The sequence below is a fragment of the Lupinus angustifolius genome, chromosome LG08 (genome assembly GCF_001865875.1).
Source record: "Lupinus angustifolius cultivar Tanjil chromosome LG08, LupAngTanjil_v1.0, whole genome shotgun sequence".
In the NCBI taxonomy this organism is placed as follows: domain Eukaryota; kingdom Viridiplantae; phylum Streptophyta; class Magnoliopsida; order Fabales; family Fabaceae; genus Lupinus; species Lupinus angustifolius.
The window spans coordinates 24,564,330-24,630,829 of NC_032016.1; the positions used below are offsets into that span (position 1 = coordinate 24,564,330).

Here is a 66,500-nt window from a genome sequence, read left to right on the forward strand (position 1 = left end):
ATAGAAGGGGTGGAGTAAGGACCCCAAATATCAGCATGTAGTAAATCAAAAGGTTGTGTAGTATGAGTTTGACTGATGTTAAAAGGCAATTTCTTTTGTTTAGCAAAATGATAAGTATCACAAGGGGATGGTACAAGGGGGAATAGAGGTAGTATGTTTGGCAATTAAATTCAAAACATTGCTAGAAATGTGACTAAGTCTTAGATGCCATAATACGTGAGACTGTTGTGATTGTGCAGAAGTCTGAGTAGAAAGAAGTGTGGATTGTGGAAGATTTATTTGGAATAAGCCATGTTGAAGCTTAGCTGAACCAATTATCTTCCTGTCTGCCTGCACAATGACACATTTGTCTTGAGTGAAGATTAAATGGCATTCAAGAGTAAAAATTAATTTGTTTACTGAAATGAGATTAACTTAGAATTGAGGCACATAAAATGCCACGAATGAGGTAATTATTTGATATATTATAAGGTAAAGTAATACTGAAATATGAATTCAGGTCTTGAATTTGACTGAAGATTAGTGTCACATATATAGTTTGTATTATAAGAAATTGTTAGTTACTGTTAACAAGTAGCAAATGAAAATGATGTGATGAAAGAAAATATGGGAAGGTGGTTAATTGCATAGCCAAAGTGTGAGGTATTCATGCCAATGTGAACATTTTAGCACCAGTGTTGTGAAGGTAAAAAAAAGGCTCTAAATTAATATCAACTATATGTACGTGAGTCATTTTTTGGTACATACATACATGAGTCCCTTGTGTTCATGGATTGAATGAATTGAATTACAAATAAATTAATGAATATATTATATAGAAAATACAAGAGACTTAATTCTACTTAACTAATCAATCTATTTTACACATATTTTAATCATTGAAATTGAATTTACATAATTGATTGTTATGTAAAAGGCAAGTAAGTTTAAACTAATTACTAATCCAATACAATATTAACTCAAAATAACAAAATATATTTCAACAGATATTAAAATATTAATTATATAATATTTTAAAAATAAAATAAAATGATAGAATATAAAAAATAGAGACATGAAAAATAATTTGAATTATCTACTGTTAAACTTTTAATCATGGAGCAAATAAAAAGGTGGACATCAGTCTCATACCCAAAGTATCTTGGGTGAGTTTTGTTATATTGTATACTATACTATTGGGCCAGGCCTAATTAACAGTAGAATATTGGGCCAGGCCTAATTAACAGTAGAATATTGGGCCGGGCCTAATTAACGGGCTGATATGGTGATGGCCCGTTAATAATTTATGTAATTAATTATGGCTGAAATGAAACTCATAATTTTGTGCCGCCAGTTCCTTGTGATTTGAACCCGTTCGTGTCTTGCGACCTAGGGTTTATGCTTCTTAAACCATACTTCTCCTCAAGCTTCAAAATCTAGGTCTTCATTCCTTCTGTTGCTGCTTCTTCTTCTTCTTTGTTTTATATAAAACTGTAATTTATGTGCTCATTATTTTGTTTGCTTTTACGTTAGTTTAGTGCATATTTCTATGTCTTAACTTGCATTTTAATTATATTTTGTTTTATATAGAACTGTAATATATGTGCTCATTATTTTGTTTTCTTTTGCGTTAGTTTAGTGCATATTTCTATGTTTTAACTTACATTTTGGTTATATTTTGTTTTTAGTGAGATGATTATCATTTTCTAATGTAGTTTATGTTATAATAGGAGGTTAGGAAATGCTTGTTCTGTTTGAGACACCGGCGGGGTTTGCCCTTTTTAAGGTGCTAAATGAAGGGAAGCTTTCCAAAGTTGAGGTATAGTTACTTCTTATATTTCGTTAATTTTGTTCCGATATTTCGTGGTATCGTATATTTCAAATTGGAATTTGGAAGAGTTTATGTTATTGTAAGCTATGTAATGTGTTATTTATGTCTTTCCATTTTCCATAAACATTAAGTTTAAATGCTTAATCTCTTGCTTAATTCTTTTTGTAGGATTTAGGGAAGGACTTTTCCACTGCAGATTCTGCCAAACAGGTTTTCATTCTACGCTCTATTCCTCCCTCTTAATTGTGTTTGAACTGGTGTATGTACTCTGTTTTTATGTATGTATGATTTGTTAAATTTTCTCGTAACTTATCTATATATGTTGCCAAACTAGATTGTCAAGTTGAAAGCTTTCTCGAAGTTTGAGAATACCTCGGAAGCTTTGGAGGCTGCTACTTTGCTGATTGAAGGGAAAGCTAGCAAAGGTTTGCGCAAGTTCTTGCGTGTTCATTGTGAAAATGAAACACTAGCTGTGGCTGATTCAAAGCTTGGAAATATGATTAAGGAGAAACTGGTGCTCAACCTAAGTTCTCTTATAAACTTTTGATGGTAGTTTATGTTTCACTTATCTTTTATAGCTAAAATGTTTTCTTTTGGCCTTACAGAAAATTGACTGTCTTCACAACAATGCGGTGATGGAGTTGATTAGAGGTGTTAGAAATCATTTAGCTGAACTCATATCTGGTTTAGCTGTACAAGACATGGCCCCAATGAGCTTGGGTTTATCTCATAGTTTATCCAGATTCAAGCTCAAGTTTAGTGCAGATAAGGTGTGTTTTTAATACTATGGAACATCTCCTGTCGACTTTTCATGGGTTAATACCCATATTACAGTCTGCTATTTGTTATTGTATTGTCATTAATGGCAGATGCTGGTGTGTGATCTGGTCTTGTAAGACCTCCAACACTATGTTTTTGAATGTCACTTTACTCACAAATTGCCTTGCCATGGTGGCAATTTAAGTAATTCTCCCTCAGAATAGTTGTTGATTGATATAAGTAAAAATCTGATGTTATTAAAATTATATTTCTAACAAACATTAAGCAGGGATGGTAACGTTTTTAGAATAATTTGTAATTCATCAACAATTTTACTTTAAATTGTTCAACTCCATTATACTTTTAAGTGAGAAGAAGTGGGCTTTAATCATATTTTCTTAATGATTAGCTGTTGTAGTATCTTCCTGATGAAAATAGAAGGGGTTTCAAGTAACTTCCTTCTGCTGTATCCAAATAGCTCAATACATAAGTGACATAGTAACCAGTGGCTCTTCTAGTTGGGACGAGTCTTTAAAAAAAGTAGTGGAAATTTTAAAGATTCAACTTTTTGCTTGATTATCCTTGCGCTCATGTTTTTCTGACTTGTTTGTGTAACTATTTTCTGACTTATTTACCTTCTTTTTAGGTGGATACCATGATTGTCCAGGCTATTGGTTTACTTGATGATCTTGATAAAGAATTGAATACATACGCCATGAGGGTTCGGGAGTGGTATGGTTGGCATTTTCCAGAGCTTACTAAAATAATACAGGATAACATCCATTATGCAAAATCAGTTAAGCTGATGGGTGATCGCATTAATGCAGCAGCACTTGATTTCTCTGAGGTAGAATTATGATTTGCTTGTAGCTTAGTCCACAAATAATTGTACATTAATTATATATATATATGTGTGTGTGTGTGTGTGTAATGTGGAGCTCATCTTGTTCTGGATAGTTTAAAACAATCTTTATATCTACTACAAATGCTCTGTACGTATGTTAACTTTGTTAAAGAGATGAATTATTGTTTAATGAAGAGTTTCTCAGGTGCTATTTAGTAATGATTTTCTTCATACTACATGCTATTACAGATTTTGCAAGAGGAGGTTGAGGCAGCAGTGAAGGAGGCATCTGTAATATCTATGGGAACTGAAATTGGTGAGCTTGATTTAGCAAATATTAGAGAACTTTGTGATCAAGTCTTGTCTCTCTCAGAGTACAGAGCACAACTCTTTGATTATTTAAAGAGCAGAATGAACACCATTGCACCCAATTTGACTGCCCTTGTTGGGGAACTTGTTGGTGCTCGCCTCATTGCCCATGGAGGTAGCTTAATGAATCTTGCGAAGCAGCCTGGTAGTACTGTGCAGATTCTTGGTGCTGAGAAGGCTCTCTTTAGAGCACTGAAGACGAAGCATGCTACTCCCAAGTATGGTCTTATATATCATGCATCCTTGATTGGCCAGGCAGCCCCAAAGCTCAAGGGTAAGATTTCTCGGTCACTTGCTGCCAAGGCAGCATTGGCTATTAGGTGTGATGCTCTTGGAGAGCCCCAAGATAACTCTTTGGGATTGGAGAGCAGACTCAAGGTAGTTATTTTACTTCGTTTTATCTTTACACGACATGATTTTTTTCATCGAGACTTTCTTACACAAGTGTTTGTGTAGCTTGAAGCACGTTTGAGGAACCTTGAAGGAAAAGAATTAGGTCGTTTTGCTGGTTCTGCCAAAGGGAAACCCAAAATAGAATCATATGACAATGATAGAAAGAAAGGAAGTGGAGGGCTAATTACTCCAGCTAAGGTCTGTTCTCTTGTTTCATTATCTTGTTAGTCGTAATGTCCATCAAATTTTCAGTCAGTGCTAATTGGTTCTTCCCTTTGTAGACATATAATGCTTCAGCTGATTCAGTTATTGGGCAATTGTCTAAGTCTGCAATTGATGAAGATACACCAGAGCTAGCTATCACTGATAAAAAGAAAGAGAAGAAAGAGAAGAAAGAAAAGAAAAAAAAGGAAGAGAAGAATGAGGAGGATGCAACATTGCAACCTGATGGTGATGCTGGTGAAGAACCAGAACATGATGTTGTGAAGAAGGAAAAGAAGAAAAAGAAGAATTCTGCCGACGATGACGACAATTTGGATGCGGGAGAAAAGAAGAAAAAGAGGAAAAAGCATGCAGACCAGGAAGAATCACCTGAACTGCCAATCAAAAAGAAAGGGAAAACGAAGAAAAATGATAGTTAGTGTAATAGCTTTTATATTAACCCCTTGACTGCTTGGTAATTTATTTGGATATTTTTTTGCTTTTTTCAGGTTAATTCAGTCTGTAGCCTTTACACATTCTAATTAATTATTCAATGCATTAAGTGTTGTTTTCCCCGACCTGAGTGGATAATTTGATGCAATCATGTTTGTGAATGGAAGATGGTGTTGTACCCCGTTCATACAGCTCTTATTAAATTTTCCTATCTTTCATACATGATATAATCGGCTGTTTTTATGTGTTTATTTTTTATTTTGGAAGTATTTAATTTAGGTGAGTACCATTTCGATTTTAGATAAGCTCTTTACTGTCTTAGGAATTGAGCATTGTCTCTGAGTCATTAAGCATTGCATAACGTTGATTTCATTTTCTGCTACGTGATATAGCAAAGCATACGTTACATACATGAGGATTGGCAGTATGTTGCGTATTAATGTTGCCTTCATTTGGCTATCTGTTTGCTCCTCATTCAGTGACATGGATGTGCTGCTGAAGGTGAAGAAATCCACCTCTGTTTCTGCACAATGTTTATTCTCACCATACCTCGCAAACCTCACTTCCATCCAAGTCCTCAACATTCATACAACGTCTTCTTCTGTCACTTCCCAGCGAAATCACTGTCCAGCTTGAGGTTCTTGACGCTTATGATAACTTCACAGGATCACTCCGACTTTCAGAGCTTGGAGCGACGAAGCTTAACAACATGCAGCAGTTTAATTGGTAAGATTGGAAAGAGTTTTGGCCGTTTGAAGAAACTAAAGAAAATGTATTTAAATCCCTCAGGAGGTTGGTTTCAGCAGCTTCCGGCCTTCAAGAATCTCAAAATTCTATCTGACAAGTTTCACCACTTGATTTATCCAGCAACAACTTTATCGGAAGAGAGTGTTATTGAGATGTGGGTCCGTAGCAAACTGAACTGGCGTGCGATTAAGGGAGTGGAACATAACTAATGAGACTTCGGGGAATTTTGAGCACGTCTCCATTATCAACACTAACTAATGAGACTTCGGGGGAAAGGGTCACCACATGTATTTCCAATTCATGGCCCAAACTTAATTATCAATGGAGATACTCTTTCACATGAGATTAAAAACATACATCTAAGATCTCTTTTAAAAATGGAGATAATCTTGCTCAAATTGAGTAACACCAGTAGAGATGACAAAAAAAATCCTTTTTCTAGAACACATGTCTTTCACATGTCAGTTTCCAAATGATCGATAAACACACAAAAAAGTGGAGATAATACTGATGATTTCGTGTTTTAAAGGGAATCGATTTTTTTATCCAAATTAATACTCGTAACAAAGCACCAGGTGTGAGAATGTATCTGAAAGTGAGACGTATATATACTGAAACAACTAAGCACGAGGACTCTCCAACATAGCCACAGATCTAACAAATCTGATGGCACTTGCAGGATCCAATCCACCACTTAAATAACAGAAACAAATAAAACAAGATATGAAATTAGAAAAACAAAAGTGATTCCTACATGGAGAACTAACAATCCACGAACAATATAAAAACTGAAGCAGTAAAGTACCCAATTTTTCAAGTTAGATCAAGGAAAACAGATATAATAATTTGAGAGTATTTTAAATTTAAAGTATATCACAGGAGAACTAGACACCTGAAATACTTTATAATTTGAAACACAGGGAAAATTAAACAAAAATAACGCAATATGATGATGATTGACAATGATACTCTAAGAAGCTGCCTTGGTCTCCTCAGCAGCTGTCTCAAAAGTTTCACCCGGTACAAGTTCCGGGACATCGTCGTCATCATTCTCCTCCGGTATGGTGGCTGTGCCAGCACCGGCTTCAGGAGCTTGCTTCTGAAACTGCTCTGCTAGCTTCTTCAGGTTTTCCAAGTTATCTGGTCCTGCAATTTAATAATCCAAATGTTTAAGTTGGAATAAAGAACAAAAAACAAAAACAAAAACAAAAAAAGAAGGAAAAAGGGAAAAGGCCTATACCTAATTGGTGAATAATACTAGGGAGTATATCCTGCAACTCTGTAAATCAAAACAAAAATTGGTGTTTATAAAAAAATGAGAAATAATACCACATCATGAAGCATAATATAACAAAATTCCAGATATTCAAAGATGCTGATATAGTTAGAAAGGCATTGAATCCTAACATATACTACCAAAATAGTGATGCAGCCCAAATTAACATTAAGAGACTTTTACACAGCAAGCAATTAAGTTGGCAATACACATTTTAGAGCATACAGCACAAGTTCAACTAAGTAATAGGGCATTCCAGAGTAAAGAAAAATAAAATGGAAGCTTACTCTTGGTTTGAGGAGAACCACTAACCACCCAAGTATTAGCAGCAATGGAAGCTTGAACTGGAAAAACATGACACTCTCAGTAAACTTTGAACATTGAAACAATAGTCTTTAATCTTAGAAAATATAAGTACCTGAATATTATAAAGTGATATTACCTTTGGGGTTTAAAAACTGGATAACTATATCATCCTTAAAGATGTTGACCTCTTCAATTGCAGGTATAGCGTTCACACCTATTCTCTTGAGGGTGCTCTGAAGCCTTTTGTCATCTGTAGTTGTTGTCTTGTGGACAGCCTTCTTCTTTCTAAACAAAGAAATGACAAAACATCGAGAGAAATTTCAACTCAAGGGGTTTATTGTAAAACAAAGAAAATAAAACGGAAGATCCATTCTTTAATAAAAAATTAATAGAGAAAATAATTTAGTACAAGACCGACTCTGTATACAAATATTGGTGAGGGATAAAAAGAAACCTTCCATGTTTAGAGAAGAGTCAAATTTTCTTAACATCAAAGTTAGCAAATTTTTTTGGCACAACACATGGTCTTAATTTGACTCAGTATATATATAGGTTTTTAATCCCCAAAGACAGTTAACTGCAACCAATGACACATGTAACAAAGTATTTTGAAGAAAAAGCATGTTAGAAATGTACTTTGTAGATGTCGACATTGCTCAGAATTAGGAAACACGATTTTCATTAGAATGGAAAAATTCAGTTTCATGTCTACCTTCTCACAGTACCCTTTCCACCAGTTCGAACTGAACCAGCCATCTTGATCAACTTTTCCCGATTCATCTGGACAAATGCAAGGAAAAATAAATTAAACGCCAATAGACTAAGCATACAAAAAGATGTAGAAACAAAAAGTCAAAAAAACTAGGAGATGGAATGTAAAATGTCAATCAATCATCATTAGAACTAAAATTAAAATATATTACATTATTACATGATACTGCTGAAAACATTTCTATTGAATTCTGAGAAAAGCCCACAAAAAACTGAAAATCATATCAAAGCCATCTGATTTCTATATCAAAAACAAACCAACTAGATTCACAGCAATCCAAACGGGAGCAAGAATTTCTTTCGAGCTACAAAAACATTTTTAAACACTCTCTAGCTTGGAATTATCATGAAATCAACGAAACAATGTAATATAGTGTCTGTACCAAAATTGATTTTCAAAAAAGTTATTAAAAACATAGCTAAATAGAGAAGACAAATGGATCTTAAAAACCTCCTCAGTTCAGGTCTCCAATTTTAATCCGCATGGACTTTACTCAGAAGAACGAAAGTATATTTTTGTTCATCCTTGGAGGTAGTTTTAACACCCTGAACAGAAAATTCTAGGTGAAATACAGAGTAACCCTAAATTGAATCGATAACACCAAAGCTGATCGTAAACCCATTTTTTGTACTGAAAAGATATATTCCAAGAACCCAATCATAATTTCATTTCCAACACTTGTAAGAAATAAATGTATGATTCAGAAAACTATAAAAACAAAAAACCAAATTGTTCAACGAAAACAGGGTAATAACATACAGAAATTGAAATCATGACCATGTTAAAATCGGAAATGATTAGTGAAATGAAATGGGAAAAGAGAAAAGACAGTACCTTTTCTGGAATTTGTTATAAGTTCAGTGACTCGGAGCTAAAAGTGTGATGATACCTTAGGCCTAAACGATGCAAGAAGATAAGGAGTACCCTTTTATAGCACCGTCTACAAAAACCCTAGCCTTTTTTCTCTTCATTTTCTAATAAAAAAACCCTCCATTTTTGGGCCGTCTAGAATCAGTAATAGGGCCCAATAACAAAAGCCCAATTTTGCACAAATATGGTAGTAACATAAAAATGGTAGAAATGTTGGTGTATTAAGTATTTTCCTAAAACAATGTTGTCCTAATAGGTATGATTGGAGGTTAAGAAATTCATTCAATACTTAGCATGTATAAGGTTGTGTGGGACAATATTTAAAAGAATAAAAGTTAGGTTCTGTTTTTTTTTGTGTATTTGAGAATTTCACTAGTTAGTTGTTATTAGATAAGCACCCAAGAATCAACATAATTGACCCAATGGTTGGGCAAAGCTAGATATTCATGAATAATACAATGTTAAGAGCCAATGTTTGATTCCTGAGTAGAGTGGAGAGGAGGGTACTAAATTGAGTTAAATACATGATTATTCTTTGGCAACAAAATTTTCATGATATCTTAGATTTCACTAAAGTTCAAGCTCATGAGAAATTTGGACTTAAATTGATGTCTTTGTCTTTGTGCAGTGTATAAAAGAAAGGCATGTCTTTTTCAATATGCAGTTGATTCTGAAATGGGTAGCTGAAGTAATTTTATGAAAGAGTTTAAAATTTATGCACTGACAATGTAAAGTTTTTTACATTGTTAGCACATCATCCACAATTGATTTGTAATACTTTTGTTTGAAAGTCAATACTAGCAAACATATGAATGGTAGGGATTTGTTGATAGTGTAAAAACACTTATACTGTCAGTGTGTATACATATTAAATTCTTTCTGAAATAGCATCTTCTTTGATGGGTTAGAAGATGATCTTTCACTAATTGAATTGTTCCAGGAGTGGTAAAATTGCACAATCTTAAGTGGAAAAAGAACTATAGATTTTGAAAATTATTATGCATTGATTGGGATTTGGGAATAATATCCTTGTGACCACGTGATTGCAGTATGTTTGGAATCTTAGTCAATTTTGAACACAACATCATTTTTAATTTTAAATTGAATAGCATATCCTATTAGCTTGCTCATATAATCTAATTAAACGATTTAGATTTTAAGTGTGTTTTGCTACAACTAGAACTACATTTATAAACAACTATAGCATCTTGGCTTGAGTGGTGGTGCTTATATTACTAATTGCTCTGTTGTAATTTGAAATTTCCAACAATATTCTGATCATTGAAGGCCCAAACAAGCTTCAAGTATGTACGAGAAATCTTCAGTCTGACCCAAATGCTAAAGCATACAAGAAAGCAAGATAGTTCATGTACAACTTTCAAGTAATTTCTGGTGTGCATTTGTTGTATAACTATTCGCTTGATTTGGGTCTTTCAGCAAAATTATTTGCTGCATGACAGTGCAACCTCAAGTTACAAAAATATGAATCTGTCATCCCTCTAGTATTTTGTATCTAAACACTAGTCTATGTTGCTTCTCAATTCCCACATATTTAGGATTATTAGCAACATGTTAATATTTGTTTTAATATTTTCATTCATGGTAGTTTACATTTTATTTAAAGAACACATGCTACCATAAATAATTTGATGCAGAAATCTGACTACCCTGTAGAAGATGACGTGGTTCAAGAAAGTGCAATGAATCAGGTTTTGGTGCTATACTGCCATAATTATGATTAAAGATGAACTTCAATATTCATCAAGTCCTCCATCTTCCAAATTCAAATGATTTGACATCAACATTAGTGATAGATTTTATGTGCTATTATATAATAAATTTGCATGAAAGATGTAGTGATTAATCAAAAAATACTTAACAGTTATATTTTTAATTTAAATGTTCATCGAAACACAACACAACTTATGGTACATAGAGTGACATATATTGTGGGAAGATGCGATCCTATAACTCCATGCAAATAAGAACCTCCTTTTTTGGCCTTTGCACATCCTTTCCTTATGGTACATAGAGTGACATATATTGTGGCTACATCAATCTTTGAATTTGATAGGGTCATTTACTAATTGAATCATTGACCTTCTTTCGCTTAATTCTTTTTCTAATATGAGAATATCATTATTTGGTAAGTAAGAAGCCCTTATCATTACCATCAAGGAACCAAGGGTGGTGGTCTTTCGTTCTCTAAGGTGATCATATGAATTCATACCTGAATGAGGCTTTTTTACTTTATTTTATTTTCTTGCTGACATACCCGAAAGAGGTATTTGACTATGAAGATGTAATGCAGTGCAGTTTTGAAACAATTGTGTATGAACCATTTCCATTTTGCAAATGTATAAACTAGCCTTACACGGTTACACATGAGAAAACACATTACTTGATATAAATTAGCCATTAATATCACTGTTCTGGGAACCAAATGACCTACATTTTTCTTGCGCAAAAAGATATAGTAAGTTTTAAAATCATACACATGGAAAAGATCTTCCACAACATGCTCTTACTTTTCTAGGCTAAACTGCTATACACACAAGCTAGCACCATCTACTCCGGTTTGGGCAAATGAATGTCAATGGCAGGAGATTCACGAATCAGTGATTCCAGTTGTCCCAGATAATTCCCGAGAGAGCCATCGGAAGTTTGCTCCCGCAACCTCGCTGTTTGGGGGCTAATCTCTACATGTTCACTCTGCTGTACCGCTTCTTTTGCTTTAATGTCTTCATTAAACAATCCAAGGGCATCTGTTGTAGACAAAGAATGTACGGATTCATACAGCCCCTGAAACTCATTTCTTTTTACGAATGTTTCAACCAACTTCTCTTTTAACTGGTCTGGAAGATAAGCAAATGCACTTCACAGGATGGAAATAGAACATACGAATTTTAAAAATATATTAGTGTGCAAGTCGTTGAGCTAGATACTGTAAACGTACTGCATAATTATCTCATTTGAGTCTCTGAATACCTACCTGGTAACACCTCTTACAACACCCCAGCTATAACCATTAAGGACTGATTGCTTAAAACCAATATTGAACCCCTCCTGTGCAGAAGCTTCCTTCCCTGCTATAAGACCATCGCGATATCCGATCTAAAATACGACGGATAATGAAAAATAACAGCTAATCACTTCATAGAAGTAAAAGATTATAATCTAAAAAAGGAAAATATTTGTAAAAATACCGTATGGAATTGGTCATGTCTCCTCTGCCACTCCCTGTCCAAATCTGATGAGTTATCCAACTTGTCATCAAAGGCATCCCACGAAGAACCATCAAGGTCCAAATCGTCACCATCACAATCTGAAATCATAATATACAATTAGATGCCTTAAAGCAAGAGACCCAAAAACGAAAACACTGATGCATTAATAAAAAGCACATGCACTCCAATGTTTCACAAAACAAAATACTCTTTACACCCAAGAAATTTGAAACCAATTTCAATAGTTTATATAATACTGCACTTTTTGGAGGATGATCCTTACATTCAAAGCAATGTGTTAGTTTAAAAATGCACAGTGAATGCCACTAAGGAACAAGAATACCAGACAATTTAATTTTAGTAAATATAAGCATTTCCCTCCACCACCCTCAAATAACGAAATCACAAACAAACCCTTAACTTATGTAACAAGAGAGTTTCCATATCAGTTCAACAATACTGAACCTTACCAGTTAACTTAGTTTCTTGATCATCAGCAATGGTAGGCCTAAGTTCTAATTTTGACAGTTGCAAACTTTCCGCATAAAGTTCTTCAGCAAACCTACCCTCCTCCATCTATAATAAAACAATCAGAAATAAGATAACACAAGGATTCCAGTTAACCAACATGCACAACCACAGTGAAATTAATCTTTTGGCTTAAATTTGATTGGGGTAGTTTTCTACGCTATCTATCCTAAAAATAAATTATATGCCAATAAACTAAGCATGCATAAGGATGTAGGAAAAAAAGGTAAAAGAAAACTAAAAGAGCTGGAATGTAAAATGACTATCAATCATCATTAGAACTAAAATTAAAATATATTACATGATACTGCTGACAACATTTCATATTGAATTCTGGGAAAAGCCCACAAAAACTGAAAGTCATATCAAAGCTGATGCTTCTAATTTCTATATCAAAAACCAACCAACTAGATTCACAGCAATCCAAACGGGAGCAAGAATTTCTTGTCGAGCTATGAAAACATTTTTAAACACTCTCTAGCTTGGAATTATCATGAAATCAACGAAACAATGTAATATAGTGACTGTACCAAAATTGATTTTCAAAAAAGTAATTAAAAACATAGTTAAATAGAGAAGACAAATGGATCTTAAAAACGTCCTCAGTTCAGGTCTCCAATATTTATCAGCATGGACTTCACTCAGAAGAACGAAAGTATATTTTTGTTCATCCTCGGAGGTAGTTTTGACACCCTAACAGAAAATTCTAGGTGAAATACAGAGTAACCCTAAATTGAATCTATAACCCCAAAACTGATCGTATACACAGTTTTTGTATTGAAATACTATATTCCAAGAACCCAATCATAATTTCATTTCCAACACTTTTAATAAATAAATGTATGATTCAGAAAATTATAAAAACAAAAAACCAAATTGTTCAACGAAAACAGGGTAATAACATATAGAAATTGAAATGATGACTATGTTAAAATCGGAAATGATTAGTGAAATGAAATGGGAAAAGAGAAAAGACAGTACCTTTTCTGGAATTTGTTATAAGCTCAGTGACTCAGAGCTAAAAGTGTGATACCTTAGGCCTAAACGATGCAAGAAGATAAGGAGTACCCTTTTATAGCACCGAATACAAAAACCCTTCATTGTTGGGCCGTGTAGAATCAGTAATAAGGCCCAATAACAAAAGCCCAATTTTAACCCAGTAATGAAATCAACAAAAGCACTCCATTTATGTTTTTTCTTCATCTTTTTTGTAATTGTGTTGGTAACAGTTATACCTTTCCGTTACTCCAAGTAATCTTCATTCTTCTTTTTCGGAGTATTTATCGCTAACACACACTCTTCTTCTATTTTAGTTTATATAAACTAACTCCACACCATTCATCTTTTCATTCTCAACATGAATCATTCTTTTTTTCTCTCTCTTTCCCTCTCTCTCCTCTTCGTTTCCGTCTTCTCATCGGACGGTGCAGACCCCTTGATCCGTCAAGTGATCGACGGTGATGATGCGCGGTTAGGAGCAGAGGATCATTTCTCAGCGTTCAAGATCAGGTTCGGTAAAACCTATTCTTCAGAGGCAGAACATGATTACAGGTTCAAGGTATTTAATGCTAACCTGCGCCGTGCTAAACGTCACCAGAACATGGACCCTTCCGCCACTCACGGTGTTACACGGTTCTCCGATCTCACACCCTCTGAGTTTCGGAACAGTGTTTTAGGATTGAGACGGTTGAGGTTGCCTTCTGATGCAAACAAAGCTCCTATTTTGCCAACTGATAATCTTCCAAATGATTTTGATTGGAGAGATCACGGTGCCGTTACCCCCGTTAAGAATCAGGTTCCTATATATTTTCTCTTATTCATTTCATTTATTTTTGCTTTCGGGTCATATAAACTAATTTGAAAGCTACAAAATAAAATAACTTGATTAATATAGTAATTATTATGCCATTATTTGTTATTGCAATGATGTAATCGCTTGATTTTGAATATATTTATTTATTTGGTTGGGAATTAGGGTTCATGTAGTAATTATTATGCCATTATTTGATTATTTATTTATTTATTTACTTGATTAATATAGTAATTATTATGCCATGCAATGATGTAATCGATTGATTTTTAATTTATTTGTTTATTTGGTTGGGAATTAGGGTTCATGTGGATCGTGTTGGAGCTTCAGCACAAACGGAGCATTGGAAGGTGCTCACTTCCTATCCACTGGAGAACTTGTTAGTCTTAGCGAACAACAACTTGTTGATTGTGATCATGAGGTTTGTTTTTTCTTTCTTTCTTACAATTGAGTTTTTTTCTACGTGTGAAATGAATTCTTTTAATTTAAATGGAAAGATGATTAATTTCCCTGTTTCTTCTTGTTCCTTATCTTGAATAAATTGCATCTTATTCCTATGTGCAGTGTGATCCAGATGAGCCAGGTTCTTGTGACTCAGGGTGCAATGGTGGATTGATGAATAGTGCTTTTGAATACATTCTTAAATCTGGTGGGGTAATGAGAGAGAAAGACTATCCTTATTCCGGTACCGATTGTGGCACCTGCAAATTTGACAAGACAAAGATTGCAGCATCAGTGGCAAACTTCAGCGTAGTCTCACTTGATGAAAACCAGATTGCTGCAAATCTTGTGAAAAATGGGCCTCTTGCAGGTGAGTAGTATTTTGAACTATCAACCTTTTCTGGAACAGTTTATTCAATTATTAGTTTCAGTCTCATCAATGGATATTAATGATCTTGTGATTTTCTATGGATAAAAATGCAGTGGCTATCAATGCAGTATTTATGCAAACATATATTGGTGGAGTATCATGCCCTTATATCTGTTCAAAGCACCTAGATCATGGAGTCTTACTTGTGGGCTATGGTTCTGATGCTTATGCACCGATTCGGATGAAGGAGAAACCATATTGGATCATTAAGAATTCATGGGGTGAGAACTGGGGTGAAAATGGATACTACAAGATTTGCCGAGGACGAAATATTTGTGGGGTGGACTCTATGGTTTCAACAGTGGCTGCTGTTCATACCTCCACTACTTAGTAGGATGTTACCTAGCTGATCTTCTTATCGAATATCTAATTTTAACCTTGTATAAATGGTTCCCCACATTTTAAGGTGGCTAACTTATATGCAATCTTGAAGAATAATTTCAAGAATGTATTTTCAGTCAATGAAATTATTTGCAAAATATTAGAAAAGAGATTTTGTGTTGAGTGCGAGTCATAAGATGCATAAGTAATTATTATATTTTGTTATTCTGCTTGATTCATTTTTTTGAACACACAAGATAAGGACTTAATAAACACATGTCAAGCAAATTTTTGGAGCGGTCCCTCATGTTGTTCACACTGTTCATTGGTTAGCAAATAGGAATTTAGTTCTGACTTCTGAAGTTACTGGGATACTTGTTTGATTCTCTCTAGTCAGTAAACTATCTTCATAATTTGGTTTTTCTTTTTAAACGCAGAAATAAATAAGAAGTAAATGGTTAATATATGTTTAAAATAAAGAGGAAACTATACTAACACTCTTTCATGTTCAATATAATTATACTTACCCAAGATGTCTTTGTAATTACACTTAGCAATAAAAGAAGTTCATGTATTATATGTAATTTTATTAAATATCAAGGGTATCAATATAATTTGGATGAAAATGAAATAGAAAGTATCTATAATTATATCTATTCGGTCATATCAAGTGTACTACTATAAACTATTTACCCATATAAACAAAGTCTTTATCTTATTAAATGAAATCGACTATATTAATAGAACAATATCATAAATTAGTCTCTACTTAAATTTACTTTTTACCGACAGCTACTATTAGTTTTCTCTAGTATATCAAAACTATTTAAAGTGTAATTCTACCATCTTTTTTACAATATCAACTACTACAATTATCTTATTAATGCATTAATTTCAATATTATCTTGTGAAGTGTGTCACTATTACATGAACTCAACATTCAATGTCATAAAATTTGATGTCCTATAGTCGTAGGATATGTAATTTATGAAATATTAATTACCAAAAATCATGAATAAACAATTAAGAGTACAAAAGCCCCACCCCACAATCGGATAAGAAATAGATAAATTGCTTTCAAGACCGGTATATCTAGTACATTAATAGAGGGACACTGTTGATGCCTCAGATTGATAGATGGACACGACCAAATCAACTTTTTTATGACAAAAATATGCATCTTATGATACCAGCATATTAAATATCGATCAAATTTTGGAGGCAAAAAGCACATAAATATTAAGTTATATTGTAGTTATTACACTGCCTGATGATAATATTTATTCCCCCACCCAAATGCATAAATAAACAAGTTACGGAATGGTGTTGGACCAAAAAGCTCCAAGAATTCCACCATTACAATCCGCAGTTGAAAGAATCAGTAAAGGTGCAAAGGTAGTAGTAACATGACAACACCTTATTCACTCATCCTCATCTTCTACCAATAAGAAGGAGAAAGGGTGGAACTTGTAACCATCTCCTTCATAAAACTTGTTCTGGAACTCCACCCAGTGAAGACGTAAAGCATGCAAGAAGGCACTCAATGTTTCCATCACAAGCAACACTCCAACAGTAGCGAAAATAAACACAATCAGACCAATTATCAGGATAACCACATTATTGTACCTGTCACACCAGGAAAGAGCAATTGCTAGTCACTTCCCACATTATATATAAATATATATGGACAAGCTCTTGTTTAAAAATAGATGGATTGACAGAAATCAATGCAACATACCCCCATGCCATTAGCAGAACCTTCTCGTAGAATACACTTGATAACTCCGAATGAGCAAGACTGAGTAAATAAAAAAGGAAAATAATCAGTAAATGGATACTGTAATTTAATAAAAGGCATGACATGAGGCTCCACCCTCATACCTATGGCAGAACTCAAGCACTATTAGTAGAATAAACAATTGCTTCACTTGCCCAAAAAAGCATTTAATTATTATTACTATTTTTTTGTGAGCTGGGGGAAGCTGCTATTTTATAATAGAGAGCATTTGGCTGTGTATGTTTGTATGGAAAATTTCAGAGACATACCTAAGGGCCCATAGACGAAGGTAAGAAGCTGTATTTGAAACTGCTCCAAGTACGAATTCTATGGTGTGTATGAGTTGATGTACAAAGACTTCACTGAACTCAAATTCCCCATGACCATGGGAATCATGATTTGACTCTACTTGCAAGCTCTCCTCTGTCGTTTGAAGTGGTGCATAAGATTCAACCCCGTGCCTCTGAAGTAACAAGAGTATTAAAATCAGAACAAAGGTAAAAGTTCCATGTAATGACAAAAAAAAGTGAGGTACAAGTACAAAAGGAAGCATACATTTTCATGTTGCTTCTTCAAAATAAAAGGTTTTGGGAGCAGCATCCAAGGCACAGCAATAAAGGCCAGAATCAAAAGCACAAGCTGGTAGGAATAGAACAAAGATGTAAGTATTATAGAAATACACGTAAAAGGATTGGGGAAGGGGGGTCTTGGAAGTTAAAAACCTGCAGATATTTCTGACCAACAAAGAGTTGGTTTTCACCCAAATCATCTGTAGGGCTCAGGAACATGTAGATCAATATATGATACAAATCAGCTTGAGAACCAGTGCACCACTTCACAATAATAAGAAGGGATAGGTAGCCAAATAGACTGTTGAGAAATATTATCTGGGGAACAAACTGGAACCTGAAAATGAAACAGTGTACAATAAAATGGCATCAATTATAAATTAGTAAGCCAGATCAAAATGATTAAAAGAAATCCAGTAATATTGCAGATGTGAATAATTGCTCAAAAGTGTTTGGAGATCTATTTCAACCTGCTTTCTTCCCACCATGCAGGAAAAAAAAATTAAGTAGCGTTTTCCCAAAAATAATGTTATTGTTGTATACGTACCATACATTTACGCTGTTCTTAAAGAATTTAGCATTACAAAAGCTCATCATAATTCCTAGGTTCATTTGAGCAACCCCAAGGAGAATAGACATTTTCATTTTCAAAGAGTTAAGAAATGGTAATTCACTTCGTGAACCATGCCATACAGGATCCACACCAAATGGGTAAGTACGGCGTGCTTTTATCAGGCCCACTGTTGTAGCTTCCCTACATAAAAGAAGTAGAGAAAAGGACAAGAACGATGGTGACTAAATTTCTAAAAGCATAAAATAAAATATTAAATTTTATAAGTTAAGGGATTTGATTTACGTGCAAGACAGATCACGACATTCATACGCAGAAGGACCAAAGATTTTAAATGAGACAGAGAAGAACTCATTATATATCACACCGGTGTAGATTGAAAAGAGTGCCATCATAAAAATAACATAACGGCCTCCAAAAGTCATCTCTGTGATGTCATCAAGCTTCTGTTTATCACCAAAGGATTTAATGTTACATGACTGTTTTTTATAAACAAAAAAAACCTTGAAATATATTCATGCAAGAGGAACAAAAATAACACACTACTGGGCAGAAATTGATGGCAAATGAACTGTCAAATGTCAATCCACAGATTTTACAGATTTTTTTCATCATCTGGTTAAAAGCAACAATGGAATATGGACAAAGGTGTCAGTTGCCTTAGTTGGTAAGTCTGTTGCATTTTGCAAAAATTACAAAATTCATTAGGGAGGGTGAGGGTGACCATCTAAACTAATACACCAAAAAAAGAAATTATGGTCTTTCTACAGTAACAAAAACCACTAATTTTCATGAATTCAAGCACTCTAGGTGCATGGTGTTGAAAGAGCAGTGTTGCACACACTTGAAAATTCTCTCACTTATCAGGCAGCAATATGAACCTTCGAAAATTATTAAATTAATGAATATGCTATGGAAGAGTTCTCTGTGGTTGCATAAAGAACAGTCACCAAAGAAACTGTTAACACGAAAGATTTCCAAAGGTTTTCATTAATCCATAAGGATTCTAACCTTGTCAAAATACCAACATTATTTACCAACATGGTCTAAATATGTTTCTGCATATACACCCACCATGCATATATAGCATGAGACATCTAATAAGACATTTTAGACAAAAAGTAGAGAAAATCAATCTAATTTCTCCAATCAAAATATAACATTTATTTTTAATACTTTCATTGAAGGAAGAATTTTCATGGCAAAATAAAAGGTTACCTGGCTAGAAAGTTTCTTCTCCCGAATTATGAAATATAGAGCAGCTAGTAGTATACATATTCCATGTCCCCAATCACCAAACATAACAGCAAAAAGAAATGGAAAGGTAACTACAGTGTACACAGTAGGATTTGCCTCTTGATACTTCGCAACCCTGAAATATTAGTGTGATGTCTTTCAGAACAAATAGGGACTCAAGCTCTTAAATTGTTTAGATAACAAATAGGGACTCAAGCTCTTAATGGAAAGCTCTTTTAATTTAAACAAAATATTAAAAGAGGGGTACACCTTGAGTTTGAGGTATATCAGTCACTCTTTTTCATTTGAGCAATAAGTTTAGAAATTAAAGCACTTCAGTTTGGGAAGGGTCTACAGAATTCTAACTTCGGCATTTGAATTGCTTAGATGATAACAACTTCAGAATTCATATTTCAAAAAATAATTCTGAGTTTCCATACATGTTTCTAATTATCTTGGAAACAGTCTCTCCACTTAAAAGGGGCAAGGTTACATACATATATCCTCCCTAAAATCCACTAGGTGGTAGCCTCATGCACTATGATGCTTTTTATTTATTTATAAAAATTCAAATGAAGTCTTGAGAGTAGGTTCAAATTCCAGCCTATATGAAATAAAGATTGGAAATGGCGTATCAATAGTTATCTGCAAATTAAAAATAACTTAGAGCAGGATAAACCACATTGGTAATGAAAGAGAACAATGAAATACTGTGAAAATAAAAGATCAACTTCTACTTTGATCATAATCTCCTTATATCCTATCTCTAACGGTATACTATATGTACAGTGCAAACATATTATTAACATGTGGTGATCATGCATTCAATATGTATTTTGCACTTATTCTGCACGTAATATCAATAAGTACACCTCACCCTGCACACAACCAAAAATTAAGGGATGAAGAAGAGAATTGAATCAGCATGGTGCTCACCCATATGAATCAATAATTCCTTGAAATGAAGAAGTAAATTTGTTTGTGCGGAAATATGTAGGTGGCAACTCCCTAGTATGCAGAACTTGCAAAATGGCACTAACTTGAGAGTTTGCGTCAATTGCTGCCCGGTGTAAAGCATCCTGGATCTGAAAAGGCAACATAACATGTTCCATAAATTCAATTTTCCAGTAACCATAAAAGAAGTATTAACTCTAGCTAAGACAAAAAGAAAACCCATTACAAAAGAAAGGACCACAGAAACAGTAAATACCTGCTTTGTTGCAAAAACAGGACTCCACCCTTCAGCCACAAGACATTTTTTTGTCACATCAAGGCTTAGCATGTTCAGGGTATGGTAAATAGATTTTTCCTTCCTCACCTTTACGAGTTGAAGGTATTTTCAGTAATAACAGCAAAAAGAAAATATTAATCAACAAATAATTCATAGATTTGAGTAAGAAGATTTACACTTAACCAAAGACATGATAAAGAAAGTAGGTGGTCAGGTACAGGAAAATATGCATTACACACAAACAAAACATGGGCAAGTTTAATTTTTGACATACCAAAAGATTCCATTGCTCAAATTGAGCACCAATAGTCTGTAGCAAGGTAGCCCGATGCAGCAGTCCAGCATCTATTGTTGTCTTCAATTCTAAAATTCTTCGGGATACCTGCTTGTGAATTTGTTAAAATTGTATAGACATAATACCCCAAAAATTGCAGTTACCTAATAAGTTGTACACACAGATATTTTAGTGGCTTCTTACAAATAAACCATACAAGGAAACAATTTAGGTAGAAGAATCTCATTGTTATACATAAATAAAATGATTTTATAGTAGCAAGCAATCATATCTGCGAAGACATCGCCATGCCTTGCTGCATATTTCTCATTCTTAGTTTTTGTTTAACATTATACTTGTTTGTCATTTTTTAGCTCGAGGGTTCCTCATCCTCTTGCACGTGTACTATTATTGTCTTCTCTCTTGATAAATTTCTTATATCGAAAAAGAAAAAAATGTTCTTTAATAAATACTTCCATTTTAAGAATCATTGAAAGAGCACATAGTCAGAGCAATGGAATTGTGAAGGAAGAATATTTGGAGTTGCTGCTACCGATCTAGATTCACATTTGCTGCTTTAAAAAGTACAGCAGTAGCTTGAAACAATTAAAATGAGCAGCCATAAGTTTCCATTCAGAGAACTAAGAGCCAAAATACGAACCTCTTTTGTCATTTCAGTTTGTTTTCCAACATCCTCTGCAAAAGGGTAACGATTAGCACCAAAGGCGTCACATATTTTCAGAATCTTGGATTTCGCTTTTTCGGCAGCATAGAAGACCACAAACACATTTTTCTCAGTCTGCAGATTAACATTCACCAATGACAATAGAATACAAGGCAGAAGAAAATATTGCAACAGGCAACAATTTATTTTGACAAGAATGCAAAACGCCGTTTGTTATATCTTCAATAGAGACCAGATGCATAGGTAAAGTACTGAACGTATTAGAAATATAATAAAAGATGTAGCAAGCCTTCCAATATAATTGGAGATAGAAAGTTTATCACTCAATGATAATGTACTTTTTGAATTTGTTAATACCAACAGGCCCGGACAATATGCACAGTATTGACAGAACAGTCAAAATAAGATGAAATATCCAAGACATAATACAACTAAAGAACTTCATCCCCTATTCATATTTCAAAAGAAACATCACTATTAACTGAGGACACTTTCAATGCACCATGTCTTAGAAGGACAAGGCTAGCTGTGATCTGTATGAGCACAGTATATCATTGACAAGAAACAAAAGCCAATAAACTAAGTACAGGTAAGAGTGTTCAGGTTGCTAATGTAAATCGAGAGGTTTTAATTTTATTAAAAAGGACAGGAGAGCGTCCAATTTTTATGTTGAACCTAAGTAGTTTGACCAAGACGACAACATCTTCCCTATGCTTGATAGCAACCCATTATTAATACAAACCCAAGAAAAATAATTATCGGATGCATCCAGACTAACATACCCTCAGACAAGATGTTAATATGAACCATCTATAAGCTATAATGAAAGTGTTAATCTATAAGGGGGGGTAGGTAAGCACCTTTTCTCCAGTAACCGGGTCTGTGGTAGGATTCTCAACAGCAGCCTGCCTCAAAAACACATTGCCTCTGGTGGCACGAAATAAAATTCTCTCAAATGCCACAGACTTTTCCCTGGCAACAAGACCAGCTAAAAACCCCAATTTAACTTGCTTCGATGAATCACCTACAAAATCCTTTATAACAGAGCAAACAGCGGGAGTCAAGCCGTTATAAAATAGTTGTCAATGTTATAAGAGAAAATAAATAAATTTAAGCAGGTAAGAAATCTACTTGGTCTTGCAATAAAGGTGTTTCCAAAGATTCATCAACCAGTTGGCGTGATTCATTTTCTCTCTGCTGCTCTATGGCACGGCTTTGAGCAGTGTGGAAAAACTCACCAGCCTGGAAAATAGGAACTATTTATTAATTGGCTTGTCATATCTTCAAATTTACACATCTAACACCTAATATCATATCAGGACATCAGTACATGTAGAATATTAAATAACTTTGGCAATTGGAGATGTATTTTGACAGTGCTCAATCGATAAAAACAAAAACAAGTCAGGTAGAACCACATCAAATTATAAGTATTTCATAAATATTAGTTTGTATCTCCTTAACATACAGTAATGCATGCATTGGCACATTGTCAAGTCCATTTTGCTTTCTACTAAGCACATCCTATGATTCAGCCTACCATGCAACAATTACTTATGCTCATGATATTCATCAATACATCATTTGAACAAGGTTTTGAGATATTACAAGTCAATAAGCCCCAAAAAAAATCATATGGAAATAAATTGAGTTTGTCTTATAATTGCAAAAGAGAAAACTTATAATCGATAAGTTAAGTAGAAAACGGAATGCACCTTCTCAAGAACAAGTTTATACTCCACAAGTTCATTGTAAGAGCGTTGCAACTTTTCGCCATTTGCATTCATCTCGGTTAACTCTGACTCAATTTCTGCAAGTTTTACCTATTACAAGACAAACCATTGGTTAACCTATAAGTACAGGTGGAAATGAGTCCATTTGAACTTGACTCAGCTCAGCTCGACTTGTTTTAGGATTGGCTTGAGTCGTGTTTCGAGCCGAGTTCAATGTCGAACTACCTTTTCAGCTCAAGTTCGGCTAAATTAAAGTTCATAAACTTTTAAGCGGATTAACGAGCTAAATTTATGTCGCTCACCAGCATAAATTTAAAGGTCTATAAGGTGTTGGTGGATTATACATATATACGTAGAGAAAATTTGTAAATTTTAATAATAAATTTAGCGACCAGTTAAAGTTAATTTGGAAAATATTGTATACATTTATATGTGTGTATAGAAAGTGAGTGAGAACAACTCTTCATGTGAGAAATAAGAACAATTTATATGTATCATCGGATCATTTTTGAATTGCCAAGATTAAAAGATAAGTGCACATGACTTTTTTAAGTGATCATTAACTAACTTTTAATCTTAATCATCCAGGTACTTTTTTTAACATTGATTTATTGTTCTCGTAATTTTTACATGAGAATTGTTCTCACTTGAGTCACTCTCATGTATATATATATGTATGTAATAGAACCAACTCATGAACCTAGCGAGTTGTATTGTATTTGACTCAAGTTCGGCTCATTTATCTAATCAAATCAATTTTTAGCTCAAGTTCAACTCATTTATCTAATCAAATCAATTTTTAGCTCAAGTTCAACTCGTTTGGTTCATGAACCAAGTTTATCGAGCTAAATAAAGAGTCACGCTTTGAACAAATGTTGAATTGGTTCATTATCAGCCCTACCTATGTGATAGAATAAAAGAAAGGGGGAAACAACATTCTCAGCATACATATTACGTACCTCAAGATCATCAATGTTCACATCAACCACTGTTGTAGAATGTACTGGTAAAACATCTGCCTTCGACATTTGCTCCTTGAAAAAACGTAATTTACGAGCCATCTCTCCACATCTTTTTATCTTCATAAGGACCAACATTTATCACCAAACAAATTAAAAGCGTAAATGCATAACATTTATATTTTTCTCTTGATCGAAGAAAGTTCATTAAAACAAAGAGAAGAAAATACTAGTTTAGAGAACATCGAACCCTCCCAAATGTATGAGCAACCATAAATCAACAAAGAAAAAAGACAAGGTCAATGCAGAAAAGCTGCCTGACCTCTCAATAATGGGGAAACAACGTTAAAAAGACATCTAGTATGCACCAAAAAGAAACCAGATGCATCCCAAACCAAATAAGATGGATTTGTGTTCCAGACACACTATTAATATATGCAGCAAAAGCTAAATTCCAAACTTAAGTAATGTGAGATAAATAATCACTTCAGAGGAAGACTCAAAATAGTGTCCACAATCCATCATCCAAGGTCTCCCCCTCCCTGTTCTGCTATCTTAGCCATTGTCCCTATTAACAACTCTTCGATCCGTGATAAAATTGTGCAACATAGAGTCAAAGTGAAATGACCTTTTTAAAAAACAAAAACAAACCCAACAACAAAAATTGATAGAGAAAAATAAAACATCTCAAACAGGTTTTACGAAGCCGCTGTAGACAAGGGCAACAACAATTGATAATCCATGATTATCGTCATCGAAAACAAGTATCAGAATCACAAAAATACATTAGCTTAATAGAAATGGCTTATCAAAGCAGAAAACAAACACACCTGAGCAGCATAAGTCCGTTGAAAAGGGCTTTTATCTGTATTAAGCTGAAAATAACAAAAAGAACACATCATATTTACAGAAATCTCTCAAACCAACACATCGTCGTGTTTTCATTTAGCGAAACTAAGAAAGAAGAAACCTTAATTCATTGCAGGAATAATAATAACTTATCCTCTATATATTCCACATAATCCTTAATTTGAAAAACAAACGCATAAACAAATAAAAATGAAAAGTATATAATTCATAAGGCGAATAGGAATAGAAGAAAGGGTTTATTGAAAAGAAGAAAGAGTGACAAACATCTTTGAATTGAAGGAGGCCAAGATCACCGAGATAAGAAACGGTGAGATGAGCGGATTCGATTGGAATGATGAGTTGAACGAGTTGCATCGACTCGGAACGGAAGAGATCCATCGGAGGACAACAACCTCCACGCGCCACCTCTCCCATTGCTTTTTATTATTTTATTCTCAAAAACCAAACAGATCTATTTATCACTCTTTCTCAGCTGCTACTACGCGTTTACAATAATAATAATAATAATAAGAAGAGAAGATTTTATTCAATTAACTATTAACTAATTTCCTTATTCAGCTCATTAAGTTAGATTCCATTTTTTTCCAACTTTCTTAAACTGCCTTTAGACAACTGTCAACTATCAATTTCTAAAATAAAATAATATATATTTAAACAGTTCTTATTATAATGTCTAAAAATTGATTTTATAACAGTTCTTTCTATATATTGATTTTATAACAAACTAAACAAATCAATTTTTTTATGTTTACTTACTACATTAGCCACTAAAATTTCTATAAAGGATAGTAGGAGAAGGTCATGTTAAATCTATATTTATATACTTCTATACTACTTAATAAAAGGAAAGTTTAAAATAACCATTTCATCATGGCATAATTTGTGGTTCCCTATTTTGCTCTCATTATTTTCTATTTTCTACCAAAAAAATCATATATAACTCAATGTTCTTCTTCACCCAATATTGTTCCATGTTATTTGATTAACTAACTGTAAATTATAAATATTTATTTATGATATGCAAACTATACATTATAAATTATAGAAATTATATCATAAATACAAATGTTAGACTATTAAATTGTTACATCTCCTAATTATTTAAGAATGTAATATCTATATAATATGAGAAAAAGATATATGCACTAACAGTGTATGAGTTTTATATACTGTTATTGTATCATCACCATTGATTTTTTATTATGGTTGACTTTTTAGAAAAGGTAATCCAAATGAACGGTGGTGGATGATAAAGTGCATGTGTATAAATCTTTACATTGTCAGTGTATACATTTTACACTCATATAATATTTGGATGACATTATTATTATATTATCTATCATTAATTTTATACATTTATGATTGCATATATTTTTTATTATTATTTAATAGACACAATTCATACAAGTATAGTTGAAGACTTGCTTATCAATTTATAATAACAATCACAATTCATAAAATATCACTTACTATAATTTGCCAACAAGAATAACCATCTATCAAAGCTCATGAGCAAACTCTCAACACTTTCTAAATGAAAAACCAGAACCTAATTTCCGGATGCAGAGCGTAAATACTAAGAAACACAAATGATATATAGATTTTAATATATATGTAATGTGAGCGAAAAAAATTATACATAATAAATATATCATTTACTATTTGTGATACAAAATAGTGGACAAAGAATAAATATTTTATAAAAAAGAAATCATATATTGTATCATGTAAGTTTTTATTTTAAAGTAGAATCTGAATTGTGCTAGTTATTTACAGATTGCGTAATATATATAACGTGCCAAAAAAAAGAGGTTGCATATATTTGATATGTTTTTATAGTCAGGTTTATCTACAGGACAACAAGCACAAACTTGCATTAAAATCATACCCCGCCTAATTTTATAGCTCTGACCAAATGTTGATTTAACAACATTTCAATACAAATATATGGCCGTGTATGTAAACAAACCTCAAAGTGGTAGATTATAGTTTACTTTCATAAAAGTGCGAATATTAGATTATAATCAATCACCTAATCTATTTTAATACCGCAGCTTGAAAATTTGATGTCGCGGTTTGAATTACTATGTCACGCATAACATAAACCATGGTGGTAATTGCATTAACTATAGTCACGTTTGAAATAAATAGGAGAATTACTTACGTAATTAAGTAAAAACCCAGATCAATATAATCTAATAATTAATACTCCGAGTGAAAGAAGTACCAATAATTGAATTTACAGGGCACCATAGTGCTAAACTCCCATATGACAATTGACAAGAATGTCCTTTTTTGGGTTTGTGGCGAATAAAGGAACCACGTGATGTGACTGATATTCTGCTTCATATTATCAAGATCTTTTTACGCTGTCACCATGCATGTTAACAAATCCTTCGCTAGCAAGAGTAGTAATTGCGTTCCTTAGCTGCATTAACATGAGTTTGCTTATTAGTTCACTTATTAAATATATGGAGAGCGCGCACGAACACATGTTAGAAAGTTTCTTTCATAAGGGAGAAGGCACGCTTACATCATTAAGATGAACTTCATTGCCAGTGTTCTGATTCTTCAATTCTTCCAATAACTACATCATTTTAAACATATTAGAATTAGAATGTCATTGCAAAATAAAGATAATCTATAACTATAACTATAATCTATATAGTTCAATTGAGTAAGATATCATACATCCAATAACCGCATGGATGGTCCCCCAATTTGCATCTTCTCCATGATTATGTTGCGGATTGATTGCAACAGACTCTCACGTCTCATCCTTTCACTTGCCGAGACTCCAGTGTTAATAAGATCCATGTCAATAGTTCCTGAGAAGAAAAAAGGACATGCAAAGTTATCATATTAGATCCAGTCTGTCAGGGCGGAATATAAGAGAGAATCAGGCTTGTTTGAGAGGGTAACCAGTAGAGTGATCCGTTGCAGACTGCTGCATTGCAACTTCCAGAAGCCGGAATGCCTCAATGACATCATGCTTTTCAACCTGTGTGCATTAGGTTAATAATAATTCTGCATGTTTTTCCATATCTGAACATCATTAAAAACTAAGCATGCTTAACTCACCAATTCAGAAAAGCGAATCCTAGCCAAGGCTTCACTAAGACGAATCAGACTCTCAATCTGTCTCGGAGTTGCTGTTATTACCTGTTTAATTGATCCGGAAAATAAGCATACAGAGCAGAAAAACATGTATGAAAAACCACCATAATTCCAATCACAGGATTTAATTCATTCATATCAGAGAGATCAATCTAATTACACACAATAAGTGGTGATCTATCTTGCAGATTATTCTTGTTATGGTTGAGGGGCAGGACAAATTGAATCCATTTCGATGAAATATTTGAATTGGTGAGTACAAGTAGTGTGTATTAATCAAATGAATTTCGTTATGATCAGGACCTCAATTCAATAAGCAATCAAGCAATATGCTGAAAAAACAGAAACATTTTAGTTGCATTGGCTAGAAATAAGCACATGTGTAGTTTGTCGTATTAGCTGTTATTGACTAGCTGATTAGTGACTATTAGCTCTAATTTAGGAGATGATTCTTTATGTAGTTAATACTGTCCATAGTTCAAGTATATGCACATCTAGGCTGATTAGTAACACAATTTCTGATAAACCCTCATAATTCTACAAGATAAAAGGTAACACCTTTTTGCTACTCCCAGGAAAATTTCCTCTTTTTCTTATTTCCACATAACCTCTAGTCAATTCTTCAGCAGCTTCATCAGACAGCTGTGGGTGTATGTTCTTTCTGGCATAGCTCACATAATCAGTTAATGTAGAAAGGTCCAACACATCTTGCTCCGTACTCTGCAAGTACAGACAGGGAACATTACACGAGTAAATAAAAGCATCAAAGTTTGGATCTTAACCTTGAATGATAAGATCATAAAATTCTACTAGACCTCGGGATCCTCAAAGTGAAGGGAAACAATATGTTTGGCGAGGCGTCTGTCAGTTTGCTCATCAGCCTTGTCAAGAATCAAGTAAATTAAATCAAACCTGCAAAAGCACATAACAATTACTTTTAAGAGACTCAGCACTGGTTTGGTCAAGAGGATTAACAACCAATTCAATGGCATGGGTATCTGTTTTTGGTTGATAATTAATTATAAAATTTAGAAGCAAGGCTAAAATACCAAAGCAAGTAGTATCAAACTGACTAGAAGCTGAATTCTAAAATCACAACTGAATTCTAAAATCTAACCTGGACAGAAGAGTTGGAGGAAGGTGTATGTTGTCAATGACCGACAGGCGAGGATTATATCGAGATCCACTTGGATTTGCACAAGCCAACACCGAAGTCCTAGCATTGAGAGATGCAATAATACCTGCCTTTGCTATTGAAACTGTTTGTTGTTCCATCACCTGGAATAAACGGAAGCAATCCCATTAGTAATTCAAAACTTAGAAGTGCAGAGTTGATTGTCTTGCAGGAATAATCATAGTATATAATAGAATTACAATTTCTAACCATACTAAGTCTTGTGGAAAAAGATAGATGTTACTGCGGGAATACTTCATTAGCAAAATGGGTGAGGCTATTGCATTTCCAATTCCCTATTCATAGCTCATTATGCAAAATAAATACTAAAATTGTGATTGGTTTTGGTGTGGATAAACATTTTGAAGCGTCAACAACATTTATCAGCCAATATATACAGACAAAGAATGTAATCAACCTCATGTAACATGCTCCTTGCATTGTCGGACATTTTATCAAATTCATCTATACAGCAGATACCGCGGTCACTCAAAACTAGGGCACCACTCTCTAGAACCTGAAGATTAAACAGAAACAATTATGTCTAGCTATGTTTCTTGTACATAAGATAATAAAAACTTTGTGTGCTCATAGTCCATACAGTTTCGCCTGTCTCAGGGTCCTTGGTCACGTAAGCAGTCAATCCAACGGCAGAGCTCCCCCTTCCACTGGTGTAAATGCCACGAGGAGATAGTTTGTGAATGTATTGAAGTAGTTGGGACTTGCTTGTACCAGGATCACCAACAAGGAGAATATTTATATCACCTCGGAAGCTAGCACCAGATGCCAAAGTCAAAGCATTTCCACCAAAAAGCTGCAATTAGATACAGATTAGCATCCTCAGAAAATGGGTCAAACAATCAATAAATGCATAGCTAGAGAGATGTGTAACCTGACAAAGAAGACCTTTCTTTACATCATCCAGCTCCCAGATGTTTGGCGCCATTGACCTTGTCAGTCTTTCATAAATATCTGGCTGTTTTGAAAGCTCCTTCAGTTGAGCCACCTGGATCTCATACAAGCATGCAATTAGCAAGTAGATAAAGCAAGCAGTGGGTTTCAACGAAAATAGGTACAAACTGTACCTTATCCTTGTCAAAGAAAACTTCTTCTGAGTTTCTGCCAGGGCCACTGTCAACATCCATAGCATCCTCTATTAGCATTCTGGACTTGTCATTCTTCTTTATGTGGAGACAGTCAATATAAGTCTACAAAATTGAAAGGGAGAAAACAAAAACATCAATTAGACTAGATAAAAATGTGTGTGTGGAGCTGTAGATGTCAAATGAATCAAGAACGTAATGCACACCTTGAACAATGATTTAACAGTTCTCTGAGATGGTCCAACCCTCACACTCATAGCCCTATAAATACCAGTCACCTAATGAACAAGAAAACAATAACTAGATGATTAAACAATCATATGCGGTTTATTTGTCACCAAATATGCCACAGCATGGTCTCACCTCAATTCTGTCACCTGGCTTTCCAGCATCCACCAGCTTGTCATGCATCAGAACGCTTACCGTGTGAGGTGTTCCTCCTTCAGGTATCTCATCAGGTGTCTCCTGTATCCTCACAATTTGCTTATCGGTAAACCTAATTTTAGAGCAAATATCAGTTACTCACAGTTTCATGGTTACTAGGTTGAAATCCAGGCTGAAAACTTGTATCCAGTCCTCTTTAAAACAACTTTCAGAGGTACTATAAGGACTCCAAATATAGGACTAACTTTGGTTTCAAAAGTGTATTTGGAGGTAACAAGAGGTGAGTTTACTTGAGAATGACTACTGGTATTCTCATCCCAAATAATCAACTTACAACCTCTTCTTTTTACAAATAAGCCAGAGGTCAGAATTACCTGCATCGGTTGTGCACCAGTGTCATGGAGTTCCTGGACTTACACTCTTCCCTCAAGCATATGGTGGGTTCCGTTATTCGTCCTAAAAGTACAACAGTCAGCAGAAATTACAGATGAAAAAATGAAAATGATAACTCCGAAGTACATTATGCCTTAATAAAAAAAGCCCCACAGAATTACCTCTCTCTACAGCAACAGGGTCAGAGCAGTATCCACACACAATACACCTAAATATAGCTTCCCTTATCTCCGGTATGATTGTGCTACACCGTATAACCATTCCCTTTAAAGATATCATCCTCTCAATATCTATTTAAAAACATCATGATATCAGTCCAATTCTTTCTTACAACAGGACAAGTACTAACCTTGTTAGTTGAACTATTTAAAGCATGGTTACACTATACAGTTAAGTAGATAGCTAGTTAGTTAGTTGAACTGTAAGGTCAGGGTATGAATCATATGCTATAAGTTCATCAGTTTAACACTTGTACAATCTTCGCCATTATGAACTCTAATACACATAGTTTTAAACAGTAGTAGAGAAGATACTAAAAACTAACCAGAAGGATTCAAATTTCGCATTGAAGTTGAGGTTTTGAGGTTGAAAATGCGAGTTTGAATGTGCTTCTCAAACATAGGATTCAGTCTGCTAACCATATTCATCAAAACCAAATCAAAAATGGCAAGCACTTCGAGCGGATACCTAACCATCTTCGTATACAAATCAGGATCATGATCAAACACATCACATGCATCCACATCAAGAGACTCACCATCAACATCGATAACCTGTTTTATCATTTTCTCATACTTCCCTTCAGTATGCAAATGCAACTCATCAACCTCATTCTGCGAAGAAGCTTCTCTAAAATCCCTAAGAAACCTTTGAATCGCGTCGTTAACATCTTCAACGCTTATATTTGTGCCCCATACAAAGGTAGGTCTAGAATCATCCATGTCGTAACCATCGCCGCCTTCAGATGACGCCGGAACTTCGTCAGTGGAGGTGGGAGTGGTGGGGCCTCTTTGCCTGGAGCGCGACGGAGTAGGCGTGGCGCCATCGGAGGAGGCGAATCGGGAACGGTTCCGCTGCGGGGTTCCGAAGGCGGATGGAGTCAAAGAGCGACGGCGGCGTTGCCTCCGGCGAGAAGCGTCTCCGGGAGAAGAGAAAGTGTTGCCGATAGGGCTGGAAAGAGAATCGTCTGGGGATGAAGGATCTGAAAAAAATGAAAAATAAAATAAAAAAAAGATTTGAGTAAAAATGAGAATGAATTATAAAAAACATTAAATGAGAGAGAGAGAGAGAGATACTAACCATAGTTGAAATTTGTGGGAGGAGAATCAGAAGCCATGGCTTTGAAGAATAGAGAGTGTGAAGTTTGATTTAGCGCAGAATATAGAAATGGAGAACATTATATGAAGTTATATTATGGCCGGGAAAGAGTTATGATTTTCCCGCCAGAAATCAGTGGGTCTTTTGGGCTTATAATTCATTTGGGTTTAAATTTATGGGCTTTGAGATTGTAGCTTATTAGTGATATGTGTTTTTGCCATTGTTTTTTTGTACTACCAAATATATATTTTTACTTTTTTTTGGATAATATTAATATCTTTCATATTTGTACTATCACTCCTAATAAGTATCGTTTTCATGAATTAAACTCTTGACTTTTTTTTTTATTTTCTTGGGAATCTAGAGACCCATGTGTTTAAGAAACCCAAAATACTATACTTCTCCTTCCTCCTTTTTACACTCCCAATTACCAAATGCTAGACATTTCTCTCTAAAACTCAAACATTTTACTCTCTCGATCTTAAACACATAACTGGATAACCTCATATGATATGAAGTGATTAATGTTGCACTAAAGTTGTGTTTGGAGAAGAAAAAATATGTGGAAGTTGTATGCATTGTTGCATAGCCAAACAACTATTACATGAAGTTTATGAGAATAATTTTATGAGTGTTAATATATTATTTATCATTTATTTTCAAATGGTAATTGATTCTTGAATAAAAATAATAATTATGAAGTAACTTAAAATTTGCATGGGTCATAAATTTATTGGCTACAAAATTTAGATAAAAATAAATGTAAGTGTATTATAAGAATATGGGTATATTTAATGAACCTTTGAGGAGTGGCATGGTTAGAATGAACTGTAATATCAAGTATGAACAACAAAATTATATATTGTTTGATCTTTAAAGATATTATCCGTTTAACATCTTATGATGTTTTTGTGTTGGTGAAATGCTAAAGATGAATGCTCGAGGTTTTGTTTAGAAAAATGTGTTTAGTTAAAGTTTAAATTTGATTTGATTGAATTAACATTTGTGTCTAAGCTTATCACCGCGTTTACACCTAACAACAATATTATTAAACCTGTCTTAGTTATGAAATCCATGAGGGTAATGGTAAACTAATTTATGCCTACCAATTAATCTAACATACATGTTTTGTTTAAGATGTAGCGTGTAGATAATAAGAAATTACATAACTTGGACTAGCTGCCTAAATAATTGGTCTCATGTAATTCTAAGAGTTAAGGATGGAAAATATCTATTGCTAAAATTGGTATATGAACTTATGTATTTTGTTTGTACTACCTACGGCCTCACCGTATAGTTAAACAAATAATATTTTTCGATGTCTGATTGCCCTTCTCAACAATTATTATTTCAATAAATCGAATCTTCGACCTTTTAGTCATCTTAGGAATCTCGTTTTTTGTGTACATCTTTATCTTTTTTGATACATAGTTTTCCTAAAAATCTAATAGGGTCATAAACCAGTAGATCCATACATTTTTGTGAAATAAGACGATTGCAATTTTTTGTGACCAAATAAAGTGATTGTAAAAAAAAATACGTAACTAGTAAAAAAAAAAAAACTCAAAACAACAAATAAGGTAATCTCAAAATTTCCCGAAAAATAATGAGTAATTTGCAACCACTTTAGTTGCAAAACTGGCCCCTAATAACATAAACTGGTGCGTGTGCTAGGACTAAATTTTATTAACTTACAACCGCGTGTTTTGGCTGTTATTAGTGTCCTTTTTTTGTTCATTGTCACAATTTTCATATGTGGGCACAGTTTTGGCTACACTTTACAATGACTTATCTTCAGAATAACTCGTGAGTGTGACAACAGATGAATTTAAGGTACGCTAAAACAGATGAATTTTTTGTACTACCATTAGTATCCTCTTATCATTTTGGGTAAAAAACTAAATTATCTCGGGGTGCGTGATTACCCCTCCCAACAAACATTACTTTTAAGAATCAAATTTTTGATCATCCTGAAATCTAACAGGATCTTAAACCACTAAACCAACACTTTGTTTTAAGGAAAATCCATCGATGTTAATGATAATGTACCATATTTAATATCTTAATTACATGAGGGGAGATATGATCTCATTAAAATATTTGTCATGATAAAAAATTTAGCCAATTGAAATTTTGTCCAAGTCATGGAAAACTACTTCTAAAAGTGATCTGTATTTATCAATAATAACAATTGAGTATGTTCACAGTTGTTAGATTGCTACATGCACAAAAGATAACAAACATATTGGGAGCATCCGACAAACTTGGAACCCAATCATACCATATGCCACTCCAAACCAGCCACTATCATCCCCATGTTTGCACATTACCATTGTAGACCATTCAAGTGACCACAATGGTTAACATAAACAACCCGAGATTCGAGCACGCACCACTAACGATTAGTTTGGGAGTTTGTTTTTGAATTTTAAGGAGATCGATGTCTCACCTCGGGCGACCGTGCCACCATCCTCTCACCAGCCTCCTTGGCGCAGGCTCCATCACCAAACAAACATTCTTCTCATGTCAAAGCTCTTCCCTTTTGTTTCTCTTGCTTTTAGCTGGGTTTTTTTTCACATTGCATTTTATTGGTGAAATTGAAATCAAACTTGTGTGTTTAAGATAACAAAGTTAGAAACATAGCCTATCGATTTCTAGTCCTGGTTGTAGATTGGATGGATAAATCTCACCACACAAAATTAGCCACTCGTTTTATAAAAAAAAACAGGTTAAAACTTAAAATCAATTTCTCCAACAATGATTGAAAACCAAAAGAACACAGTACAGGTTCATTTTTTCCAGTCCCCTCATCTTTTCAAATGGCCAAACAAATCAGAAATAGACTTAAGCACATGAGGAGAGCCTAACCCAAAAGAGTAGTCTATTAAGTGGGAGAGCCTCATGACTTAAAGTACAACATTGAGTTTATCAGTCTACTCAATGTGAGACTCCTAACAAACCTTCTCGATCTTTGATCCCAATCCATGAAATCCCAATTTTCTAATATGTGCTCTGTTTCCACATACAACTAACATGACAACCAAACAAACCCCTTTCACCATAAAGGAATGATTTTTCCATAACAATAGTATTCACATAAACGAGAGTTACAATTAATTACATACCCTAATGATAACAGATACCCAAATCCAAATTACATCAATTTTGAACCAAATCGAATGGTAAACTAATAAAGGGGTTGTCCGATTATAGTAGTAATTACCTGAGTTATGAGTAATTAGAAATTGTGCTTAAGACCCAAACCATGTTTTCCACGAACACATCCACGGCTGAAAAAAAGATAAGGAGATCTCTTAGAATTATGCATCTTTGGAAATTCTCTTTTCCCCAATTTCCTCATTCTATCCCTTCCCATCTTGTTACTCACATCCCAAGGTATAAGCTCATCATCCAAATCATCATCACCATCATCATCACCATCATCATCATCATGAACCTCATCATCATCATGGGGATGGTGGTGATCTTTCACTTCCACACGTGAAACATGATCATCATCAGGATGTAGAAGGATATGACGAATATCTTGAATTGGAGCATCCTTAAGAGAAGAACCAGGTGAATTCCAAGAACCGAATCCATCTTCGATGCTGTTATCGCTTTCTTCATCTTCTTCAGCATCAACGACGTTGACGAGTTCCCATTGAAAGAGAGAATCATCTTTGACATTCAAAAACTCAACTTGTTCGAGGAGAAGGAACTGCATCTGTGATGATGATGATGATGATTGATTTTCCATTGTTGTTAAACCTAAAATCAAACTCAAAAAAGAATAGTAACTTAATTGTTTTTCTCTCTTTTGGTGTTTATGCTTATCTAACACACTTGGTGCTTGGCGTGTATATATAATAAAACTTGCTTGTTAAACACGTCGTGTCAGTCGTATGAGACAAGGATAAGTTATGTCGTTATTTATGTCTCGTTAAAATGTTTCATTTAATTAAATAGAAAAATTATAAAAATAAACTTTTATTATTTGGTGTAAATCTATTGGGTAGAGACAGGAAGAGACCAAGTTTTTTGGATAGAGGATCTATATCTAGAACCAAGATTTTCTATCCCAAAAAATTTATATCTCATTTCACAAGTCAATTATATTCTACCAAATCAGATAAAAATGTTATTTTATATTTTTCTCAATTTTCTTTTCAAGTATGTGTTAAATTTACATCAGATTGGGTTACAAAAAAGTGGGATAGCTGATCTCGTTTATCTGTCCGTGGGACAACTTAACAACATTTTTGTTACGTGTTTTGCCCAATAATAAACCACCACGTGTAAAAGTTACATGTCTTTTTATGGTTTGGTTCTCCTCCTCATCACGCATAATGTTCTTATAAGAAATATCATCACCCAAGTTACATGTTTTGATGAATGAAAATGTAAATTTTATAATAAATTAAAATATAAATGTCTTTATCCTTTAATTTTTTAATGATATTTTCTATAATTATCATCTTTAGTAATAGATAGAAGCCTAACTAATAAGTGGTTAAGATATATAAATTATCAAATTGAGTTTTATCTCTATAAAAAATTCAATAAAGGTAGAAATGTGCCTCATTAACCATAAATGATGATAGGGATAAAAGAGTGTAATAACACTTTTGTTAAATTATAAAGTAAATGGGGAAGATGAGGAGGAAAAAGAAGACTATAAAGTAAGAAACTTAATGAGAAAGTCTTAGTTGACTATTTATATGGGGGAATAAGGTTAAGTGTAAGACTACTAATGATAAGGGATAAGGATCTGTTGTCCAAAACCCTGTCCCAGACCAATCATATTATGTCACGTCAGTTAAAAAAAAATTAAATATTCATAATTTTATAAGTTTTGCTTCATTGTGATTGGTCAGATACGTAGTTGGAGACATGGTTGGGGACAACAGATCCCCATCCAATGATAAGAGCCTTCACATATGACAAGCACACCTTGGCAAATTAAATGATTATTTTTATTTCCTTCAATAAATTTTTTTATCTAATACTTGAGAGATGGTGGAAATTAAAATAGTTGTCATATATCAGGCTAAGGTTTGCCAAAATATCATTTTTATTGAAGTTGTTGTGAAATGGGAGTGTTATATCCACAAGGATCTTTTGTCGAAAATGTTATTGTTCTTGTATCCCAAACTAATCACATTCTAATAAATAATATACAAAAATTATTTTATACTTTTATGATTATTCTTTTTAATTAATGTTCATCTTTAATTAGATTGGGACATAACAATTAAAATGGGACATGTGATCTCGTTTTGAGTTTAAATGTCAAATACTTCTAAACTTAAAAGATGAAGAGATGGAAGTTATGATACAAGATTTACAGATTATAAGAAGGAAGGTTCCTCCTTCAAAAACAGTGATTGAATCAATAAAGGTAACATATTAATGTATGCCATGCTGCCTACAACTACAAGTTCAGACAAGCACAGAATGAGAGTGAAAGCTTTTGCAATAGAATAATATTATATATCCCAAATACCCAACTTGCTCACTCACCCTCTTTACTCAAAGAAGGAGAAATACATAGACATGGAGAGAGAAAATAGATAGCTATGCTTATTCAATTGCATCCAGAGTTTTCTGATATAGAAAGATAAGGCTTAGGAACCATCTCACAAGTATATTTTACGACTTTAAAGCCTTTTATTTTATTTTAAAATCTAACTCTCAAAATAACCCAAAAAGTCGAAAACACACTCTTAATAATACTTCTGAGCTTAGCTGTTCTCACGGACTATGCATGCCCAAAAGCCCATAATACTTTTGTCCCCACCCATCAATATTCAATAAGTAAACTCAAAAGAGAAGACATACACAAAGCAAAGAAAGAAACCAAGATGAAGATACAGTGTGATGTGTGTAACAAGGAGGAAGCTTCTGTGTTTTGTTCTGCAGATAAAGCTGCTCTATGCTATGCCTGTGATATTACAATCCACCATGCCAACAAGCTTGCAAGCAAACACTCACGCTTCTCTCTTCACTACCCAAACTCCAAATACTCTCCTTTATGTGATATATGCCAAGTACACACTCTTTCTCTCTTCCATTCCCTAGTAACTTTCTACTTCTAGATTTTTCATTCTTCTAAGGTGGTAGAATTAAGGCTTGATTATTGTTGTATATAGAAACACTGATATTGTTTTTGGTAACAGGAGAGGCATGCATATGTGTTTTGCCGAGAAGATAGAGCAATATTTTGCATAGAATGTGACCTTTCTATCCATGGAGCCAATGAAAATACACAGAAACATAACAGGTTTCTTCTCACTGGTGTAAAGGTTGGTTTTTCATCTCCAGAAGCAACACCACTACGTTCCAAAAGCACTTCAACTGGCTCAGAAGGAAGAAGCTCTCGTTCTAATACAAACATGGTTAGTGACAAGGGTTCAGTTTCAACAAGCAACATTTCTGAGTACTTGGTTGACACAATATCTGATTACTGCATGGAAGACATTCTTGATGTGTCTTTTGCACCCAATGGTTTCCATAATGTTTGATAATACTAGCTAAGCCTCGTTTTAACCTTTATTTAAGAGACTTAGAGTAAATACTCATTTTAGTCCCTCAGATTTTTTGACCTTACTACTTTAGTCCTTCAACGAAGAAAATACATAAAATGGTCCCAAAAAATTTAAACGTGGATCAAATTAGTCTCTTTTAGCATGCTTTACAACACTTGATAGAGACTAATTTGACCCACATTTAAAATTTTTGGAACCATTTTAGGTCCTTTTTTTTTGAAGAACTAAAACTCTGAAACTAGTAAGAACGAAGAATATGAGGGAGTAAAATGAGTATTTACTCCTATATTTATTTTATAGACTTTGGGTGTGGTCTGTTGTTGTAGGATTTATGAGCACCACTCTGAGTTTCAACACCTACATACTTTTCAAGAAAAGATCTATTCTTTTCAATCTGCATTGTGCTCATTTAGATTCCCTCAACTCAGCACTTCGAATGTCCCTCAAATTGATTCATTAGTTGAAGTTAATTTAGTGCCAAAAGCCAATGCTGTTGAAGGATACTGTAATGGCTAATTATTTTCTTCAGGTACATTACTTCTCATTTCATAAATAAAAAAAGTAGATGCTCTACTTAACCAACTCCAACAACCAAACCTTAATTCTACAAGTTGGATAGCTCTCATTGATCCATTATTTGGAAAATATCCTCTTGTTTTGTTTACTGTATTTCTTTACAGTTTGTTAGGGTCGGGTTTGGGGTTCTTATTTTCTGATTTGTCCATTTTTTTCTCAATTAGGAAGAATTCCCCCTCTTAGTATGGTACTCTTGTTTTTTAATCTGAAATTCAGCTATCACCTTTTTGCATTTTATGAGATAAATTGTTTGAAGATTCTAGCCCATGCTTGATTGTGACGGACAAACATAAGCACTAAATATTAAAAAAATAGGAAGGGGTGTTGCGAGAATCGAACTCACGACCTCTCGCACCCGAAGCGAGAATCATACCACTAGACCAAACACCCGTTTTGGTTCTTAGTTCTTCGCAAATTTTATATACTGTCTGATCTTATCCAATCTTAAAGCCAAAACAATATTACAGTAAATAGAAGAACCCAGTATCCATAATCACCATCCTCTCAAATCCATTTTATTCTTCTTCCTCAAGCTTCACCCTCTTCTTCTTCTTCCTTCGTTTCTTTTCTCCTTCTTTCCTCTCCACAAAACCCTTCTCCCTCTTTTCTCATCCATTCTCCATTGAAGAACTTGGTGAACATGGATATTATTAATCTAGACTTGTAATTTGAATGACATTTGTAGAGTAAAAATACATAGAAGCTGTCCAGTGAGTTAGAGGATTTGGTGATTATATACGGCCTAATATATCCAACATAGTTACATGTTCTCTCATACCCGGTTTCATGTGCCAGATTTCTTATTATATTGTTTTATTACTTAAAATTTACATGCTTTCAACATCTCTTTAGTACTTTAAGAAAGATGATAATTAATTGCTTTTTAACTTCACACATTCTTGATTTGTTTACAAGCAATCTTAATATAAGAATACATGGAGGGAAAATTAAGCCACTAAATAGATTCAATGTAGGCTTTCCCTTGAATAGAAAATACATGCCTATGTAATAATATTTTACGTGCAACATACAACAAAATTCTTCCATCCTTGTAAAGTGTCATGAAGTATGGGTATAATTATGGAATTGAGCTCCAAAATCAGGTAGCCCTTAGCTTTTGCTCCTGGTGCTGGTCTAAATCTTCCAAGTATAAGATGCCATTGGGAGAAAGAAGGCGTCGGAGGGCCAACGAAAATCGAGCCTAACAACCATAAAGGATAAGTAGTGTTAACTTGTGACTCAAGTGAAGGCATTAAGGTGATGGAAATTAAAGAATTACGCTTCAAAATTTATCAAGAAATCATATTTTCACTTGATGCAAACTCTAGATCTTAATCTTACCCATTGAAATCCTGCAAGGGCAATCCAACAACCTTGCAAACCATATCTGCTGCTTAAAAACTACCATCACGGAAAATTAGGTGGTAAGGCAAAATGGATCAAGCAATATTACTATACACAAGGAGATCAAGAAAAGGTAGTGTTGTTACCCATAATACTATGGTACCCAGACATAAGCATCCAGTCATTGACAAGCTTATAAAATTTAGATCCCGGCCAGCCTGCATAACACATTAATGTCCGAAATTCAAACAACAGAATTTCGTTGAACAAGTTTAATGCGAGTATGTAAAACCAGAAAAGGTAGAAGAACGTGAGCCATTGCATGAAGAGAGTCCTTGTCTCTTTGAACATCTTAGAAGAGCAAGTTGGAGAGAAGAAATAGTACTTCAATTCAATAATGTTTACTTTCCCATTTATTGAGCAAATGTAGTGAACATACCATCAATGTTCCCTCAAGGCTGTGAGTAGGGGGTGTCACAGCAAGACCCACGAAGTATGGAACTAGCACCTTATGCATCTGCATGGTCACAAATACAATAGCTTACAACTAAATATGGTAAATTCCATAATGAAAATTACAAAAACAAAACACTGCATTTCCATTTGTTTTCTCTGTTGCATATTGAGACTTATACAATGCGGATCATGATTTATTTGAAATCATATGCTCTAACGGAACAAAAGAAACCATTAAAAAACATACTGATGTAACTCCCATTACTTGATTGATAATAACTTTCATTACTGCCACATCAGCCCACATGGTTTGGTGCATAGTTGCAAAGGATTAATAGGGGCACCCATCATTACAATTGATGAGAAGAGAAAAGAAAAAACTTTTAAAAACTTTTGGTTGGATGTCGTAAAAGCGTATAATTGTTCATAGATAAAAGTTCACAAATGAAAGAACCGACCTCCTGGATGACCACCTGATCATGAGTAAAAATGTAAGGAAAGAACCAAGGAACACATGTTCCAACAATCCCTAAGAAGAATCCAAGTGTAGCTCCAATTATCACAAGAGACCTTAGAAGCATACGGGCCTGTTGATATTATGAAAATTAAAATGAAGCATCAAGAAGTGAATGTCATTATATAAAACAGTTTATAAGAAAAAGATCGCAAAACAACACTGAAAGTATATGCAAAATTGATCAGTAAAGAGAACGTAATATCAATTTACAAGACCACCCTTCCCAACTAAAATGAACGATATTTATCTTATATAACAGGAATGTCAAACAGGAATAGGGGAGACATAAAAAACTAGACATGTGATATAAGGAGAGGGAGGAGATCTTCGGACAATAAATTTAAGGTATGTAATATTGTGAATGACTGTCACTAACCTTTGACAAACTGCGGTTAACACCGTAAATCAACTCAGGCATAAATGATTGAGCAGTTTGAGATAGAGGTTCGCCCCATACCGTGCACATGACAAAGGTCTGGACCATGACCTGAAGTAAGAGTTGAGTTATCACTGGCCTGTATTTGGGTTTTTTCGAAATTGTGCAGATAGCAAGCAAAAGAAGGAATAGTCATAAAATGGGAGATACGAGTAAAACTAACTTGATGAGCTGCCATTGTATGTGTCCCCATTGATGTAGCAAAATATATTAGTAGTGAGTAGAAAGCCACCTAAAATCAGAACTCATTAATAGGTTAGACTAATCCAGATAAAGAACAAGTCTAGTACAATAATTGATACAACCTTTGACATCAATGTCAAAAATACAGGAGCAGCAAGCCCAAGTATCGTCAGAAATTCCTTCCCTGAAGGAATGGAGAAAGCATATGCATTGTATCCCTTATTGTTGAGAGCTTGAATCATCATATAAGCTGCAACAACCTAGAAACAGCAAGGAAGAGGAAAAGAAGTATTCAGTATACAATGCATCATAATGTAAAATAGTATGGTCACCATACCTGTGATGCCATTGTAGCCCATGCAGCCCCAGCAATTCCATAGCCTAAATAGGTGCACAAAAGTATATCTCCCACACCATTTATAAGGCTAGCAGTAGCCAAAGCCTTCAAGGGTCCCCAGGAATCTTTCATACCAAGACTACAGAATGTGAATACCAAGACAACAAACTAAATTATAAGCTAATGTTTATCATGTTCTTTAAATCATACAAAGCAGAGATTGAGACTAGGTATTGTATTCAGCTCTGCCAAGGGTGATATCATCAGCTAATACAATGTCAAGCTTGAGCCACCGTATGACATATTGGACATAAATATTTGCAGTCTCTCACTTCAGCGAATTACACTAGAGAACTAAATAACATATTTGCACCTTGCACTCTGAGCAACCCATCCAACAAGTAAAGCAGGCCAAGCCAAGCCTCGAATCTATCACCAAAAAAAGACTTACTGTAAATACAAAGTCACTGCAGTAAATCAAGCAGAAGAGAACACCATAGCTGGATGGTTTTCAAAATAAATGAAGAAGCATGATGAATAATCTTATTTTCAAACTTTTATGTTTTATCCAATTATTTAAAAATGCTCTTATAATACCTTCATCTATATTTACAATTACTTCCCTCCATAAAATGTTCTGCAACTTCTTGAGTTTATAAAACATGATTTGCACTCTCCATTTAAATTAATGGATATATAATTGCATAAAAACAAACCTGGACATAAGTGTTAGCTGCAGACACTATATGTGCATTCTTTGGCCCAGTGAAAGCTGAATAAAAGGTATAAATAGAAAATCCATCAGTTCTGGGATTGGCTCTGCTACCTTTTCTACATAAGTAATTTTTTTTATCCAATATGTATCTAAGAAGATAAATGGCTAAAGCACATTTTCAATACCGGTGAGTATTGCCGAACCAAATAATATTGTGAATAAAAGCATCACAAAGCCACAAGCTAACCCAACAAAAAGCAAGACAGATATGTGATGCTGCACTTCTTCTCTATCCTACACAAACACATGTACTTGTGAAAATCAGTGTCGTCCGCAATTAACTCAGTCTACTTTAGAATGCGCATGATGTCAGTCACAGATCTTCTGTAACTAGTGCAATCAATCACACATTTATTTTGCCTATTAATTGAAACCTTGTAAAGTTCACAAATATGTATTCATCAATCTTTCCTTCAAAAAACTAACCTGTTTAGCAAGGGCAGTGGCAACCATATTGGAAGTAGCAATAGATAAAAACATGAAAACGTAGCTCATATAATCACAAACAACTGTAGCAGGACCTGCACATAGTAAATTAGAATAAGCTAACTCTACAACTTCTCATAATTAAATAATGATAAAACACAAGTCTTAAATTAAAATTGATATAGAAGTTCCATATCATACGCGAAATATTATTAAAGATTTAGATATCAAATGCTTCGGAAGGGTCAGAGTCAGTCATTGAATGGATAAGTCGTAAATCCCTAAAATGGACCATGTAATGTACTTTATCGACTTGGTTACATACTGGTAGACATTTAAGCATAGGTTTCTATTGCATCAATCTACACATATGTGATTCATATTATTTATGATAGAACATTATGACGTGAAATTAAACGACTACTATTTAAAAGTGGCAAGTATTGACGAATAGTTGAATACCTAAAGCAGCAAGCTCAATTGAACTCCCCTGACCAATAACTGCAGTATCGATGAGACTCATGAGCGGTCCACAAATCCAAAGTCCAGTTGCTGGTCCAGTAAACGCCACAATTTCCTTAATCTGATTCCATATACTCTGCTCCGCGAGCTCATTCTTCTTCTTCTCACCATCTCTCACTAATTCTTCGTCTTCGCCTTCTTCTTCGGTTGAGGATTGAAGACTATCATCGTCGTCACCAGTGTCAGTGAGTTGTTGAGCTCGAATGACGCGAGCGGTTACGAACCGAGTGCGATGGTGAGTTGCGGTGAGGCATAGATTAGAAAGAAGCGTGGTTTTGGTGTTGAGAAGAGAAAGTGGAAAGAAATGAAGAGATTGGTGAAGATTTGAAAAGGGAGAAGAAGAAGATAAGAGATTAGGGTTTTGGCGCGGAGAAGTGTGAAGAGAACGAGGCAAAATTAGTGATAGAAGTTTGCTTGCCATTTTTTTTTGTTTTTTGACGGAGGGAAAGGAGGGGAACAAGTACAAATATTAAAAAAATTGTTATCCTGCGCCTTATTACAGATAAAATTTAAATATTAAGCAAAAATATAAAACTATTTAATGAATTTTCTTTTAAGCTGCACGCGTTCTAGAACCAGAAGATGCCGAGGTGGTTGGTGTTGACATCACATTTAGTTTATAACAAGTTAATATGAGTTGATATTGTAAAAATATATAAACAATGAGTATATCATAGGTAGTTCATTTATAGTATTGTTATTTAAGAATTAATAATAGAAGATGTATTAACAATGTAAATATGTATAAATCTCTTTCTCATACTATTTTCCCTAATTTAAAAGTTTTTTTTTGGTTTCTTATAAGTATCATCGCATTAGAGACAATCTTGTCCAAACTGGCAACATTCACAGGTATGTGGGGCTAACTCTCTTGATTGATATTTTTTCATACACATAACTCGAACCTGAGACCTTACTTAAGTGGAATAAAACATATACATTACCATTTGACTCGGAAGGTTTAATATGATGTAAAAAAATTATATACAGTCTGTATATCATCCACTATTTGTATGAATTATTTTTATTTAAAAGTCAATTATAATTAGAACTTCAGTTTTCGGCACCCGAGAGGATCTTGTTCCAATACTCATGCACTGTCATTGTAAAAATCTATAAATAGTGATGATAACATTCATTATTCATTTATATCTAGAAGATAATGATGATTAAATATGAATAATAGATTATATGTAAGTGTACAGAACTGTTAAAATGTTAATTCTTGGCCTATGCTTATTTCTCTTGTTTCTAGTTGATATGGATAGCATGTTTAACGATTATGTAGATACCAATACCGATCAAGATGTGCTCACTGTGATAAATGCACAAATACTAAATCTAATTTGTTAGCCTCTAAAATTGAATCTCGCTCATTTTTTCCATATAAATATTTTTAGTAGTAAAAGATCAATCAAACAAACATGTAGCATATTTTTACTTTAAAAAGAGAAACATTTCTCCAAGAGAATCTAAATAGTGGACACTCTCCTGGGTCACACACACAGTCAAAGTTGGCTAAATTCAATGAAAAAAATAAGGTATACCTGTTTATATTTATTTGTCTAGAAGTAAAAGTTTAATAATATATTAATTATTATTATTCTTATGCTGACTTGTATTTGGTACTTCACTAATTCATGTGAGAATTTAATTACTAGAGATGGGAAAATATAATAAATGTCAAAATCAGCATAGTATTGTATGCACTACACAATGAGAATGAGGGATATGAATTGTTTGTTCTCAAAAGTGTCTTATCCTCTATCATGGATCAATCACATATTATCACATGAATATAAAAAAAAAATTAAAAACAAAAATAACATTTTGATTAACTCGATAAATGAAAATAAAATATCGTTAAGGACATGTGATCTTGTTGTCCATAAGACCCAACTAGTAGTAAAAGAACAAGATAAGTATTCATTAATATTTACGAAAAATTGGAGCATCTATCTCACAAATCAATTTGCACCCCAGATTAAGAAACCAACCCAACAGGATAAATAATAAATAAATCAAAACACCGCAGCCACCTTGCTTGCAAGAACCCTCTCCCTTCTTTCAATGTAACTGAATGGAAACCAACCTGCTTTCCCTTTGCATTCACCTTCTGCCCATCCATTATTTGTCACCTGTTTAAACCATAACAAACCATATCAGAGTGTGGGCATGGTTCAAATCCGAAAACAAATTGATTATCAGATAATCTTAATGCCAAAAAAAATCAGCTTAAAATGTTTAGTTCTTTCACCCAAAACACAGCTGTAAAAACTAGCTTATATTGTTGGTTAACACCTTTGAGCCTCTACAGATTATTGTTTTGGAGCAGCAACAACTGTTTTTCCTCAAAAATATTTTCAACCAAACAATCAACCAATCTTAAATTAGTCATAATCAATCATGTTCTGAGTTCTTATTTCATGTTAGGCTAAGAATTATATCTGAAGCTTAAGCTGATAGGAGAGAGCTTGACTAACAAAATAATATTATAAAACCATTTTACTATTTCACTTAGTTATTCTTGAACCCGTTTTTAAAATTATGCTAATTTGTTACCGTATGTGAAATAATGATTAAAAATACAAAGCAGTCCAAATCAGATCACCCTCCCCAACCAAAGAGAGAATATCCCAAATGTAATGCGAAGTGAAAGTCATTTGGTTCCAATAAAGCGAGATAAATATTAAGGTCTAGCAAGGTATGAACCTTTCGAACAACAACATAATCACCAACTGATAGATTCAGCTCCACTTCAGACACAGCAGAGTATGGAAATAAAATCTGCATGTGTAACAGTCAAAAAGAAGAAAGCAGTCAAATTTTTCATCATTACATGTAAGTGCAACCCTTTGTACAACAAACAGTCTCTCACTAACCTCTCCTAAGAAGTAACCCATGCTATCTGATGATCTTTCATGTGTCTGACCAGCATAGAAACCATTCACTTCTTCATATGACGGGGGTGGTGGCATGCTGTTATCAACACTAGGCGTAGGTGGGGCTTCAATTCGTTGTCTTTCTGATATCATCTATCATTAAACACACAAATAACACATTCATATGATTGTAAGTTATAACAATAGAAGATGACCTATCTGTGAGATGGAATATTTGAATTCTATATAGTGAATAGAATGGTAAAAATTAAAATGGCCAACTGATGTGGTTGCTTACTTCTCCCTCAAGCTGATCAAGTATTTGTAGGACTATCTGATGATAGGCACGCTCCGCTTCAACCTTCATAATCAGAAAGTCTACAATTATAACTCAGATATAATATACCATTAATTTCAAGAATTGCAGAATCATAAGACAAAACAGCAATACCGTAGCTATAAGACGCTGGAGGGTTAACCTCTGTTGCTGTGCTTCAACAGCAGTCAAAGCTGCAGCCGCTTCTTTCCCTAACATGGCCGTGTTTTTCTTCAGGTCTTGCAGCTTTGTTTCAGCTGCTTCTAATTTCATAGCATTCTCAGCATTGCCTGGTGTTTCTCTTACTTTTGCATGACGTTTGAAGACTTCGGTAGCCTGTCTAGGATAAAAAGACAGTAATTACAACTCAAAAATAGGAAAACACCAGACAGCCATGATTCTTTTGTCAGAATGAGTTGCCATTGTTTTTATCTATTGGATAGATAAGTGCCCCCCCCTACTGAGTTATCCAACAACCACCTTCAAATATTAGAAAATTCTGGCTATAGTCGTATAGCATTACTCATAGGAAAATAAAATTATGTACTGAAACACAAGTGAAGACAGAGCAAAAACAAAGACATGAATGAAAAAGGAAGCCCAATCAAGTTTTAGAAAGCCAAATGAAAGATATATTCTAGGATACCTGAGCTTCAGCTTCCTGTCGTATTCGGTCATAACGTTGGGCTAGATGTCGGGCATCCTCCAATGGAGCTCCCACCACCATTGCTCTTAAGGGCTCTGCAACCTAATCAGCATTGAGAAAACTTAAATCACAGAATTATTAGACTGAGATGGCAAGCACGGACTGGATAATGTGAGATAGATGAACGTGATTTACGAGTATGGAAATCAAGATTGGACTTATACCTATTCTAGACATATTCCTTTTTCATTTGATTAAGGACATTTTAAGATCAGAAATCTCACTCATTTGGTCAAACAGGTCAATGAACTCATATATAAGTATAATCTACACACACATGTACAACATACCTATTAAGTATTAACACATATCCATACCTGCGTGCCAAGAGCTTTTAGTAAGTTCCCACGCTCCTTCTCCATTTGAGCACGGGCTCGTGCAAAACTTTGTGCAGCTCTAGACAATGTACTGCCGCTGGTACATGTATTTTCGGAACCATACTTCCTACTATCTTCTGACAACTTTGTTCCTGTTAAATAACATATACAAACACAGGAATTCAAAAATATTATTTTCCTGCAATGAACGTTCACGAAAGTTTCACTCACCAACATTACCTACCTATTTCAACTTGCTTGGACCCGGTAACGATATAACCTTCTACACCACGGACAATATCCCTTTGATAATGCTGAAAACACAAATATGCCATTAGGATGGAGGGGATAAATTGAGGTAAAAAAATAAAGGATTCACGTAGAAGAAGGAACTAACCTTTGCAGCACGTGTTGATAGGTAAAGTTTCTCGAGTTTCTGATATAGATGGAGTTCTACCTCATTAGTAACCGCATTATCTGAACCTCCATATACTCCACCCCCAAACTGTTTAAAAACAGCCTAAATAGCAATAACGCATAATTACAATCAAATCCTTAATAGATGGAGAAAGCAAAACTAAGGAACAGTGAGGAAAACAGTGAAAAAATTATAATAAATGGATTAAATCTTAATCATCTCAATCAACGTTACATATATGAACCACGCTCAGTGATTTAGAATTCGGCAACGGATTTGAATGCATATTATTAAGATAGAAGCTGAGAATTCAAGTATTTTGTAAAAGTACTTTTTCTTAATTGATTTGCACAATGCAAGTGCGGAATTCGATTAGATCCAAAAACTACGGGTTCATATTAATGAAAAGGATAATTACAAGTATATATAGAAATGAAAAGGAATGAATAAGATTGAGAAAGAAAATGGAAGGATCTGAGAAGTGAAATAGAGAGAGAGAGAGAGAGAGAGAGAACCTGTTGTTGACGAGAGACTTGTTCACGAAGCTTGGAGGCTTGTTTTCTGATAGCATCCATTAGCGAATGAATTGAATGAATGAAAAACAAATTGAAGAATCGGTTTTAGTTTCAGAAAGAATTAAGAGTGAGCACTACTACGCATCAATCCCGTTTTGGTATTGTTTGTAGCACACAGACATGGGGTAGGGACTTTCCGGTATACAATATCACGTCCTCGCCGAATTGTAAGGTTTTTTAGTTTTTACTCAATTATTCACCTCATTTATTATTTTTCTACATGTCAACGTACCATCTATTATTTGTTTGTTAAGTTAAGTTCAGTCGACTCTCAACAAAACAAAAGTAATATAAATTAAGAGTGGATGATGTGTGAACCATGTAAAAAAGATTTACACTAATCATGCATAAATTTTATGCTCTTATTATTACCGATATCTTGACATATATTTTATATTTCTCCGTCCATATTTTTACTTTATTATATTAAATATTCAAGTTTTATATATTTAATTTTAGAGAATTATAATATATATTTTGTATCGAGTGTATTTTACATTGTATTTTATTAGATGTACTATAATTATAATTTTTGTTTTGTTATAATATTCAACTTAAAATGTGAGAGATGATTAATATGTTAGTGCTATTTATGTATGATTATGTGATTTTTATAGAAATTAAACATGTTAATGACAAAATAGAAAAATGAAATCATATTATGATGGTAATTATATCATATTTTGCATTTATATATAAACTCAATACAAAGTGTAGTTACAACTAGTGTGTCAATCGGCACTTCGTGCCTATCGACTTGTATTCTTATTTTTCTGATATGTATTATTTTTGTGTTACATTTTTTAAAGAAAAATAATTTGATATGAAGAATGTTACATAAAAACTCAATAAAGACCAAGTATATAAGAAGATTAATCAAATATAAAATTGAAGATTCAACCAAAAAAATATAGAATTGAAGAATAAAAGATAAAAATAAAAAATGTGTAGAAGAATAATGTTGTATTGTGAAAAAGAATAAAAGTAATATTTGGAAATTTATGATGATTATTAATGAGTGAGTTACAAAAAGATAATTTTGGAATACGATAAATTATGTCACGATAGTTATTTATAGTTTTGATTTTATATATAGTAAGTATAGAAGTATAGATGTTGTGTTTTACACTTTTTTTATTTCATCCTTAATATTTTCTAATTTCTTTAAAAAAATTATATAATTATAAGCAAAAAAACTAAAATTATGACTTTTATATTAAATTGAACATTATAATAACAAAAAATTATAATATAAAATATATTTAATAAAAAAATAAAAAATAAAATATAACATATATATATATATATAAAAAGACATTTTAATGGCACAATATAAAACATATAGAAATTGAATATTTAGTTATGCAAAATAAAAATATGGGCCAATAATTACAAATATCTATAGACATACTAGTATATAAGTATAAATTATCAACTATAGACTTTGATAAAAAAAAGTGAGCATGAATTGTTGTACAAAATGATGTTATCCCCTTGGCTAATATATGCATGGTGTGATGGTTTGATTGATAGTTAGCTAATTGACACCAATTTTAATGTAACTATCCATACCCCTTCTAATTAACTTTAATGTTGATGCACTACTTAATACATTTTTTATCATATATCTTTCACAATATTGTGGGCTACTAATCTATCTTTATATAATGTGTGAAACTATCATTTTTTATATTTCCCCATACAAATTCTTTATATTTCCATTTATTTTTTTGTGCAGGTTATTTCGAAGCTAACCTAACTAAATGTGTACCAATTATTCATCATATTTCCAAATTAAATAAATATGTACGAAGAAGAGGGGTTGATTCAAGTCGTACATGTTTGATTTACTGTAAGCAATGTCAAGCTCGAGTATTGTGAATGAAAAAAAAAATATCGTCAGGAGAGTGTTAGTCACATGTTCTCTGCTTGGACATGATTATCTTTAGTCACACATGCATGATTTGACTATCCTCGTAACGGGAGACAATCATGTCTGAGCCGAGAATATATTGGAGACAATCCTATCTGAGCCGAGACTATCCACCAGTAGTTGGAATTAACTCTTTCAGCGGACATTTTTTCATTAATAAGACTTAAAACGGACACTTTGCTTAAGGTATCAAGCAAAACGCATGTTAAGATACATGAATATGGGAAGGTAACATAAGAATAAGATAAATAAATGGAAGTCTCCAGAGATGAAGCAGCATCGGGTGGTAACCCAAATTCAAATGTACTTAATCCAAACTCAAACCCTAATTCTGTTAATCCTATGAGAGAAGGAGAAGGATCCAAGGGAAAATCGTGTAAGGGATGTGCTTATTACTCATCCCTTCATAAATCCAAATCTATTAACCCAACTTGTGTTGGTTTTTCAACAACGCTCCCTCAAGGTATCTATTTCCATTTCTCTTTTTTCATTCTCAATTTTATCCATTTCATGAAAGCGGGGTATAATAAAGATGCTTGAAATGAATTTGTGTCAGTTAAAGTTTTGAACTTTGTTATTATTTTAGTATGTTATATTGTTTTCTGAGGTAAGGAAATGTTATTAGTTGCAATCCTTCTATGATCATATGTTTGAATTGCGTTTTGTAACGCAGGATTCATTTCTTTTTTAATCCCATTTTTATATGTCTTATGTTAATATTAAGGAGTGATTTGGCTATTAATTTGGGTCAGTGGTGGTCATAGAAATCGATTATCCTTTAATCATATTTAGTTAAGTGGTTTAGAAGTAATTGAAAAATCATTTGGGTTGTGGGATTTATTTAAAGAATAGTTGTAAGGAAATTTAAGTACAAGAGCTTCAATTTGATATATACTGTCGAGTCTGCACTCTACAAAAGAAGATTGAAGGAGTAGAGTAACTTCGAGTTTTTCATTAATAGATTCCCTTTAGATTCTTATCTGAGAAGTTGATAGCCTTTTGCCCTTTGCTCGTATCATAGTTACTGATCACACTGTTACATTTCACTGGAGCAGCTCGTTTTGTCTGCTATTACAGCCTGTCCCGGGTTTTATCATGGCCTGCTATGGGCTATTCCGGTATAGAGTTTTCTTGGCTGGCTGCTATGCCATGATCCACTATTTATTACTATGTTGTTAATACATAACTTCTTAATAGATATTGCTTACTGTAGTTTTCTGGTTCTTTCTTATTGGTTTTATTGCTAACTGATTCATTTATGAGGGTTCAATCTTTATTAATAATTTTATTATAAACCTTTAAACTTTTGATTTTGATGTTCTTATGCATTTAAACAGTACCTCCTTATGTTGTGGGAGAAACTGAGCTGAAAGCTTCAAAAGAGGGCCGCACCCTTACAAATTTCAAGTATGCTTGTATTGGATACTCTTTATACTTAGACAATAAAGATTCTTCAGCTGACATGAAGGAAAAAACAGCAAAATTGCCCTATTGTGTCGGTCTTGAGGTTTTAAATCTCAAACTGCTTTCTCCATTAGTTTATGTATATGCAAAAACTAGGCTTACCTTGCTTCTTGGGATTCTCGGGATATATTTTGTGTGATTCAAAGTTGTATATTTCATGGAACAAGTATCGATCTGTGATAGGGACCAAACAATAAGTTCGCGAAGCCATTATTCACAAAAGAAAAAAGGAGAGTGTAGGTGTGGGAGGGAGTTAGTGCAAGTAAGCGGTTCAGTCTTCCCAGAAAATGTGGTAGTTGTGGTTTAAGTTTCTAACACTATTATTCACAAACGTTTCAGGTGGTGTTGGAGGAGAAGTCTTCAACTTCACCCGTTGGCCATGTTCCTGCTCATAAAACAGAAGGTATTCAATTTCTTGGCTTTTCTTTTATTTAAAGCTCCTAGGTTATTTCCTTCCCTTTCAGTCACTCTTCTGATTAAATGAACAATGGTATTCAATTTCTGTGATAATTCTTACCTAAATTTGAGATATGTAAAGCTGAATTTTTTCTCATGCACAGCCATAGAAGCATTCTCTGTAGTCATTAGTGTGCAATATTCTTTGTTGAAGCGGACCATTTTTCATTTCTATATTAATTAGTTTTGCCACCTTTTGAAGGATTCTCTTAATTGAGGATATTTTTTGTTAATTGGTTCATGTATCAAAGATTTTCCACAACACTTGCTTTAGAATTAATCTGCCAATTGTACCAGTGGGACTTCTCTACACTTGCAATGGAGCAAGTGATATATATCATCACGAAAGCATCACTTGGAAGTTGGAACACAATCTCTGTATATCATAATTCTTTGTCCTATACTATGTATTTCTTCCTATATAACCTATTTCTAAGTAGTTGAGGGGAGATTCTTGTACAGATTAGTCTATAAAAGTTATGCAAAGCCTATAAATAACTAACATTTCTTTATTTTTACATGAAATCAATGAAAATATCCATACCAAACAATTATTTTTTATTAGAAATGTTGAAGTGTCATGTTTTCTGGACCATTATTTCACTGGTCAAGGCTGCTATTAAGATGGAGATATTATTTTGTGCTTGACTCTGTTTCCTCTCTATTTATTTGTTACTTCTTTCTTAACATGCCTTTTAATTTCTTGGTGGGCGCTCTTGTTTGTCCAGAACATGAACATGCAACTCCTCAACCACGAAGATATAAACCTCCCAGTACTATACCAGAAGAATTCCTTAACAGGCAAGCAGAAGTTTTAAGCTTAGACTAGTTAGCTCCTGTACTAGAATCATAAATTACTAACTCCTGAACATGCAGGTTTCAAAGAAATGCAACCCTGGTTGCATCTGGTGTTGTCAGAAACTTGAACAGAGTGGGTAACTATGTGAAAGAGACCCTTGATGATATTCTTTATAGGCGACCAAAGTGAAGCTGATGGTTGTAATTTGTGTCCAACTTTGCTTCAGTTTCAAACATTGGCCATTTTCCTTTCCTGGTGCAAATTTATTGTTTGGGTCTGATACAATTACCAGTGCTTCAAATGTATATTTTTCTAAAAATTTATTTACAAGAATAAAATTGCATTGCCATCCTAAATTTAGAGATGAAAAAAATCATGTGGTTTTGTAGTACCCATATTTTTGTTTAATAGATTGGCAAGAAGGGTGGACAGCTTTCCATTAATCATGAGTGCAATTCTATATTTTCTTGTTGACAATCAGATAATTGGTCTGTAAGACTGTAACGTTCTTAGATGTTAATGAGAAATGTGATAGACCATTCTCTCAAAAACTATATTGTTGACAATCTGATATAGACCATTCTCTCAAAAGGTGACATTTATCAACAAGCTCGTTGGTCTAGTGGTGTAAGGTCTTGCTAGATCTCGGGGTGACCAAAAGGTTAAGGATTCGGTTATTGGGAACGACAATTGTTGGAAGGAGCAGCCACAAACCCCGAACGAAATAAGTTCCTTGACCAAAAAGGTGAGAGAATACATTTGGTAGTTAAAAGAAGGTGACAGGATCTAAATGTGTAGAAATTTCACCAAATTTAGGTAAGTAGTTGATTTCTTAATGCTTCTGTGGTACCAATCTGATTCTTATTGATTTCTGACAGTTATACCAATGGGGAAATTTATTTTTGTATATCCTAAATACAATATTTGCTAAGATACTGGATCTGATGTATGTTTGAATACGGTCATCTATTGTATATAAAGTTAGAAGGAATATACCTTATATAAATGTAAGTAAATATTCATTTAAAATAAAAATAATATTGTAAGGCTGATACTATTTGAGTTTCCTACTGCTAAAATAAAAGAACTTGGACTTTAGGAAGCAACAATCTCCAATGTTTCGCCACTGAGTTGCTGAATTAAAAGTTTAAACAAGTATAAGCATGAGAGTATTATACTAGTATGTATAATGTTTATAGGGGAGGTGTTAAAAAAGTTCTCAATTTCATGTGGAAGTGCAACCATAAGCTGACAATTAGCTCAATGATATTGCATCATTTTGGAGACACGAATCTCATAAATCATTCAGAAGCATACAAATGAGTTCATCAGCAAGGCAAATTATAACAGCATATTTGTTTTCCAAGCATTACAAACAAATCTAATTTGTACCCTTCTTTATGCATATTGCACATTTGTCACTACTAGACTTGTCTCACAAAGGAAAAAATATCTCCATCTTATTTTCATTTTTCTGAGTCATTTTTAGAAGGTGATGAAAAAACCCATCAATTTCAACAACTTAATTCACAGTTCCATGTTCCAACTAATCAGAAATTATCATCCAGGTGTCAAGTGAGGATAGGTTGGCTCACAGCAGCCTCAGATGAGTCACCACTTGATAATTATAAATACAGACATAGCAGAGTGCATGTGTGGTGAAGAGGTTGTTGTAGAGGATAAGATTGTATAGAACTTTTGCACTGAAAAAATGGCCTCTGCATCAGCAACATTGCTCAAGTCATCACCAATTCTTGACAAGTCTGAGTGGGTTAAGGGCCAAACCCTTCGCCAAGTTTCTGCTGTATCTGTTGCAAGATGCAACTCGGCGAACCCATCAGCCCTTACCATCAGAGCTGGTTCCTATGCTGATGAACTGGTTAAGACTGCGGTATGTTGTTTAACAATGCCTCAAATGCCAAGAATTTCTCATAACTGACCTTATTTTTTCAACAATGCATACCAAATAATTTGTATGCTAAAAGTCAAACTTTTATAAAGAAATTTAACTAATGACTTTAGTTCCAATTTTCCTTGTTTACTAAGTAACAATTACATTGAAGAGGGTGAGTTTGTCACAACCAAAAGGTTGTTACTTAATGACAATGAGATCACGGGTTCAAATCCGAAACAACCTCTCCACTTGTGGGGCTAAGGCTATGAATATCTGAACTCCCCAGACCCCACTAAATGAGAGCCTTGTGCATTGGGCTGTCCTTTTACTATAATCTTTTGGCGTGTATGTGTTTTAATTGGTCGTGTATGGATACAGAAAACAGTGGCTTCACCAGGGCGTGGTATTTTGGCCATGGATGAGTCTAATGCTACCGCTGGGAAGCGTTTGGCTTCAATTGGATTAGAGAACACCGAAGCTAACCGCCAGGCATATCGTACCCTGCTTGTCACAGCTCCAGGGCTTGGTCAGTACATATCTGGTGCCATTCTCTTTGAGGAAACTCTCTACCAATCCACAGTTGATGGAAAGAAGATTGTCGATGTACTTGTCGAGCAAAACATTGTTCCTGGTATTAAAGTTGACAAGGTAGGCCATCAGAATTGAACTCTTCTGTACCATTACCTTATTTTCCTATGTGAAGTAGTACAATACCATTTCAGCTTGTGCAGTCCCTTAACAAATATTAAGAAAAATAAGCAGGAAGGTGATATGAATAATATGATGTTTCATGTCTGACATAAACAATAGTTGTACATATAGTAAATTATCACATACTTCGATATATTATAAGCATTATCGGGTACCTTATGTGGAGAGATTCTTAGATGCTCATAGACCAAGAGATATGTGCTGGTGCTACATTAAAAAAGTAGTTAAAGTGAGAAACACTGATGTCCTTCAAAACTGATGTAGGAAAATCTCTAGCTCTCAGACCATGTAGGAATTTTTCACTTTCTTTCTCACACATGTATTTGAAAGCACACGTAATGAAATGACTGACTTATATTAGAGCGAATTTGTTTCTTGATTGGTAGTATTTTATTGAAGAGACTTGATGATTGATGGTAGACTAGTTGAGTAGTATTTATGACAGTGTATATATTAACAAGTGGCTTATGTGCCGGAAACAATAGGGTTTGGTGCCCTTGGTTGGTTCCAAGGATGAGTCATGGTGCCAAGGTCTTGACGGTCTTGCCTCTCGTACAGCAGCATACTACCAGCAAGGTGCCCGCTTTGCCAAATGGTGAGTATGCACCTAGATCAATTCCCCTTGTCTAGCAGAAAAAATATGAACTTGATGCTCATTTTACACCATATATACTAAACTTAACCGAATCCATTTGTTAGGCGTACTGTTGTGAGCATCCCCAATGGTCCCTCTGCTCTAGCAGTTAAGGAAGCAGCCTGGGGTCTGGCTCGCTACGCTGCAATTTCTCAGGTGAGCAAATCATTCAACTCACATATATATATAAGTAACTTCTTTTTGGTCAAGTATATCTGATGCTCTGAGCTAGGATGCTTTATTTACATATAGGAAGAGGACTATTATGTTTCTACCATTTTCTCAAAGAGCTATATATATTTCATTTAATGGTTTTCCAGGACAATGGGTTGGTTCCAATTGTGGAGCCGGAAATCTTGCTTGATGGCGAACATAATATTGAGAGGACTTTCGAAGTCGCCCAGAAGGTCTGGGCTGAAGTTTTTTTCTACCTTGCTGAGAACAATGTTCTGTTTGAGGGCATTCTCTTAAAGCCTAGCATGGTTACTCCTGGAGCTGAATCCAAGGAGAAAGCGTCTCCGCAGAAGGTTGCTGATTACACTCTCAAACTCCTTCATAGGAGAGTTCCTTCTGCTGTCCCTGGAATTATGGTAATAGTGGACACTGCCAAATGCATTATTCTTTATCTTCCAAGCATTTTCTCTTACCCATATTAATATACTGATCAAAACTATATTGTGCAGTTTTTGTCTGGTGGACAATCTGAGGTTGAAGCAACCCTTAACTTGAATGCCATGAACCAATCTCCAAACCCATGGCACGTGTCATTCTCATATGCAAGAGCCCTCCAGAACACTACATTGAAAACATGGGGAGGACTCCCTGAGAATGTGAAGGCAGCACAAGATGCACTTCTTTTCCGTGCAAAATCCAACTCGCTGGCTCAGCTCGGAAAGTACAGTGGTGAGGGTGAATCTGATGAAGCAAAGAAGGAGTTGTTTGTCAAAGGCTACTCATACTAAGATGTTAGCAGTGAATAATATGATATTTTCAGCAGCATCAATAGTAACAGGAGGTGTTGGAGGATGGAATGGAAGACTAATTTGTCTAAAATGTCTAATGTTATATGGCCTTGATAAATCATTTGCTATAAGTTAGGAGTTGTGTACTTAAGCACATCGGCATCTCTTTACGCAATACTCGACTCTCTAATATCGGGAAAAAGGATGATCTTTTGGGTCATATATCTTTCTCTTTCTATGAATATCATCTCGACTAACCTGATAAGGAAAACAAATTAGATGATTGAAATGAGGAAAAAAGCTCAAGACCAAAATGAGAAAGTAATTAAGTTAAGGGACAATAATGTATTGCGTTAAACATATACTTAAGCATGTGTTTAGCAAAATTTGTATGATTGAATTATACCTTGGAATGAAAATAAGAAAGAAAAGTTACATATTTATTAAATAAATATTTTTATCAAAAAAATATATCTCTACTATTTAGAGGAAGGCTTATCTATCAAGACAATTCACAAATGAATGTCACATAATTAGTTAATATTTAATTTTAAAAAATTGGAAAAGTATAATTAAATTAATAAGAAATAGAAAATATGAATAAAAGATAAAAACAGCAATGGCCGTTAGACAGAAAATATTCGAAACGTGTATTTGATTCTAGTGAACGGTTTCACGAATGCAGTGATTTAAGAGCACATTAATCAACATCAACGGTAGTTAAACGGAACGGTGTGAGCGAGGGTGAAGTTGTCATTTTAAATAGTTATTCCTCCCACCAAAGCGAGGGTGAAAAAACGGTCAATTCTTTTTTATATGTTTATAAATAATGAAATAGAGAAGAAATTTAGAACGTGCTGGGTGAGTAAGAAAATTAACCCACACAACACTACTCATTTACATTGTGTGAGTTAAAGGTAAGAATTCCTTGGTTTATAATCATATCTATATCTATGAGAATATGTGTCAGTGCATTAACTATATTACTTATTTTTAGGAAATATGGAAATAAAATAAAACATAGAAAAGGATGGTAATGTTTGTTGAGAGGATTATGTCACGGTCAATTTCATATTATGTCAAATCTGTTTTACTTCCTTCTCAAGCATTATTATTTCGAACTCGCTGCTATGCAAAGTTTTCTATTCTTCAATTACAATTCCTTATTCGGACCCAGCTTTATATCTTATTATAATTTTTATTATTATGGCGCCAACCGCTATTTTATTTTTAACCGAGGAAGCTTTGTACCAAAGGATGGGATCACCTGTCCCCACCGTGTCCCATTTTCCGTCTCAAGTCAATCACATGTTAAACATGTGAAATAACAAAAAGTGATAAAAAGTAGCACATGTGGAGTGAGACACCTTTCGGGAGAGGTGATTCATGTAATTATACCAAGGAATGAGAAAAATACTACTTTATCCTTCAATCCAACTAAACATTATTGATTATCGGAGAAGTTTTATATAAAAGGTGGTGATATAATGGAAATTTATTTATGATAAAAACGTAATTACGTTAGCATTCTGTTTTGTCTTGCCTTTCGTTTCTGTTTGTTGAATGGTACAATCAAAAGCTACCTCATTGTTGCTGTTATTGCTTATTTTTTGTCAACTGAAATTTAATATGTTTCTATCTTCTTTGAGTTTAATCATTAGTTTCATGATTACCTTTCATTCTATAATGTTATTCCTTATCTCTCTGCTTGTTTCGTTTAAATATCTTGCATTGTTTGTAGATAATGAAGATTAACTTCAATACAATTATCCACACTACTTGTTGTTGATAGGATTCATGGGCTTGTTTTTGAATTGAGTTGAATAGAAAATTGAGTTAAAAGGGAAAAATGGGGGCTATTGGTGGAGAAGAGTTGGTAAAATGGGAGAAAATGCAAGGAATGAGTAATCGTGAAGAGAAGATTGTTGTGTTAATAAGGCTTAGACCAATAAGTGAGAAGGAAAATGCTGCAAATAAATCAGCAGATTGGGAATGCATTAATGATACTACCATCTTGTATCGGAACACATTGCGGGAGGGTTCCACATTTCCAAGTGCCTACACATTTGGTAAGCAAATCTCGGTTTTTGATCTTGATTATTCAGAAGCTTGTGTTGCCATTAAGGATGTACTATGTAATTTCAAGCTCATCAGAACTAGGTTCGATGAGCAAATATGTTCCTTTGCTCTGATTTACTTTGATGGAGATGCACTCTTTTCCTAATTTACCAAGGCTAGGTTTTTAAAAATGCTTGATGGCGATAGAACTACTTGCGAGTTTTTCTTTGCCCGTTTGGCTGAATCAGTTTATATAATTTGCTATGGTGTCAATCCATGCTATTCTTGTTTTTTTCTTTCTCATTTTAGTTTTAAAATGGACCTGATTTTATTATTCTTTAAAGTGTAATTTGCATAAGATAGTTAAATAATAGCATTTCAACTTTGGGAGTATTTTGATGTCCATATAGTATGGACAGAGTGTTTCTGAGTTTTCATTATGTGGTGGTAGACAGAGTATTTCGAGGTGATTGTGCCACAAGGCAGGTATATGAGGAAGGAGCCAGAGAAATTGCACTTTCAGTTGTTAACGGAATTAACTGTAAGTATATATCTTCTTTGCTGGCTAGTTTATTTTGATTCACTTTCCACTTTGATTAACTGGTGTCTATATATTTTTCAGCAACTATTTTTGCATACGGGCAAACAAGTAGTGGAAAGACATATACGATGATTGGAATAACCGAATATGCCGTAGCAGATATTTTTGAGTATATAAATAGGGTAACTAGACTCTACTAATTTGTTGAACTTGTCTGTATCATTTTTTGGTGTTGCTGGAACTCTTGTTTTTAACAATACTAAGTGCTGTTGACACAAGCTTACTGTTACTTTATTAGCATGAAGAAAGAGCATTTGTGTTGAAGTTCTCAGCAATTGAAATTTACAATGAAATTGTTAGAGACCTCCTCAGCACTGACAACTCTCCTCTCAGGCTGCGTGATGATCCAGAGGTGAATGCCTTACATTGGATTGAAGTTCAATAAAAAAGATTGCATAACTTGCAGTTGTTTTCATAATTATTTCTTTTTTCAGAGAGGACCCATTTTAGAGAAACTTACAGAGGAGACCCTACAGGATTGGGGACATTTGGAAGGGCTTTTAGCTTTCTGTGAAGGTAATGGATTTTGCATATTTTTATTTTATTATGGGTTGGTTTTTACAGTTACTTACATTGCCTGCTTTATCCTTGCAGCACAAAGACAGGTAGGAGAGACGAACCTGAATGAAAAGAGTTCTAGATCTCACCAAATTATCAGATTGGTGTGCATTTTCTCCTTTATGCTTAAAATATTGTGCTTTATATATTTTGCCAAGACCTCTAATAATGGAGTTGCAACCTTTCAGACAATAGAAAGTTCTGCCAGGGAATTCTTGGGCAAAGGAAACTCAGCTACCTTATCAGCTAGTGTGGTATGTTTACATTTTAAAAAAATTCTCCCTCTTATCCAGGGCATAAAAAACTGTCTGCTCTTAATTATTTTTTTTATAATTGTTAAAATTGTTTTATTTCTCTGCAGAATTTTGTTGATTTGGCTGGGAGTGAGCGTGCATCCCAGGTATCATCAGCTGGGGTGAGACTGAAAGAAGGTTGTCATATAAATCGGAGTTTACTTACTCTTTCAACGGTCATTCGTAAGCTTAGGTTGTCTATTTTCTTCCTTAGCTTATGTTGTCAGCCTTGTTTACTCAGTTTCTAATATAGACAACCTACACCGGGTTATTTAATGTCATTGCTTCACTTGGATGTCTGCCTTTTACTAATCATATTATCTGGTTTTTATGGCCTGTCTGGCTATAAGGTTGCCTTGATATTCTGTATGCAGGAAATTGACAAGCAATACCTTTACTTTTTACAATATAGGTCTGAGACTATTATCATTTATAATTGTTGAAAAGTAAGTGTCATATCGTGATTTAAATACCATTTAGGTTACTCCTCCAATTGCTAATTGGTTTTTAGATGAAACTTTAACATTATATCAGAGTTGGAGTCCAACTCCTCTCCAGTTGTCATGGGCCAAAAGATTACCTTTTGTATTGGGTCAACAGTATTGTGAAGGGGCGTGTTGGGAAGTAAGTCCAACATCCCGCCTCAATGTCTCGGGAATGCTTTAAATACTTGTTGTACTATTCATTTCACTGTCAGTTGGTTTTGACATGGAACCTTAAGAATAATATCACATGCTCATGGAAGTAGAATTAAACTTCCTTTCTAATTTAGAATAAACTAGGTTCCTTTAATAGAGCTTAATACTAACTAATTTCAGCCATACATGAGAAAAGTGAGAAAATGGAAGACAAATTAGTGTTTACCATGGGTATAATTGGAGAAATATTTTTATTAGTAACCTCATCTGTATTCTCAAAACTTAACTGAAGGGGTTACTCTTTATATATAACTGTTCATAAGACATTGAATCATTTAGATGATGCTCTTCAAACTCACTTTCCTTGGTTTTTTATTTCTGACGACTCTTTCTGCTGGACCAAATAAAAAAAAACATTGAAGTTCCATTGACATACTGTGATTTTATGCAGTAAGGGAAGACAGGGACACATCAATTACAGAGATTCTAAGTTGACACGCATACTGCAGCCTTGCTTAGGTGGAAATGCTAGAACGGCAATTATTTGCACTTTGAGCCCGGCTCGAAGCCATGTTGAGCAAACTAGAAACACACTTCTTTTTGCATGTTGTGCAAAAGAAGTGACCACCAAAGCACAGGTTAATGTAGTGATGTCTGATAAGGCCTTGGTCAAGCAGTTGCAAAAGGAGGTTGCCAGATTGGAAAGTGAGTTGAGAGCACCTGCTCCTCCTACCTCCAATGGTGATTATGCTGCAGCATTGTTGAGAAAGAAAGATCTCCAGATAGAAAAGGTTATACTTTGCTGTTTGAATTAATATATGTATTTTGTTTGTATTGATTGTGTACATGTAGATATTGATTTAGAACAACTTTGTGTAATAACCTCTCTTTTCTCCATGCTGGTTAACAATACTCATGGCCTAGTTACTTAATTTATATATCCTAATAGCTATGATGGGTGGTCTCATGTTTGAGTATTAGGCTACATAAATTAACTAGGGCGTGAATATTGCTCACCAGCAAAGTTAGGGAGAAAAGGGAGTTACTTGAGAGTGAACAATACTCATGCCGCAATCTCTCTCTTTTTTTGGGGGGGGGATGGGGGTCTTAACTCTTAAATAATGTTATTGTTACCAAAGTTATGTTGGTGATTGCTCATTAGAGGTACATTCTTAAACAAGTCCTATGTCTTCTATTGCTGCTTATTAGTATGTCTTTCAAGTGCATGTTAAATTTTCCTTCCTCCTTAGATTTTTCGTAACATGGATTTCAATTATTCAGATGGAGAAGGAGATTAAGGAGCTAATTAAGCAACGTAATCTTGCTCAATCAAGGATTGAGGAATTGCTACATATGGTTGAAAAGGATCAAATGTCTATAAAAGTAATTTCCTTTTCTAATTGCTGAAAATTCTATTACATGTTAACACCTTTAAATTTATATTGCTTCGTGTTTGTATAAGCTGGCATTAATAAATAATAATTAATGGTCATCTTAATTTGCAGGATGGGGATATCTGCGAAGATGGTGATTTACTGTCAGAGTCATCAAGCATTTTTGGTCCTCCTCGTCCTGATGGTAAGTCCCTTCATCTTTTGACCTTAGTAAATAGTTTGACAAAGAGTGATGTTATTCTCGAGTAGACTGCATCAAATCCAGGCATTATACATTTGTTGGCTTTTGCTTGCACAGAACACCCCGATCACTACTGCAAGGAAGTTCGATGTGTTGAGTTGGAGGAGTCAAGTAGAGGGAACTTAGAATATCTTGATCAATCGGCAAGTGGCAACACGGAGTTGGCATTACCCATTTCTGGAGAGGTAAATGGATCAAGTCAGGAAATATCTACTGGTTCAAATGACAATAGGGGAGAGAGTCAGGTCCAAGTCAAGTCAGCATATGGTATGCTGGAGCAGAGACTTCATGATGTACAAACGACCATTGGTTCTCTTGTACATCCTCACCCTGATGAACAATCTCCACAGTCCATGTCAGGAAATATGTCAAACTTTAGGAATTCTATATTAACTAGGAGCTGGAGCTGTACTGAATATCATATGACTGACTCTCCGGAGAGGACTCCAGCTAACGGATTTCAAAAAGGATTCCTTGGAAGACCAGATGGTTTGCGGAGAAAGTTGCCCCTATTAAGTTATGGTAGTTCCACAAGATTGTCAAGGAATGTTTCTCCGTCCTCTACTGGAAGTCCTTCAGCAGATGACTTTAGCGCCAACATCAGTATGAGAACATCTGCTAATGAGGATATTACTAGCATCCAAACTTTTGTTGCTGGGATGAAGGAAATGGTCAAACTCGAGTATAAGAAGCAGCTGGTTGATGGTCAGGTAGGAACGAATCATCTGAGTTGCATCCTTGATTCTTAAATTTCTAGAAAATAATTACATATTTTACAATTTTCTCTTTTTGATGTAACTGAAATTGTTCATATGCTATTTCTTCATTTCATTAAAGGATTTGTTATGCAATCTTGATTCTAGTTATTTGTGTAAGTATGATTATGTCATATTGCTCTTGTTTAGTGTTTACAAATTACAACTTCATTAGGGGGTTCGGCTTTACTTAATAACATCCCTGTTATTTATTCTTTTCCAGAACTAGCAAATAGTAGAATGAACTCAAACTTGTTAATAGACATTGTTAATCTTGATGCTAGATGGTGCTTTTGACTAAATTCTGTTTTTCTGATATGTAGGATCAAGAGACAGATGGAAAACAATATAATTTTGAGAAGTATGTGAAAGATGTAGGTGTGGATCCAATGTTGCTGGCACCTGGAACTCCATTAGATTGGTCTCTGCAGTTCAAGAGACTGCAAAAAGAGATAATTGAACTGTGGCAATCTTGCTATGTACCATTGACCCACAGGACCTACTTCTTTCTTTTGTTCTCGGGTGATCCAGCAGACTCCATTTACCTGGAGGTAGAGCATAGAAGACTTTCTTTCCTCAAAGGAACATTTTCTGAGGGAAACCTGTCTGAGAAGGATGGTCTAATCACGCTAGCTTCAAGGTTCTCTTTTTCTGTCACTTGTGTGTTTATTTGAGTATCTGATATATTTTGAACCCATGTACTTATTGGGCATTTTACCTTACGGACTATGAAATTTTTTTTTGGGTGTAATGGCGAACATTATGTGGATTTTGAAAACTTAGGTTGAGAAATAGATCTTTTGAGAGGGTTGGTGGTTTGGTTTT

The 66,500-nt window shown here is 34.2% G+C and overlaps 13 protein-coding genes and 1 non-coding gene across 20 annotated transcripts in view; 6 read left to right on the forward strand and 8 right to left on the reverse strand.

Annotated features, from left to right (window-relative positions):
• LOC109355473 (probable nucleolar protein 5-1) lies at positions 1,308–5,014 on the forward strand. Of its 2 annotated transcripts, XM_019598659.1 has the most exons (10): positions 1,320–1,419; positions 1,513–1,530; positions 1,713–1,798; positions 1,979–2,020; positions 2,145–2,324; positions 2,416–2,580; positions 3,216–3,416; positions 3,663–4,160; positions 4,239–4,373; positions 4,457–5,014. In XM_019598659.1, exons 3-10 carry the CDS (start codon positions 1,721–1,723, stop codon positions 4,814–4,816), a joined length of 1,659 nt encoding a protein of 552 aa, XP_019454204.1. In that variant the 5' UTR covers positions 1,320–1,419; positions 1,513–1,530; positions 1,713–1,720; the 3' UTR covers positions 4,817–5,014. The 2 variants fall into 2 exon arrangements, with proteins under 2 accessions (XP_019454203.1, XP_019454204.1); XM_019598658.1 differs by lacking the exon at positions 1,513–1,530 and having other exon boundaries at positions 1,308–1,419; positions 1,710–1,798.
• LOC109355477 (nascent polypeptide-associated complex subunit beta-like) lies at positions 6,332–8,877 on the reverse strand. Its single transcript, XM_019598665.1, has 6 exons — positions 8,765–8,877; positions 7,871–7,938; positions 7,295–7,443; positions 7,140–7,196; positions 6,817–6,855; positions 6,332–6,722 (listed from the first exon to the last, which is right to left on the reverse strand). The coding sequence occupies exons 2-6, from the start codon at positions 7,936–7,938 to the stop codon at positions 6,547–6,549; spliced, it is 489 nt and encodes a 162-aa protein (XP_019454210.1). The 5' UTR covers positions 8,765–8,877; the 3' UTR covers positions 6,332–6,546.
• LOC109355476 lies at positions 11,202–13,597 on the reverse strand. Of its 3 annotated transcripts, XM_019598662.1 has the most exons (6): positions 13,537–13,596; positions 12,498–12,603; positions 12,007–12,125; positions 11,793–11,914; positions 11,346–11,675; positions 11,214–11,286 (listed from the first exon to the last, which is right to left on the reverse strand). In XM_019598662.1, exons 2-5 carry the CDS (start codon positions 12,601–12,603, stop codon positions 11,369–11,371), a joined length of 654 nt encoding a protein of 217 aa, XP_019454207.1. In that variant the 5' UTR covers positions 13,537–13,596; the 3' UTR covers positions 11,214–11,286; positions 11,346–11,368. The 3 variants fall into 3 exon arrangements, with proteins under 3 accessions (XP_019454208.1, XP_019454206.1, XP_019454207.1); XM_019598663.1 differs by having other exon boundaries at positions 11,202–11,675; positions 12,510–12,603; positions 13,537–13,597; XM_019598661.1 differs by having other exon boundaries at positions 11,202–11,675.
• LOC109355475 (cysteine protease RD19A-like) lies at positions 13,869–15,740 on the forward strand. Its single transcript, XM_019598660.1, has 4 exons — positions 13,869–14,350; positions 14,667–14,786; positions 14,930–15,176; positions 15,290–15,740. The coding sequence occupies exons 1-4, from the start codon at positions 13,913–13,915 to the stop codon at positions 15,565–15,567; spliced, it is 1,083 nt and encodes a 360-aa protein (XP_019454205.1). The 5' UTR covers positions 13,869–13,912; the 3' UTR covers positions 15,568–15,740.
• On the reverse strand, positions 16,715–25,947 carry LOC109355479 (V-type proton ATPase subunit a2-like). Its single transcript, XM_019598668.1, has 18 exons — positions 25,727–25,947; positions 25,423–25,467; positions 24,593–24,712; positions 23,616–23,723; positions 23,032–23,142; positions 22,761–22,934; positions 21,877–22,014; positions 21,216–21,323; positions 20,921–21,028; positions 20,647–20,795; positions 19,693–19,846; positions 18,760–18,920; positions 18,451–18,657; positions 18,057–18,240; positions 17,890–17,973; positions 17,604–17,797; positions 17,296–17,355; positions 16,715–17,183 (listed from the first exon to the last, which is right to left on the reverse strand). The coding sequence occupies exons 1-18, from the start codon at positions 25,874–25,876 to the stop codon at positions 16,979–16,981; spliced, it is 2,460 nt and encodes an 819-aa protein (XP_019454213.1). The 5' UTR covers positions 25,877–25,947; the 3' UTR covers positions 16,715–16,978.
• Positions 27,761–33,030, reverse strand: LOC109355478 (DNA replication licensing factor MCM4-like). 2 transcript variants are annotated; one of them, XM_019598666.1, is made up of 18 exons: positions 32,933–33,030; positions 32,178–32,834; positions 31,795–31,923; positions 31,615–31,696; positions 31,220–31,352; positions 31,063–31,134; positions 30,839–30,961; positions 30,646–30,759; positions 30,355–30,567; positions 30,172–30,270; positions 29,697–29,857; positions 29,395–29,491; positions 29,138–29,299; positions 28,548–28,624; positions 28,385–28,467; positions 28,154–28,290; positions 27,996–28,049; positions 27,761–27,890 (listed from the first exon to the last, which is right to left on the reverse strand). In XM_019598666.1, exons 1-18 carry the CDS (start codon positions 32,967–32,969, stop codon positions 27,816–27,818), a joined length of 2,505 nt encoding a protein of 834 aa, XP_019454211.1. In that variant the 5' UTR covers positions 32,970–33,030; the 3' UTR covers positions 27,761–27,815. The 2 variants fall into 2 exon arrangements, with proteins under 2 accessions (XP_019454211.1, XP_019454212.1); XM_019598667.1 differs by having other exon boundaries at positions 28,385–28,463; positions 28,544–28,624.
• Positions 36,047–36,800, reverse strand: LOC109355480 (nucleophosmin-like). Its single transcript, XM_019598669.1, has one exon. The coding sequence runs from the start codon at positions 36,708–36,710 to the stop codon at positions 36,189–36,191; it is 522 nt and encodes a 173-aa protein (XP_019454214.1). The 5' UTR covers positions 36,711–36,800; the 3' UTR covers positions 36,047–36,188.
• LOC109354142 (B-box zinc finger protein 21-like) lies at positions 38,679–40,084 on the forward strand. Its single transcript, XM_019596491.1, has 2 exons — positions 38,679–39,000; positions 39,130–40,084. The coding sequence occupies exons 1-2, from the start codon at positions 38,815–38,817 to the stop codon at positions 39,472–39,474; spliced, it is 531 nt and encodes a 176-aa protein (XP_019452036.1). The 5' UTR covers positions 38,679–38,814; the 3' UTR covers positions 39,475–40,084.
• On the reverse strand, positions 40,393–40,464 carry TRNAP-CGG. The gene has a single exon. It is a non-coding gene; the product is annotated as a tRNA-Pro (tRNA).
• On the reverse strand, positions 41,035–45,553 carry LOC109355484 (protein DETOXIFICATION 46, chloroplastic-like). Of its 2 annotated transcripts, none has more exons than XM_019598672.1 (14): positions 45,011–45,553; positions 44,549–44,643; positions 44,248–44,356; positions 44,064–44,119; positions 43,721–43,776; positions 43,348–43,486; positions 43,133–43,270; positions 42,991–43,059; positions 42,768–42,878; positions 42,333–42,461; positions 41,858–41,935; positions 41,565–41,636; positions 41,416–41,475; positions 41,035–41,275 (listed from the first exon to the last, which is right to left on the reverse strand). In XM_019598672.1, the coding sequence occupies exons 1-14, from the start codon at positions 45,489–45,491 to the stop codon at positions 41,174–41,176; spliced, it is 1,695 nt and encodes a 564-aa protein (XP_019454217.1). In that variant the 5' UTR covers positions 45,492–45,553; the 3' UTR covers positions 41,035–41,173. The 2 variants fall into 2 exon arrangements, with proteins under 2 accessions (XP_019454217.1, XP_019454216.1); XM_019598671.1 differs by having other exon boundaries at positions 44,064–44,173.
• LOC109353301 (SH3 domain-containing protein 2-like) lies at positions 46,732–50,405 on the reverse strand. Of its 2 annotated transcripts, XR_002108443.1 has the most exons (11): positions 50,225–50,405; positions 49,689–49,811; positions 49,536–49,605; positions 49,292–49,443; positions 48,915–49,016; positions 48,404–48,604; positions 48,251–48,313; positions 47,953–48,105; positions 47,783–47,857; positions 47,026–47,208; positions 46,732–46,769 (listed from the first exon to the last, which is right to left on the reverse strand). XR_002108443.1 is itself a non-coding variant. In XM_019595524.1 (10 exons), the coding sequence occupies exons 1-10, from the start codon at positions 50,282–50,284 to the stop codon at positions 47,092–47,094; spliced, it is 1,116 nt and encodes a 371-aa protein (XP_019451069.1). In that variant the 5' UTR covers positions 50,285–50,405; the 3' UTR covers positions 46,978–47,091. The 2 variants fall into 2 exon arrangements, 1 of the variants encoding a protein (XP_019451069.1); XM_019595524.1 differs by lacking the exon at positions 46,732–46,769 and having other exon boundaries at positions 46,978–47,208.
• Positions 52,431–55,309, forward strand: LOC109353579. The gene is made up of 5 exons (XM_019595915.1): positions 52,431–52,680; positions 53,555–53,724; positions 54,021–54,084; positions 54,866–54,938; positions 55,014–55,309. The coding sequence occupies exons 1-5, from the start codon at positions 52,470–52,472 to the stop codon at positions 55,123–55,125; spliced, it is 630 nt and encodes a 209-aa protein (XP_019451460.1). The 5' UTR covers positions 52,431–52,469; the 3' UTR covers positions 55,126–55,309.
• Positions 56,608–59,339, forward strand: LOC109355486 (fructose-bisphosphate aldolase 1, chloroplastic-like). Its single transcript, XM_019598677.1, has 6 exons — positions 56,608–56,827; positions 57,209–57,478; positions 58,027–58,136; positions 58,241–58,331; positions 58,496–58,765; positions 58,859–59,339. The coding sequence occupies exons 1-6, from the start codon at positions 56,648–56,650 to the stop codon at positions 59,135–59,137; spliced, it is 1,200 nt and encodes a 399-aa protein (XP_019454222.1). The 5' UTR covers positions 56,608–56,647; the 3' UTR covers positions 59,138–59,339.
• LOC109355487 (kinesin-like protein KIN-7E) overlaps positions 60,852–66,500 on the forward strand; it is a 6,342-nt gene continuing 693 nt past the window's right edge. The window contains exons 1-13 of the mRNA XM_019598678.1: positions 60,852–61,206; positions 61,647–61,736; positions 61,818–61,918; positions 62,035–62,148; positions 62,231–62,312; positions 62,391–62,458; positions 62,543–62,608; positions 62,716–62,840; positions 63,737–64,076; positions 64,567–64,668; positions 64,791–64,863; positions 64,978–65,630; positions 65,999–66,315. Of these exons, the coding sequence (XP_019454223.1) occupies positions 60,987–61,206; positions 61,647–61,736; positions 61,818–61,918; positions 62,035–62,148; positions 62,231–62,312; positions 62,391–62,458; positions 62,543–62,608; positions 62,716–62,840; positions 63,737–64,076; positions 64,567–64,668; positions 64,791–64,863; positions 64,978–65,630; positions 65,999–66,315 (2,351 nt within the window). The 5' untranslated portion in view covers positions 60,852–60,986. The remainder of the gene's footprint in view (positions 61,207–61,646; positions 61,737–61,817; positions 61,919–62,034; positions 62,149–62,230; positions 62,313–62,390; positions 62,459–62,542; positions 62,609–62,715; positions 62,841–63,736; positions 64,077–64,566; positions 64,669–64,790; positions 64,864–64,977; positions 65,631–65,998; positions 66,316–66,500) is intronic.

Bases quoted from the DNA above. Each gene is read 5' to 3' on its own strand.
- LOC109355473 (XM_019598658.1), top strand. From the start codon at position 1,721: ATGCTTGTTCTGTTTGAGACACCGGCGGGGTTTGCCCTTTTTAAGGTG. The intron at 3,417-3,662 runs GTAGAATTATGA...ATGCTATTACAG, and splicing joins CAGCACTTGATTTCTCTGAG to ATTTTGCAAGAGGAGGTTGA. The intron at 4,161-4,238 runs GTAGTTATTTTA...GTGTTTGTGTAG, and splicing joins GATTGGAGAGCAGACTCAAG to CTTGAAGCACGTTTGAGGAA.
- LOC109355477 (XM_019598665.1), bottom strand. From the start codon at position 7,938: ATGAATCGGGAAAAGTTGATCAAGATGGCTGGTTCAGTTCGAACTGGT. The intron at 7,197-7,294 runs GTAATATCACTT...ATGTTTTTCCAG, and splicing joins CCAGTTTTTAAACCCCAAAG to TTCAAGCTTCCATTGCTGCT. The intron at 6,723-6,816 runs GTATAGGCCTTT...ATTAAATTGCAG, and splicing joins TAGTATTATTCACCAATTAG to GACCAGATAACTTGGAAAAC.
- LOC109355476 (XM_019598661.1), bottom strand. From the start codon at position 12,603: ATGGAGGAGGGTAGGTTTGCTGAAGAACTTTATGCGGAAAGTTTGCAA. The intron at 12,126-12,497 runs GTAAGGTTCAGT...TTATGATTTCAG, and splicing joins TCAAGAAACTAAGTTAACTG to ATTGTGATGGTGACGATTTG. The intron at 11,915-12,006 runs GTATTTTTACAA...GTCGTATTTTAG, and splicing joins GACATGACCAATTCCATACG to ATCGGATATCGCGATGGTCT.
- LOC109355475 (XM_019598660.1), top strand. From the start codon at position 13,913: ATGAATCATTCTTTTTTTCTCTCTCTTTCCCTCTCTCTCCTCTTCGTT. The intron at 14,351-14,666 runs GTTCCTATATAT...GTTGGGAATTAG, and splicing joins TTACCCCCGTTAAGAATCAG to GGTTCATGTGGATCGTGTTG. The intron at 14,787-14,929 runs GTTTGTTTTTTC...TCCTATGTGCAG, and splicing joins TTGTTGATTGTGATCATGAG to TGTGATCCAGATGAGCCAGG.
- LOC109355479 (XM_019598668.1), bottom strand. From the start codon at position 25,876: ATGGGAGAGGTGGCGCGTGGAGGTTGTTGTCCTCCGATGGATCTCTTC. The intron at 23,724-24,592 runs GTACGTAATATG...GTCTTGTAATAG, and splicing joins TGAACATTGATGATCTTGAG to GTAAAACTTGCAGAAATTGA. The intron at 23,143-23,615 runs GTGCATTCCGTT...CCTATTTTCCAG, and splicing joins ATAAACTTGTTCTTGAGAAG to GCTGGTGAGTTTTTCCACAC.
- LOC109355478 (XM_019598666.1), bottom strand. From the start codon at position 32,969: ATGGCTTCTGATTCTCCTCCCACAAATTTCAACTATG. The intron at 29,492-29,696 runs GTTAGATTTTAG...GTGCTTTTGCAG, and splicing joins CCTCCAACTCTTCTGTCCAG to GTTTGATTTAATTTACTTGA. The intron at 27,891-27,995 runs GTAAGCGTGCCT...ATGTTAATGCAG, and splicing joins ATGAAGTTCATCTTAATGAT to CTAAGGAACGCAATTACTAC.
- LOC109355480 (XM_019598669.1), bottom strand. From the start codon at position 36,710: ATGGAAAATCAATCATCATCATCATCATCACAGATGCAGTTCCTTCTC.
- LOC109354142 (XM_019596491.1), top strand. From the start codon at position 38,815: ATGAAGATACAGTGTGATGTGTGTAACAAGGAGGAAGCTTCTGTGTTT. The intron at 39,001-39,129 runs GTACACACTCTT...TTTTGGTAACAG, and splicing joins CTTTATGTGATATATGCCAA to GAGAGGCATGCATATGTGTT.
- LOC109355484 (XM_019598671.1), bottom strand. From the start codon at position 45,491: ATGGCAAGCAAACTTCTATCACTAATTTTGCCTCGTTCTCTTCACACT. The intron at 44,174-44,247 runs GTATTGAAAATG...TATGTAGAAAAG, and splicing joins TGGTTCGGCAATACTCACCG to GTAGCAGAGCCAATCCCAGA. The intron at 42,462-42,767 runs GTTAGTGACAGT...TAATATCAACAG, and splicing joins TTAACCGCAGTTTGTCAAAG to GCCCGTATGCTTCTAAGGTC.
- LOC109353301 (XM_019595524.1), bottom strand. From the start codon at position 50,284: ATGGATGCTATCAGAAAACAAGCCTCCAAGCTTCGTGAACAAGTCTCT. The intron at 49,017-49,291 runs GTATGGATATGT...AATGCTGATTAG, and splicing joins TAAAAGCTCTTGGCACGCAG to GTTGCAGAGCCCTTAAGAGC. The intron at 48,605-48,914 runs GTATCCTAGAAT...TATCCTAGACAG, and splicing joins GACAGGAAGCTGAAGCTCAG to GCTACCGAAGTCTTCAAACG.
- LOC109353579 (XM_019595915.1), top strand. From the start codon at position 52,470: ATGGAAGTCTCCAGAGATGAAGCAGCATCGGGTGGTAACCCAAATTCA. The intron at 54,085-54,865 runs GTATTCAATTTC...TTGTTTGTCCAG, and splicing joins TCCTGCTCATAAAACAGAAG to AACATGAACATGCAACTCCT. The intron at 54,939-55,013 runs GCAAGCAGAAGT...CTGAACATGCAG, and splicing joins CCAGAAGAATTCCTTAACAG to GTTTCAAAGAAATGCAACCC.
- LOC109355486 (XM_019598677.1), top strand. From the start codon at position 56,648: ATGGCCTCTGCATCAGCAACATTGCTCAAGTCATCACCAATTCTTGAC. The intron at 58,137-58,240 runs GTGAGTATGCAC...TCCATTTGTTAG, and splicing joins GGTGCCCGCTTTGCCAAATG to GCGTACTGTTGTGAGCATCC. The intron at 58,766-58,858 runs GTAATAGTGGAC...TATATTGTGCAG, and splicing joins CTGCTGTCCCTGGAATTATG to TTTTTGTCTGGTGGACAATC.